The sequence below is a fragment of the Camelus bactrianus genome, chromosome 6 (assembly GCF_048773025.1).
Source record: "Camelus bactrianus isolate YW-2024 breed Bactrian camel chromosome 6, ASM4877302v1, whole genome shotgun sequence".
NCBI classification, from domain to species: Eukaryota; Metazoa; Chordata; class Mammalia; order Artiodactyla; family Camelidae; genus Camelus; species Camelus bactrianus.
Genome location: NC_133544.1, coordinates 96019086 through 96090997, shown reverse-complemented (window position 1 = coordinate 96090997; position 71912 = coordinate 96019086).

The following is a 71912-nucleotide window of genomic DNA, read 5'->3' as shown; positions in this document are numbered from 1 at the left end:
AGCTAGTACCTCCCCATATATATGTATGGATTGGAGTTTGCAAGTGAAAAGAAACTTTGTGTTCCCAACAAGCTAGGTGAAGGACGGCTTTCACACACACTTACCTCTCAGAACTGAGCATGTGGAGAGACGTTCGTTCATCTAGCACAAAGGGAACGGTTTGCAGGAGAAAATTTTTTTCTGTTTTCTCAGTCTGTTTCCTGTTTCCGGTTCAATGTTCCTGCAGTTTTCACTGTAAATCCGAATTGGAGCTTGTACCTCCCCATATATATGTATGGAGTGGGGTTTGCAACTGAAAGGAACTATGTGTTCCCAGGATGATAGGTGAAGGACGGCTTTCAAACACACTTATCTCTCAGAACTGAGCATGTGGAGAGACGTTCGTTCATCTAGCACAAGGGGAACGGGTTGCAGGAGAAAATTTTTTTCTGTTTTCTCAGTCTGTTTCCTGTTTCCGGTTCAATGTTCCTGCAGTTTTCACTGTAAATCCGAATTGGAGCTTGTACCTCCCCATATATATGTATGGAGTGGGGTTTGCAACTGAAAGGAACTATGTGTTCCCAGGATGATAGGTGAAGGACGGCTTTCAAACACACTTATCTCTCAGAACTGAGCATGTGGAGAGACGTTCGTTCATCTAGCACAAAGGGAACGGTTTGCAGGAGAAACTTTTACTCTGGTTTCTCAGTCTGTTTCCTGTTGCCGGTTTAAAGTTCCTGCAGTTTTCACTGTAAAACAGAGTTGGAGCTAGTACCTCCCCATATATATGTATGGAGTGGAGTTTGCAACTGAAAAGAAACTTTGTGTTCCCAACAAGGTATTTGAAGGACTGCTTTCACACACACTTTTATCTCAGAATTGAGCATGTGGAGAGACGTTCGTTCATGTAGCACAAAGGGAACGGGTTGCAGGAGAAACTTTTACTCTGGTTTCTCAGTCTGTTTCTTAGTGCCGGTTTGAAGTTCCTGCAGTTTTCACTGTTAAAGCGATTTGGAGCTAGTACCTCCCCATATATATGTATGGATTGGCGTTTTCATATGAAAAGAATCTTTGTGTTCCCAACAAGCTAGGTGAAGGACGGCTTTCACACACACTTACATCTCAGAACTGAGCATGTGGATAGACGTTCGTTCATCTAGCACAAAGGGAACGGGTTGCAGGGGAAACTATTTTTCTGGTTTCTCAGTCTGTTTCCTGTTGCCGGTTTAAAGTTCCTGCAGTTTTCACTGTAAAACCGAGTTGGAGCTAGTACCTCCCCATATATATGCATGGAGTGGAGTTTGCAAGGGAAAAAAACTTTGTGTTCCCAACAAACTAGGTGAAGGACGGCTTTCACACACACTTATCTCTCAGAACTGAGCATGTGGAGGGACTTTCGTTCATCTAGCACAAAGGGAACTGGTTGCAGGAGAAAATTTTACTCGGGTTTCTCAGTCTGTTTCCTACTGCCGGTTTGAAGTTCAAGCAGTTTTCACTGTAAAATGGGGTTGGAGCTAATACCTCCCCATATATATGTATGGATTGGAGTTTGCAAGTGAAAAGAAACTTTGTGTTCCCAAAAAGCTAGGTGAAGGACGGCTTTCACACACACTTATCTCTCAGAACTGAGCATGTGGAGAGACTTTCGTTCATCTAGCACAAAGGGAACGGGTTGCAGGAGAATCTATTACTCTGGTTTCTCAGTCTGTTTCCTAGTGCCGGTTTGAAGTTCCTGCATTTTTCACTCTAAAAACGAGTTGGGCCTAGTACCTCCCCATATATATGTATGGAGTGGAGTTTGCAAGGGAAAAGGAACTTTGTGTTCCCAACAAGCTAGTAGAAGGACGGCTTTCACACACACTTATCTCTCAGAACTGAGCATGTGGAGAGACTTTCGTTCATCTAGCACAAAGGGAACGGGTTGCAGGAGAAACTATTTTTCTGGTTTCTCAGTCTGTTTCCTGTTTTCGGTTTAAAGTTCCTGCAGTTTTCACTGTAAAACAGAGTTGGAGCTAGTAACTCCCCATATATTTGCATGGAGTGGAGTTTGCAAGGGAAAAAAAACTTTGTGTTCCCAACAAGCTAGGTGAAGGACGGCTTTCACACACACTTATCTCTCTGAACTGAGCATGTGGAGAGACGTTCGTTCATCTAGCAGAAAGTGAACGGGTTGCAGGAGAAACTTTTACTCTGGTTTCTCAGTCTGTTTCTTAGTGCCAGTTAGAAGTTCCTGCAGTTTTCACTGTAAATCCGAGTTGCAGCTTGTACCTCCCCATATATATGTATGGATTGGGGTTTGCAACCGAAAGGAACTATGTGTTCCCAAGAAGCTAGGTGAAGGACGGCTTTCACACACACTTATATCTCAGAACTGAGGATTTGGAGGGACTTTCGTTCATGTAGCACAAAGGGAACTGGTAGCAGGAGAAAATTTTACTCCGGTTTCTCAGTCTGTTTCCTACTGCCGGTTTGAAGTTCCTGCAGTTTTCACTGAAAAACCGAGTTGGAGCTAGTACCTCCCCATATATATGTATGGAGTGGATTTTGCAACTGAAAAGAAACTTTGTGTTTCCAACAAGCTAGGTGAAGGACGGCTTTCACACACACATATCTCTCAGAACTGAGCATGTGGAGAGACTTTCGTTCATCTAGCACAAATGGAACGGTTTGCAGGAGAAACTTTACTCTGGTTTCTCAGTATGTTTCTTAGTGCCGGTTTGAAGTTCCTGCAGTTTTCACTGTAAAACAGAGTTGGAGCTATTACCTCCCCATATATATGTATGGATTGGAGTTTGCAAGTGAAAAGAAACTTTGTATTCCCAACAAGCTAGGTGAAGGATGGCTTTCACCCACACTTATCTCTCAGAACTGAGCATGTGGAGAGACGTTCGTTTATCTAGTACAAAGGGAACGGGTTGCAGGAGAAACTTTTTTTCTGGTTTCTCAGTCTGTTTCCTGTTGCCGGTTTAAAGTTCCTGCAGTTTTCACTGTAAATCCGAGTTGGAGCATGTACTTCCCCATATATATGTATGGAGTGGGGTTTGCAACTGAAAGGAACTATGTGTTCCCAAGAAGCTAGGTGAAGGACGGCTTTCACACACACTTATATCTCAGAACTGAGCATGTGGAGAGACGTTCGTTCATCTAGCACAAAGGGAATGGTTTGCAGGTGAAATTTTACTCTGGATTCTCAGTCTGTTTCTTAGTGCCGGTTTGAAGTTCCTGCATTTTTCACTGTAAAACAGAGTTTGAGCTAGTACCTCCCCATATATATGTATGGATTGGCGTTTGCATGTGAAAAAAATCTTTGTGTTCCCAACAAGCTAAGTGAAGGACGGCTTTCACACTCACTTATCTCTCAGAACTGAGCATGTGGAGAGACGTTCGTTCATCTAGCACAAAGAGAACGGGTTGCAGGGGAAATTATTTTTCTGGTTTCTCAGTCTGTTTCCTGTTCTCGGTTTAAATTTCCTGCAGTTTTCACAGTAAAACAGAGTTGAAGCTAGTACCTCCCCATATATAAGCATGGAGTGGAGCTTGCAAGGGAAAAAAACTTTGTGTTCCCAACAAGCAAGGTGAAGGACGGCTTTCACACACACTTATCTCTCAGAACTGAGCATGTGGAAAGACGTTCGTTCATCTAGCACAAAGGGAACGGGTTGCAGGATAAACTTTTACTCTGGTGTCTCAGTCTGTTCCTTAGTGCCGGTTTAAAGTTCCTGCAGGTTTCACCGTAAAATCGTGTTGGAGCTAGTACCTCCCCATATATATGTATGGATTGGAGTTTGCAAGTGAAAAGAATCTTTGTGATCCCAACAAGCTAGGTGAAGGGCGGCTTTCACACACACTTATCTCTCAGAACTGAGCATGTGGAGAGACGTTCGTTCATCTAGGACAAAGGGAACGGGGTGCAGGAGAAACTTTTTTTCTGGTTTCTCAGTCTGTTTCCTGTTGCCGGTTTAAAGTTCCTGCAGTTTTCACTGTAAATCCGAGTTGGTGCTTGTACTTCCCCAAATATATTTATGGATTGGGGTTTGCAACTGAAAGGAACTATGTGTTCCCAAGAAGCTAGGTGAAGGACGGCTTTCACACACACTTACCTCTCAGAACTGAGCATGTGGAGAGACGTTCGTTCATCTAGCACAAAGGGAACGGTTTGCAGGTAAATTTTACTCTGGTTTTCTGTTTGTTTCTTAGTGCCGGTTTGAAGATCCTGCAGTTTTCACTGTAAAATCGTGTTGGAGCTAGTACCACCCCATATATATGTAGGGAGTGGGGTTTGCAACTGAAAGGAACTATGTGTTCCCAAGAAGCTAGGTGAAGGACGGCTTTCACACACACTTATCTCTCAGAACTGAGCATGTGGAGTGACGTTCGTTCATCTAGCACAAAGGGAACGTGTTGCAAGGAAACTTTTACTTGTTTTCTCAGTCTGTTTCATAGTGCCGGTTTGAAGTTCCTGCAGTTTTCACTGTAAAACCGAGTTGGAGCTAGTACTTCCCCATATATATGTATGGATTGGCGTTTGCTTGTGAAAAAAATCTTTGTGTCCCCAACAAGCTAGGTGAAGGACGTCTTTCACACACACTTATCTCTCAGAACTAAGCATGTGGAGAGACGTTCGTTCATCTAGCACAAAGGGAACGGTTTGCAGCAGAAACTATTTTTCTGGTTTCTCAGTCTGTTTCCTGTTGTCTGTTTAAAGTTCCTGCAGTTTTCACTGTAAAACAGATTTGGAGCTAGTACCTCCCCATATATATGCATGGAGTGGAATTTGCAAGGGAAAAAAACTTTGTGTTCCCAACAAGCTAGGTGAAGGACGGCTTACACACACACTTATCTCTCAGAACTGAGCATGTGGAGAGACGTTCGTTCATCTAGCACAAAGGGAACGGTTTGCAGGAGAAACTTTTTTTCTGGTTTCTCAGTCTGTTTCCTGTTGCCGGTTCAATGTTCCTGCAGTTTTCACTGTAAACCCGAATTGGAGCTTGTACCTCCCCATATATATTTATGGTGTGGGGTTTGCAACTGGAAGGAACTATGTGTTCCAAGGATGCTAGGTGAAGGACGGCTTTCACACACACTTATCTCTCAGAACTGAGCATGTGGAGAGACGTTCGTTCATCTAGCACAAATGGAACGGGTTGCAAGGAAACATTTACTCTGGTTTCTCAGTCTGTTTCTTAATGCCGGTTTGAAGTTCCTGCAGTTTTCACTGTAAAACCGAGTTGGAGCATGTACCTCCCCATATATATGTATGGATTGGCGTTTGCAAGTGAAAAGAAACTTTGTGTTCCCAACAAGCTATGTGAAGGACGGCTTTCACACACACTTATCTCTCAGAACTGAGCATGTGGAGAGACGTTCGTTCATCTAGCACAAAGGGAACGGGTTGCAGGAGAAACTCTTACTCTGGTTTCTCAGACTGTTTCCTGTTTCCGGTTTAAAGTTCCTGCAGTTTTCACTGTAAAACCGAGTTGGAGCTTGTACCTCCCCATATATATGTATGGAGTGGAGTTTGCAACTGATAGGAACTATGTGTTCCCAAGAAGCTAGGTGAAGGACGGCTTTCACACACACTTATCTCTCAGAACTGAGCATGTGGAGAGACTTTCGTTCATCTAGCACAAGGGGAACGGGTTGCAGGAGAAACTTTTACTCTGGTTTCTCAGTCTGTATCCTAGTGCCGGTTTGAAGTTCCTGCAGTTTTCACTGTAAAACCGAGTTAGAGCTAGTACCTCCTCATATATATGTATGGATTGGAGTTTGCAAGTGAAAAGAAACTTTGGGTTCCCAACAAGCTAAGTGAAGGACGGCTTTCACACACACTTAACTCTCAGAACTGAGCATGTGGAGAGACGTTCGTTCATCTAACACAAAGGGAACGGGTTGCAGTAGAATCTTTTACTCTGGTTTCTCATTCAGTTTCCTAGTGCTGGTTTGACGTTCCTGCAGTTTTCACTGTAAAACCGAGTTGGAGCTAGTACCTCCCCATATATATGTATGGATTGGCGTTTCCAAGTGAAAGGATTATTTGTGTTCCCAATAAGCTAGGTGAAGGACGGCTTTCACACACACTTATCTCTCAGAACTGAGCATGTGGAGAGACGTTCGTTCATCTAGCAAAAATGGAACAAGTTGCAGGAGTAACTATTACTCTGGATTCTCAGTCTGTTTCCTAGTGCCGGTATGAAGTTCCTGCAGTTTTCACTGTAAAACCGAGTTGGAGCTACTACCTCCCCGTATATATGTATGGAGTGGAGTTTGTAACTGAAAAGAAACTTTGTGTTCCAAACAAGCTAGTTGAAGGTCGGCTTTCACACACACTTATCTCTCAGAACTGAGCATGTGGAGAGACTTTCGTTCATCTAGCACAAAGGGAACGGGTTGCAGGAGAATCCTTTACTCTGGTTTCTCAGTCTGTTTCCTGTTGCCGATTTAAAGTTCCTACAGTTTTCACTGTAAATCCGAGTTGGAGCTTGTACTTCCCCATATATATGTATGGAGTGGGGTTTGCAACTGAAAGGAACTATGTGTTCCCAAGAAGCTAGGTGAAGGATGGCTTTCACACACACTTATATCTCAGAACTGAGCCTGTGGAGAGACGTTCGTTCATCTAGCACAAAGGGAACGCATTGCAAGGAAACATTTACTCTGGTTTCTCAGTCTATTTCCTAGTGCCGGTTTGAAGTTCCTGCAGTTTTCACTATAAGACCGGGTTGATTCTAGTACCTCCCCATATATATGTATGGATTAACGTTTGCTTGTGAAAAGTATCTTTGTGTTCCCAACAAGCTAGGTGAAGGACGGCTTTCACACACACATATCTCTCAGAACTGAGCATGTGGAGAGACTTTCGTTCATCTAGCACAAAGGGAACGGGTTGCAGGGAAAACTATTTTTCTGGTTTCTCAGTCTGTTTCCTGTTGTCGGTTTAAAGTTCCTGCAGTTTTCACTGTAAAACAGAGTTGGAGCTAGTACCTCCCCATATATTTGCATGGAGTGGAGATTGCAAGGGAAAAAAAACTTTGTGTTCCCAACAAGCTAGGTGAAGGACGGCTTTCACACACACTTATCTCTCAGAACTGAGCATGTGGAGAGACGTTCTTTCATCTAGCACAATGTGAAGGGGTTGCAGGAGAATCTTTTACTCTGGTTTGTCAGTCTGTTTCTTAGTGCCTGTTTGAAGTTCCTGCAGTTTTCACTGTAAAACCGAGTTGGAGCTAGGAGCTCCACATATATAAGTATGAGTGGTGTTTGCAAGTGAAAAGGAACTTTGTGTTCCCAACAAGCTAGTTGAAGGACGGCTTTCACACACAATTATCTCTCAGAAGTGAGCATGGGGAGAGGCTTTCGTTCATCTAGCACAAATGGAACGGGTTGCAGGAGAAACTTTTACTCTGGTTTGTCAGTCTGTTTCTTAGTGCCCGTTTGAAGTTCCTGCAGTTTTCGCTGTAAAACCGAGTTGGAGCTAGTACCTCCCCATATATATGTATGGAGTGGGGTTTGCAAGTGAAAAGAAAGTTTGTGTTCCCAAGAAGCTATCTGAAGTACGGCTTTCACACACACTTATCTCTCAGAACTGAGCATGTGGAGAGAGTTTCGTTCATCTAGCACAAAGGGAACGGGTTGCAGGAGAAAATTTTACTCTTGTTTCTCAGTCTGTTTCATAGTGCCGGTTTGAAGTTCCTGCAGATTTCACTGTTAAACCGAGTTGGAGCTAGTACCTCCCCATATATATGTATGGAGTGGAGTTTGCAACTGAAAAGAAACTTTGTGTTCCCAACAAGCTAGGTGAAGGACGGCTTTCACACACACTTATCTCTCACAACTGAGCATGTGATGAGACGTTCGTTCATCTAGCACAAAGGGAACGGGTTGCAGGAGAAACATTTACACTGGTTTCTCAGTCTGTTTCCTAGTGCCGGTTTGAAGTTCCTGCAGTTTTCACTGTAAAACCGAGTTGGAGATTGTACCTCCCCATATGTATGTATGGAATGGAGTTTGCAACTGAAAAGAAACTTTGTGTTCCCAACAAGCTAGGTGAAGGACGGCTTTCAAACACACTAATCTCTCAGAACTGAGCATGTGGAGAGACGTTCGTTCATCTAGCACACAGGGAACGGGTGGCAGGAGAAACTTTTACTCTGGTTTCTCAGTCTATTTCCTAGTGCCGGTTTGAAGTTCCTGCAGTATTCACTGTAAAACCGAGTTGGAGAAAGTACCTCCCCATATATATGTATGGAGTGGAGTTTGCAACTGAAAAGAAACTATGTTTTCCCAAGAAGCTAGGTGAAGTACGGCTTTCACACACACTTATTTCTCAGAACTTAGCATGTGGAGAGACGTTCGTTCATCTAGCACAAAGGGAACGGGTTGCAGGAGAAACTTTTTCTCTGGTTTGTCAGTCTGTTTCTTAGTGCAGGTTTGAAGTTCCTGCAGTTTTCACTGTAAAACCGAGGTGGAGCTAGGAGCTCCCCATATATATGTATGAGTGGAGTTTGCAAGTGAAAAGAAACTTTGTGTTCCCAAGAAGCTATGTGAAGGACGACTTTCACACACACTTATCTCTCAGAACTGAGCATGTGGAGAGACGTTCGTTCATCTAGCACAAAGGGAACGGGTTGCAGGAGAAACTTTTACTCTGGTTTTTCAGTATGTTTCCTAGTGCCGGTTTGAAGTTCCTGCAGATTTCACTGTAAAACCTAGTTGGAGCTAGTACCTCCCCATATATATGTATGGATTGGAGTTTGCAAATGAAAAGAAACTTTGTGTTCCCAAGAAGCTAGGTGAAGGAATGTTTTCACACACACTTATCTCTCAGAACTGAGCATGTGGAGAGACCTTCGTTCATCTAGCACAAATGAAACGGGTGGTAGGGGAAACTTTTACTCTGCTTTCTCAGTCTGTTTCCTAGTACCGGTTTGAAGTTCCTGCAGTTTTTACTGTAAAAATTAGTTCGAGCTAGTACCTCCCCATATATATGTATGGAGTGTATTTTGCAACTGGAAAGAAAATTTTGTTCCCAACAAGCTAGGTGAAGGACGGCTTTCACACACACTTATCTCTCAGAACTAAGCATGTGGAGAGACTTTCGTTCATCTAGCACAAAGGGAACGGGTTGCAGGAGAAAATTTACTCTCGTTTGTCAGTCTGTTTTCTTAGTGCCGGTTTGAAGTTCCTGCAGTTTTCACTGTAAAACCGAGTTGGAGCTAGGAGCTCCCCATTTATATGTATGAGTGGTGTTTGCAAGTGAAAAGAATCTTTGTGTTCCCAAAAAGCTAGGTGAAGGACGGCTTTCACACACACTTATCTCTCAGAACTGAGCATGTGGAGAGACGTTCGTTCATCTAGCACAAAGGGAACTGTTTGCAGGAGAAACTTTTACTCTGGTTTCTCAGTCTGTTTCCTAGTGCCGGTTTGAAGTTCTTGCAGTTTTCACTGTAAAACCGAGTTGGAGCTATTACCTTCCCATATATATGTATGGAGTGGAGTTTGCAACTGAAAAGAAACTTTGTGTTCCCAACAAGCTAGTTGAAGGACGGCTTTCACACACAATTATCTCTCAGAACTGAGCATGTGGAGAGACTTTCGTTCATGTAGCACAAATGGAACGGGTTGCAGGGGAAACTTTTACTCTGGTTTGTCAGTCTGTTTCTTAGTGCCTGTTTGAAGTTCCTGCAGTTTTCACTGTAAAACCGAGTTGGAGCTAGGAGCTCCCCATATATATGTATGAGTGGTGTTTGCAAGTGAAAAGGAACTTTGTGTTCCCAACAAGCTAGGTGAAGGACGGCTTTCACACACACTTATCTCTCAGAAGTGAGCATGTGGAGAGGCTTTCATTCATCTAGCACAAAGGGAACGGGTTGCAGGAGAAACTATTACTCTGGTTTCTCAGTCTGTTTCCTAGTGCCCGGTTGAAGTTCCTGCAGTTTTCGCTGTAAAACCGAGTTGGAGCTAGTACCTCCCCATATATATGTATGGAGTGGGGTTTGCAACTGAAAAGAAAGTTTGTGTTCCCAAGAAGCTATCTGAAGTACGGCTTTCACACACACTTATCTCTCAGAACTGAGCATGTGGAGACTTTCGTTCATCTAGCACAAAGGGAACGGTTTGCAGGAGAAAATTTTACTCTTGTTTCTCAGTCTGTTTCATAGTGTCGGTTTGAAGTTCCTGCAGTTTTCACTGTAAAACCGAGTTGGAGCTAGTACCTCCCCATATATATGTATGGAGTGGAGTTTGCAACTGAAAAGAAACTTTGTGTCCCAACAAGCTTGGTGAAGGACGGCTTTCACACACACTTATCTCTCACAACTGAGCATGTTAAGAGACGTTCGTTCATCTAGCACAAAGGGAACCAGTTGCAGGAGAACCTTTTTCTCTGGTTTCTCAGTCTGTTTCCTACTGCCGGTTTGAAGTTCCTGCAGTTTTCAGTGTAAAACCGAGTTGGAGCTAGTACCTCCCCATATATATGTATGGAGTGGAGTTTGCAAATGAAAAGAAAATTTGTGTTCCTGAGAAGCTAGGTGAAGGACGACTTACACACACTTATATCTCAGAACTTAGCGTGTGGAGAGGCGTTCGTTCATCTAGCTAAAAGGGAAAGGGTTGCAGGAGAAACTTTTACTCTGGTTTCTCAGTCTGTTTCCTAGTGCCGGTTTGAAGATCCTGCAGTTTTCACTGTAAAACCGAGTTGGAGCTAGTACCTCCCCATATGTATGTACGGAATGGAGTTTGCAACTGAAAAGAAACTTTGTGTTCCCAACAAGCTAGGTGAAGGACGGGATTCAAACACACTAATCTCTCAGAACTGAGCATGTGGAGAGACGTTCGTTCATCTAGCACAAAGGGAACGGGTTGCAGGATAAACTTTTACTCTGGTTTCTCAGTCTGTTTCCTAGTGCCGGTGTGAAGTTCCTGCAGTTTTCACTGTAAAAGCGAGTTGGAGCTACTACCTCCCCATATATATGTTTGGAGTGGAATTTGCAACTGAAAAGAAACTTTTTGTTCCCAACAGTCTAGGTGAAATACGGCTTTCACATACACTTTTCTCTCAGAACGGAGCATGTGGAGAGACGTTCGTTCATCCAGGACAAAGAGAACGGGGTGCAGGTGAAACTTTTACTCTGGTTTCTCAGTCTGTTTCCTAGTGCCTGTTTGAAGTTCCTGCAGTTTTCACTGTAAAACCGAGTTGGAGCTAGGAGCTCCCCATATATATGTATGAGTGGGGATTGCAAGTGAAAAGAAACTTTGTGTTCCCAACAAGCTAGGTGAAGGACGGCTTTCACACACACATATCTCTCAGAACTGAGCATGTGGAGAGATGTTCGTTCATCTAGCACAAATGGAATGGTTTGCAGGAGAAACTTTTACACTGGTTTCTCAGTCTGTTTCCTAGTGCCGGTTTGAAGTTCCTGCAGTTTTCACTGTAAAACCTAGTTCGACCTAGTACCTCCCCATATATATGTATGGAGTGGAGTTTGCAACTGAAAAGAAACTTTGTGTTCCCAAGAAGCTAGGTGAAAGACGGCATTCACACACACTTATCTCTCCGAACTGAGCATGTGGAGAGCGTTCGTTCATGTAGCACAAAGGAACGGGTTACAGGAGAAAGTTTTACTCTGGTTTCTAAGTCTGTTTCCAAGTGCCGGTTTGAAGTTCCTGCAGATTTCACTGTAAAACCGAGTTGGAGCTAGTACCTCCCCATATATATGTATGAGTGGAGTTTGAAAGTGAAAAGAAACTTTGTGTTCCCAACAAGCTAGGTGAAGGACGGCTTTCACACACAATTATCTCTCAGAACTGAGCATGTGGAGAGATGTTCGTTCATTTAGCACAAATGGAACGGATTGCAGGAGAAACTTTTAGTCTGGTTTCTCAGTCTGTTTCCTAGTGCCGGTTTGAAGTTCCTGCAGTTTTCACTGTAAAACTTAGTTCGTCCTTGTAACTCCCCATATATATGTATGGAGTGGAGTTTGCAACTGAAAAGAAACTTTGTGTTCCCAAGAAACTAGGTGAAGGACGGCATTCACACACACTTATCTCTCAGAACTGAGCATGTGGAGAGACGTTCGTTCATGTAGCACAAAGGAACGGGTTGCAGGAGAAAGTTTTACTCTGGTTTCTCAGTCTGTTTCCTAGTGCCGGTTTGAAGTTCCTGCAGATTTCACTGTAAAACCGAGTTGGAGCTAGAACCTCCCCAAATATATATATGGAGTGGAGTTTGCAAGTGAAAAGAAACTTTGTGTTCCCAACAAGCTACGTGAAGTACGGATTTCACACACACTTATTTCTCAGAACTGAGCATGTTGAGAGACGTTCGTTCATCTAGCACAAATGGAATGGTTTGCAGGAGAAAATTTTTCTCTGGTTTCTCAGTCTGTTTCCTAGTGCCGGTTTGAAGTTCCTGCAGATTTCACTGTAAACCGAGTTGGAGCTAGTACATCCCCATATATATGTATGGAGTGGAGTTTGCAAGTAAAAAGAAACTTTGTGTTCCCAACAAGCTACGTGAAGGACGGCTTTCACACACACTTACCTCTCAGAACTGAGCATGTGGAGAGACGTTCGTTCATCTAGCACAAAGGGAACGGGTTGCAGGAGAAAGTTTTACTCTGGTTTCTCAGTATGTTTCCTAGTGCCGGTTTGAAGTTCCTGCAGTTTTCACTGTAAAACCGAGTTGGAACTATTACCTTGCCCTATATATGTATGGAGTGGAGTTTTCAAGTGAAAAGAAACTTTGTGTTCCCTACAAGCTATGTGAAAACGGATTACACACACACTTATCTCTCAGAACTGAGCATGTGGAGAGACTTTCGTTCATCTAGCACAAAGGGAACGGGTTGCAGGAGAAACATTTACTCTGGTTTCTCAGTCTGTTTCCTAGTGCCGGTTTGAAGTTCCTGCAGTTTTCACTGTAAAACGGAGTTGGAGCTAGTACTTCCCCATATATTTGTATGGATTGGAGTTTGCAAGTGAAAAGAAACTTTGTGTTCCCAACAAGCTAGGTGAAGGAAGACTTTCACACACACTTATCTCTCAGAACTAAGCATGTGGAGAGACTTTCGTTCATCTAGCACAAAGGGAACGGTTTGCAGGAGAAACTTTTACTCTGGTTTTTCAGTCTGTTTCCTAGTGCCGGTTTGAAGTTCCTGCAGTTTTCACTATAAAACCGAGTTGGAGCTTGTACCTCCCCATATACATATATGGATTGGAGATTGCAACTGAAAAGAAACTTTGTGTTCCCAAAAAACTAGGTGAAGGACGTCTTTCACACACACTTATCTCTCAGAACTGAGCATGTGGAGATACGTTCGTTAATCTAGCACAAATGGAACGGGATGCAGGAGAAACTTTTACTCTGGTTTCTCAGTCTGTTTTCTAGTGCCGGTTTGAAGTTCCTGCAGTTTTCACTGTAAAACCTAGTTCGAGCTAGTACCTCCCCATATGTATGTATGGAGTGGAGTTTGCAACTGAAAAGAAACTTTGTGTTCCCATGAAGCTTGGTGAAGGACGGCTTTCACACACACTTATCTCTCAGAACTGAGCATGTGGAGAGACGTTCGTTCATCTAGCACAAATGGAACGGGTGGCAGGGGAAACTTTTACTCTGGTTTCTCAGTCTGTTTCCTAGTGCCGGTTTGAAGTTCCTGCAGTTTTCACTGTAAAACCTAGTTCGAGCTATTACCTGCCCATATATATGTATGGAGTGGAGTTTGCAACTGAAAAGAAACTTTGTGTTCCCAACAAGCTAGGTGAAGGACGGCTTTCACACACACTTATCTCTCAAAACTGAGCATGTGGAGAGACGTTCGTTCATCTAGCACAAAGGGAACGGGTTGCAGGATAAACTTTTTCTCTGCTTTCTCAGTCTGTTTTCCAGTGCCGGTTTGAAGTTCCTGCAGTTTTCACTGTAAATCCGAGTTGGAGCTATTACCTCCCCATATATATATTTGGAGTGGAATTTGCAACTGAAATGAAAATTTGTGTTCCCAACAAGCTAGGTGAAGTACGACTTTCACATACACTTATTTCTCAGACCTGAGAATGTGGAGAGACGTTCGTTCATCCAGCACGAACGGAACGGGTTGCAGGAGAAACTTTTACTCTCATTTCTTAGTCTGTTTCCTAGTGCCGGTTTGAAGTTCCTGCAGTTTTCACTGTAAAACGGAGTTGGAGCTAGTATCTCCCCATATATATGTATGGAGTGGAGTTAGCACCGGAAAAGAAACTTTGTGTTCCCAACAAGCTAGGTGAAGGAAGGCTTTCACACACACTAATCTCTCAGAACTGACTATGTGGAGAGAGGTTCGTTCATCTAGCACAAAGGGAAAGGGTTGCAGTAGAAACTTTTACTCTGGTTTGGGAGTCTGTTTCCTTAGTGCAGTTGGAAGTTCCTGCAGTTTTCACCGTAAAACCAAGTTGGAGCTAAAAGCACCCCATATATATGTATGAGTGGAGTTTGCAAGTGAAAAGAAACTTTGTGTTCCCAACAAGCTAGGTGAAGGACGGCTTTTACACACACTTATCTCTCAGAACTGAGCATGTGGAGAGACGATCGTTCATGTAGCCCAAAGGAACGGGTTGCAGGAGAAATGTTTTACTCTGGTTTCTCAGTTTGTTTCCTAGTGCCGGTTTGAAGTTACTGCAGATTTCACTGTAAAACAGAGTTGGAGCTAGAACCTCCCCATATATATGTATGGAGTGGAGTTTGCAAGTGAAAAAAAACTTTGTGTTCCCAAGAAGCTAGGTGAAAGACGGCTTTCATACAAACTTATCTCTCTAAACTGAGCATGTGGAGGGTCTTTTGTTCATCTAGCACAAAGGGAACGGTTTGCAGGAGAAACATTTACTCTGGTTTCTCAGTCTGTTTCCTAGTGCCGGTTTGAAGTTCCTGTAGTTTTCACTGTAAAACGGAGTTGGAGCTAGTACCTCCCCATATATTTGTATGGATTGGAGTTTGCAAGTGAAAAGAAACTTTGTGTTCCCAAAAAACTAGTTGAAGGACGGCTTTCACACACACTTATCTCTCAGAACTAAGCATGTGGAGAGACGTTCGTTTATCTAGCACAAAGGGAACTGGTTGCAGGAGAAAATTTTACTCTGGTTTGTCAGTCTGTTTCTTAGTGCCGTTTTGAAGTTCCTGCAGTTTTCACTGTAAAACCGAGTTGGAGCTAGGAGCTTCCTATATATATGTATGAGTGGAGTTTGCAAGTGAAAAGAAACTTTGTGTTCCCAAAAAACTAGGTGAAGGACGGCTTTCACACACACTTATCTCTCAGAACTGAGCATGTGGAGAGACGTTCGTTCATCTAGCACAAAGGGAACGGGTTGCAGGAGAAACTTTTACTCTGGTTTATCTGTCTGTTTCATAGTGCCCGTTTGAAATTCCTGCAGTTTTCACTGTTAAACGGAGTTGGAGCTAGTACCTCCCCGTATATATGTATGGAGTGGAGTTTGAAACTGAAAAGAAACTTTGTGTTACCAACAAGCTAGGTGAAAGACGGCTTTCACACAAACCTATCTCTCACAACTGAGCATGTGAAGAGACGTTCGTTCATCTAGCACAAATGGAACGGGTTGCAGGAGAAACTTTTACTCTGGTTTCTCAGTCTGTTTCCTAGTGCCGGTTTGAATTTCCTGCAGTTTTCACTGTAAAACCGAGTTGGAGCTTGTACCTCCCCGTATATATATATGGAGTGGAGTTTGCAAATGAAAAGAAACTTTGTGTTCCCAAGGAGCTAGGTGAAGGACGGCTTTCACACACACTTTTATCTCAGAACTGAGCATGTGGAGAGGCGATCGTTCATCTAGCAAAATGGGAAAGTGTTGCAGGAGATATTTTTACTCTTGTATCTCAGTCTGTTTCCTAGTTCCGGTCTGAAATTCTTGCAGTTTTCACTGTAAAACCTAGTTCGAGCTAGTACCTCCCCATATGTATGTATGGAGTGGAGTTTACAACTGAAAAGAAACTTTGTGTTCCCAAGAAGCTAGTTGAAGGACGGCTTTCACACACACTTATCTCTCAGAACTGAGCATGAGGAGAGACGTTCGTTCATCTAGCACAAATGGAACGGGTGGCAGGGGAAACTTTTACTCTGGTTTCTCAGTATGTTTCCTAGTGCCGGTTTGAAGTTCCTGCAGTTTTCACTGTAAAACCTTGTTCGAGCTATTACCTGCCCATATATATGTATGGAGTGGAGTTTGCAACTGAAAAGAGACTTTGTGTTCCCAACAAGCTAGGTGAAGGACGGCTTTCACACACACTTATCTCTCAGAACTGAGCATGTGGAGAGACGTTCGTTCATCTAGCACAAAGGGAACGGTTTGCAGGATAAAATTTTCTCTGGTTTCTCAGTCTGTTTCCTAGTGCCGGTTTGAAGTTCCTGCAGTTTTCACTGTAAAACCGAGTTGGAGCTATTACCTCCCCATATATATATTTGGAGTGGAATTTGCAACTGAAATGAAAATTTGTGTTCCCAACAAGCTAGGTGAAGTACGACTTTCACATACACTTATCTCTCAGACCTGAGCATGTGGAGAGATGTTAGTTCATCCAGCACGAACGGAACTGGTTGCAGGAGAAACTTTTACTCTGGTTTCTCAGTCTGTTTCCTAGTGCCGGTTTGAAGTTCCTGCAGTTTTCACTGTAAAACGGAGTTGGAGCTAGTATCACCCCATATATATGTATGGAGTGGAGTTTGCACCGGAAAAGAAACTTTGTGTTCCGAACAAGCTAGGTGAAGGACGGCTTTCACACACACTTATCTCTCAGAACTGAGCATGTGGAGAGACGTTTGTTCATCTAGCACAAAGGGAAGGGGTTGCAGTAGAAACTTTTACTCTGGTTTGGGGGTCTGTTCCCTTATTGCAGTTTGAAGTTCCTGCAGTTTTCAAAGTAAAACCGAGTTGGAGCCAGAAGCACCCCATATATATGTATGAGTGGAGTTTGCAAGTGAAAAGAAACTTTGTGTTCCAAACAAGCTAGGTGAAGGACGGCTTTTACACACACTTATCTCTCAGAACTGAGCATGTGGAGAGACGTTCGTTCATCTAGCACAAAGGGAACGGGTTGCAGATAAACTTTTACTCTGGTTTCTCAGTCTGTTTCCTAGTGCCGGTTTGAAGTTCCTGCAGTTTTCACTGTAAAACCGAGTTGGAGCTATTACCACCCCATATATATATATGGAGTGGAGTTTGCAACTGGAAAGAAAATTTGTGTTCCCAACAAGCTAGGTGAAGGACGGCTTTCACACACACTTATCTCTCAGAACAGAGCATGTGGAGAGGCGTTCGTTCATCTAGCACAAAGTTAACGGGATGCAGGAGAAACTTTTACTCTGGTTTGTCAGTCTGTTTCCTTAGTGCCGGTTTGAAGTTCCTGCAGTTTTCAGTGTAAAACCGAGTTGGAGCTAGGGGCTCCCCATATATCTGTATGAGTGGAGTTTGCAAGTGAAAAGAAACTTTGTGTTCACAACAAGCTAGGTGAAGGACGGCTTTCACACACACTTATCTCTCAGAACTGAGCATGTGGAGAGACGTTCGTTCATCTAGCACAAAGGGAACTTGTTGCAGGCGAAACTTTTACTCTGGTTTCTCAGTCTGTTTCCTAATGCCGGTTTGAAGTTCCTGCATTTTTCACTGTAATACCGAGTTGGAACTAGTACCTCCCCATATATATGTATGGAGTGGAGTTTGCAACTTAAAAGAAACTTTGTGTTCCCAAGAAGCTAGTTGAAGGACGTCTTTCACACAAACTTATATCTCAGAACTGAGCATGTGGAGATATTTTCGTTCATCTAGCACAAAAGGATCGGTATGCAGGAGAAACCTTTACTCTTGTTTCTCAGTCTGTTTCCTAGTGCCGGTTTGAAGTTCCTGCAGTTTTCACTGTAAAACGGAGTTGGAGCTAGTATCTCCCCATATATATGTATGAAGTGGAGTTTGCACCGGAAAAGAAACTTTGTGTTCCCAACAAGCTAGGTGAAGGACGGCTTTCACACACACTTATCTCTCAGAAATGAGCATGTGGAGAGAGGTTCGTTCATCTAGCACAAAGGGAACGGGATGCAGGAGAAACTTTTACTCTGGTTTGTCAGTCTGTTTCCTTAGTGCCGGTTTGAAGTTCCTGCAGTTTTCATTGTAAAACCGAGTTGGAGCTAGGGGCTCCCCATATATATGTATGAGTGGAGTTTGCTAGTGAAAAGAAACTTTATGTTCCCAACAAGCTAGGTGAAGGACGGCTTTCACACACACTTATCTCTCAGAACTGAGCACCTGGAGAGACGATCGTTCATCTAGCACAAAGGGAACGGGTTGCAGTAGGAACTTTTACTCTGGTTTCTCAGTCTGTTTCCTAGTGCCGGATTGAAGTTCCTGCACTTTTCACTGTAAAACCGAGTTAGAGCTAGTACCTCCCCTTATATATGTATGGAGTGGAGTTTGCAACTGAAAAGAAACTTTGTGTTCCCAACAAGCAAGTTGAAGGACGGCTTTCACACACACTTATCTCTTAGAACTGAGCATTTGGAAAGACGTTCGTTCATCTAGCACAAAGGGAACGGGTTGCAGGCGAAACTTTTACTCTGGTATCTCAGTCTGTTTCCTAGTGCCTGTTTGAAGTTCCTGCAGTTTTCACTGTAAAACCGAGTTGGAGCTAGTACCTACCCTTATATATATATAGTGGAGTTTGCAACTGAAAAGAAACTTTGTGGTCCCAACAAGCTAGGTGAAGGACGTCTTTCACACACACTTATCTCTCAGAATTGAGCATGTGGAGAGACGTTCATTCATCTAGCACAAATGGAACGGGTTGCAGGAGAAGCTTTTACTCTGCTTTCTCAGTCTGTCTCCTAGTGCCGGTTTGAAGTTCCTGCAGTTTTCACTGTAAAACCGAGATGGAGCTGGGAGCTCCCCATAAATATGTCTGAGTGGAGTTTGCAAGTGAAAAGAAACTTTGTGTTCCCAAAAAGCTAGGTGAATTACGGCTTTCACACTCACTTATCTCTCAGAACTGAGCATGTGGAGAGAAGTTCGTTCATCTAGCACAAAGGGAACTGGTTGCAGGAGAAACTATTACTCTGGTTTCTCAGTCGGTTTCCTAGTGCCGGTTTGAAGTTCCTGCAGTTTTCGCTGTAAAACCGAGTTGGAGCTTGTACCTCCCCATATATATGTATTAATTGGAGTTTGCAACTGAAAAGAAACTTTGTGTTCCCAACAAGCTAGGTGAAGGACAGTTTTCACACACACTTATCTCTCAGAACTGAGCATGTGGGGAGACGTTCGTTCATCTAGCACAAAGGGAACGGGTTGCAGGAGAAAGTTTTACTCTGGTTTCTCAGTCTGTTTCCTAGTGCCGGATTGAAGTTCCTGCAGTTTTCACTGTAAAACCGAGTTGGAGCTAGTACATCCCCTTCTATAGTATGGAGTGGAGTTTGCAACTGAAAAGAAACTTTGTGTTCCCAACAAGCTAGGTGAAGGACGGCTTTCACACACACTTATCTCTCAGAACTGAGCATGTGGAGAAAAGGTCGTTCATCTAGCACAAAGGGAACGGGTTGCAGGAGAAACTTTTACTCTGGTTTGTCAGTCTGTTTCCTTAGTGCCGGTTTGAAGTTCCTGCAGTTTTCATTGTAAAACCGAGTTGGAGCTAGGTGCTCCCCATATATATGTATGAGTGGAGTTTGCTAGTGAAAAGAAACTTTATGTTCCCAACAAGCTAGGTGAAGGACGGCTTTCACACACACATATCTCTCAGAACTGAGCACCTGGAGAGACGATCGTTCATCTAGCACAAAGGGAACGGGTTGCAGTAGAAACTTTTACTCTGGTTTCTCAGTCTGTTTCCTAGGGCCGGATTGATGTTCCTGCATTTTTCACTGTAAAACCGAGTTAGAGCTAGTACCTCCCCTTATATATGTATGGAGTGGAGCTTGCAACTGAAAAGAAACTTTGTGTTCCCAACAAGCAAGTTGAAGGACGGCTTTCACACACACTTTTCTCTTAGAACTGAGCATTTGGAAAGACGTTCGTTCATCTAGCACAAAGGGAACGGGTTGCAGGCGAAACTTTTACTCTGGTATCTCAGTCTGTTTCCTAGTGCCTGTTTGAAGTTCCTGCAGTTTTCACTGTAAAACCGAGTTGGAGCTAGTACCTACCCTTATATATGTATGCAGTGGAGTTTGCAACTGAAAAGAAACTTTGTGTTCCCAACAAGCTAGGTGAAGGACGTCTTTCACACACACTTATCTCTCAGAATTGAGCATGTGGAGAGACGTTCGTTCATCTAGCACAAATGGAACGGGTTGCAGGAGAATCTTTTACTCTGGTTTCTCAGTCTGTTTCCTAGTGCCGGTTTGAAGTTCCTGCAGTTTTCACTGTAAAACCGAGTTGGAGCTGGGAGCTCCCCATAAATATGTCTGAGTGGAGTTTGCAAGTGAAAAGAAACTTTGTGTTCCCATAAAGCTAGGTGAAGGACGGCTTTCACACACACTTATCTCTCAGAACTGAGCATGTGGAGAGAAGTTCGTTCATCTAGCACAAAGGGAACTGGTTGCAGGAGAATCTTTTACTCTGGTTTCTCAGTCTGTTTCCTAGTGCCGGTTTGAAGTTCCTGCAGTTTTCACTGTAAAACTGAGTTGGAGCAATTATATCCCCATATATATGTATGGAGTGGAGTTTGCTACTGAAAAGAATCTTTGTGTTCCTAAGAAGCTAGGTGAAGTTCGGCTTTAACACACACTTATCTCTCAGAACTGAGCATGTGGAGAGACGTTCGTTCATCTAGCAAAAAGGGAACGTGTTGCAGGAGAAACTTTTACTCTGGTTTGTCAGTCTGTTTCTTAGTGCCTGTTTGAAGTTCCTGCAGTTTTCACTGTAAAACCGAGTTGGGGCTAGGTGCTCCCCATATATATGTATGAGTGGAGTTTGCTAGTGAAAAGAAACTTTATGTTCCCAACAAGCTAGGTGAAGGACGGCTTTCACACACACATATCTCTCAGAACTGAGCACCTGGAGAGACGATCGTTCATCTAGCACAAAGGGAACGGGTTGCAGTAGAAACTTTTACTCTGGTTTCTCAGTCTGTTTCCTAGGGCCGGATTGATGTTCCTGCATTTTTCACTGTAAAACCGAGTTAGAGCTAGTACCTCCCCTTATATATGTATGGAGTGGAGCTTGCAACTGAAAAGAAACTTTGTGTTCCCAACAAGCAAGTTGAAGGACGGCTTTCACACACACTTTTCTCTTAGAACTGAGCATTTGGAAAGACGTTCGTTCATCTAGCACAAAGGGAACGGGTTGCAGGCGAAACTTTTACTCTGGTATCTCAGTCTGTTTCCTAGTGCCTGTTTGAAGTTCCTGCAGTTTTCACTGTAAAACCGAGTTGGAGCTAGTACCTACCCTTATATATGTATGCAGTGGAGTTTGCAACTGAAAAGAAACTTTGTGTTCCCAACAAGCTAGGTGAAGGACGTCTTTCACACACACTTATCTCTCAGAATTGAGCATGTGGAGAGACGTTCGTTCATCTAGCACAAATGGAACGGGTTGCAGGAGAATCTTTTACTCTGGTTTCTCAGTCTGTTTCCTAGTGCCGGTTTGAAGTTCCTGCAGTTTTCACTGTAAAACCGAGTTGGAGCTGGGAGCTCCCCATAAATATGTCTGAGTGGAGTTTGCAAGTGAAAAGAAACTTTGTGTTCCCATAAAGCTAGGTGAAGGACGGCTTTCACACACACTTATCTCTCAGAACTGAGCATGTGGAGAGAAGTTCGTTCATCTAGCACAAAGGGAACTGGTTGCAGGAGAAACTTTTACTCTGGTTTCTCAGTCTGTTTCCTAGTGCCGGTTTGAAGTTCCTGCAGTTTTCACTGTAAAACTGAGTTGGAGCAATTATATCCCCATATATATGTATGGAGTGGAGTTTGCTACTGAAAAGAATCTTTGTGTTCCTAAGAAGCTAGGTGAAGTTCGGCTTTAACACACACTTATCTCTCAGAACTGAGCATGTGGAGAGACGTTCGTTCATCTAGCAAAAAGGGAACGTGTTGCAGGAGAAACTTTTACTCTGGTTTGTCAGTCTGTTTCTTAGTGCCTGTTTGAAGTTCCTGCAGTTTTCACTGTAAAACCGAGTTGGGGCTAGGTGCTCCCCATATATATGTATGAGTGGTGTTTGCAAGTGAAAAGAAACTTTGTGTTCTCAACAAGCTAGGTGAAGGACGGCTTTCACACACACTTATCTCTCAGAACTGAGCATGTGGAGAGGCGTTCGTTCATCTAGCACAAAGGGAACGGGTTGCAGGAGAAACTTTTACTCTGGTTTCTCAGTCGGTTTCCTAGTGCCGGTTTGAAGTTCCTGCAATTTTCGCTGTAAAACCGAGTTGGAGCTAGTACCTCCCCATATATATGTATTAATTGGAGTTTGCAACTGAAAAGAAACTTTGTGTCCCCAAGAAGCTATCTGAAGGACGGCTTTCACACACACTTATCTCTCAGAAATGAGCATGTGGAGAGACGTTCGTTCATCTAGCACAAAGGGAACGGGTTGCAGGAGAAACTATTACTCTGGTTTCTCAGTCTGTTTCCTAGTGCCGGTTTGAAGTTCCTGCAGTTTTCTCTGTAAAACCGAGTTGGAGCTTGTAACTCCCCTTATATATGTATGGAGTGGAGTTTGCAACTGAAAAGAAACTTTGTGTTACCAACAAGCTATGTGAAGGACGGTTTTCACACACACTTATCTCTCAGAACTGAGCATGTGGAGAGAAGGTCGTTCATCTAGCACAAAGGGAACGGGTTGCAGGAGAAACTTTTACTCTGGTTTGTCAGTCTGTTTCCTTAGTGCCGGTTTGAAGTTCCTGCAGTTTTCATTGTAAAACCGAGTTGGAGCTAGGGGCTCCCCATATATATGTATGAGTGGAGTTTGCTAGTGAAAAGAAACTTTATGTTCCCAACAAGCTAGGTGAAGGACGGCTTTCTCACACACTTATCTCTCAGAACTGAGCACCTGGAGATACGATCATTCATCTAGCGCAAAGGGAACGGGTTGCAGTAGAAACTTTTACTCTAGTTTCTCAGTCTGTTTCCTAATGCCGGATTGAAGTTCCTGCAGTTTTCACTGTAAAACCGAGTTAGAGCTAGTACCTCCCCTTATATATGTATGGAGTGGGGTTTGCAACTGAAAAGAAACTTTGTGTTCCCAACAAGCAAGTTGAAGGACGGCTTTCACACACACTTATCTCTTAGAACTGAGCATTTGGAAAGACGTTCGTTCATCTAGCACAAAGGGAACGGGTTGCAGGCGAAACTTTTACTCTGGTATCTCAGTCTGTTTCCTAGTGCCTGTTTGAAGTTCCTGCAGTTTTCACTGTAAAACCGAGTTGGAGCTGGGAGCTCCCCATAAATATGTCTGAGTGGAGTTTGCAAGTGAAAAGAAACTTTGTGTTCCCAAAAAGCTAGGTGAAGGACGGCTTTCACACACACTTATCTCTCAGAACTGAGCATGTGGAGAGAAGTTCGTTCATCTAGCACAAAGGGAACTGGTTGCAGGAGAAACTTTAACTCTGGTTTCTCAGTCTGTTTCCTAGTGCCGGTTTGAAGTTCCTGCAGTTTTCACTGTAAAACTGAGTTGGAGCAATTATATCCCCATATATATGTATGGAGTGGAGTTTGCAACTGAAAAGAATCTTTGTGTTCCTAAGAAGCTAGGTGAAGTTCGGCTTTAACACACACTTATCTCTCAGAACTGAGCATGTGGAGAGACGTTCGTTCATCTAGCAAAAAGGGAACTTGTTGCATGAGAAACTTTTACTCTGGTTTGTCAGTCTGTTTCTTAGTGCCTGTTTGAAGTTCCTGCAGTTTTCACTGTAAAACCGAGTTGGGGCTAGGTGCTCCCCATATATATGTATGATTGGTGTTTGCAAGTGAAAAGAAACTTTGTGTTCTCAACAAGCTAGGTGAAGGACGGATTTCACACACACTTATCTCTCAGAACTGAGCATGTGGAGAGGCGTTCGTTCATCTAGCACAAAGGGAACGGGTTGCAGGAGAAACTTTTACTCTGGTTTCTCAGTCGGTTTCCTAGTGCCGGTTTGAAGTTCCTGCAGTTTTCGCTGTAAAACCGAGTTGGAGCTAGTACCTCCCCATATATATGTATTAATTGGAGTTTGCAACTGAAAAGAAACTTTGTGTTCCCAACAAGCTAGGTGAAGGACGGTTTTCACACACACTTATCTCTCACAACTGAGCATGTGGGGAGACGTTCGTTCATCTAGCACAAAGGGAACGGGTTGCAGGAGAAAGTTTTACTCTGGTTTCTCAGTCTGTTTCCTAGTGCCGGATTGAAGTTCCTGCAGTTTTCACTGTAAAACCGAGTTGGAGCTAGTACCTCCCCTTCTATAGTATGGAGTGGAGTTTGCAACTGAAAAGAAACTTTGTGTTCCCAACAAGCTAGGTGAAGGACGGCTTTCACACACACTTATCTCTCAGAACTGAGCACCTGGAGAGACGATCGTTCATCTAGCACAAAGGGAACGGGTTGCAGTAGAAACTTTTACTCTGGTTTCTCAGTTGTTTCCTAGTGCCGGATTGAAGTTCCTGCAGTTTTCACTGTAAAACCGAGTTGGAGCTAGTACTTCCCCTTATATATGTATGGAGTGGAGTTTGCAACTGAAAAGAAACTTTGTGTTCCCAACAAGCTAGGTGAAGGACGGCTTTCACACACACTTATCTCTCAGAAATGAGCATGTGGAGAGAAGTTCGTTCATCTAGCACAAAGGGAACGGGATGCAGGGGAAACTTTTACTCTGGTTTGTCAGTCTGTTTCCTTAGTGCCGGTTTGAATTTCCTGCAGTTTTCATTGTAAAACCGAGTTGGAGCTAGGGGCTCCCCATATATATGTATGAGTGGAGTTTGCTAGTGAAAAGAAACTTTATGTTCCCAACAAGCTAGGTGAAGGACGGCTTTCACACACACTTATCTCTCAGAACTGAGCACCTGGAGAGACGATCGTTCATCTAGCACAAAGGGAACGGGTTGCAGTAGAAACTTTTACTCTGGTTTCTCAGTCTGTTTCCTAGTGCCGGAATGAAGTTCCTGCAGTTTTCACTGTAAAACCGAGTTAGAGCTAGTACCTCCCCTTATATATGTATGGAGTGGAGTTTGCAACTGAAAAGAAACTTTGTGTTCCCAACAAGCAAGTTGAAGGACGGCTTTCACACACACTTATCTCTTAGAACTGAGCATTTGGAAAGACGTTCGTTCATATAGCACAAAGGGAACGGGTTGCAGGCGAAACTTTTACTCTGGTATCTCAGTCTGTTTCCTAGTGCCTGTTTGAAGTTCCTGCAGTTTTCACTGTAAAACCGAGTTGCAGCTAGTACCTACCCTTATATATGTATGAAGTGGAGTTTGCAACTGAAAAGAAACTTTGTGTTCCCAACAAGCTAGGTGAAGGACGTCTTTCACACACACTTATCTCTCAGAATTGAACATGTGGAGAGACGTTCGTTCATCTAGCACAAATGGAACGGGTTGCAGGAGAATCTTTTACTCTGGTTTCTCAGTCTGTTTCCTAGTGCCGGTTTGAAGTTCCTGCAGTTTTCACTGTAAAACCGAGTTGGAGCTGGGAGCTCCCCATAAATATGTCTGAGTGGAGTTTGCAAGTGAAAAGAAACTTTGTGTTCCCATAAAGCTAGGTGAAGGACGGCTTTCACACACACTTATCTCTCAGAACTGAGCATGTGGAGAGAAGTTCGTTCATCTAACACAAAGGGAACTGGTTGCAGGAGAAACTTTTACTCTGGTTTCTCAGTCTGTTTCCTAGTGCCGGTTTGAAGTTCCTGCAGTTTTCACTGTAAAACTGAGTTGGAGCAATTATATCCCCATATATATGTATGGAGTGGAGTTTGCAACTGAAAAGAATCTTTGTGTTCCTAAGAAGCTAGGTGAAGTTCGGCTTTAACACACACTTATCTCTCAGAACTGAGCATGTGGAGAGACGTTCGTTCATCTAGCAAAAAGGGAACGTGTTGCAGGAGAAACTTTTACTCTGGTTTGTCAGTCTGTTTCTTAGTGCCTGTTTGAAGTTCCTGCAGTTTTCACTGTAAAACCGAGTTGGGGCTAGGTGCTCCCCATATATATGTATGAGTGGTGTTTGCAAGTGAAAAGAAACTTTGTGTTCTCAACAAGCTAGGTGAAGGACGGCTTTCACACACACTTATCTCTCAGAACTGAGCATGTGGAGAGGCGTTCGTTCATCTAGCACAAAGGGAACGGGTTGCAGGAGAAACTTTTACTCTGGTTTCTCAATCGGTTTCCTAGTGCCGGTTTGAAGTTCCTGCAGTTTTCGCTGTAAAACCGAGTTGGAGCTAGTACATCCCCATATATTTGTATTAATTAGAGTTTGCAACTGAAAAGAAACTTTGTGTCCCCAAGAAGCTATCTGAAGGACGGCTTTCACACACACTTATCTCTCAGAAATGAGCATGTGGAGAGACGTTCGTTCATCTAGCACAAAGGGAACGGGTTGCAGGAGAAACTATTACTCTGGTTTCTCAGTCTGTTTCCTAGTGCCGGTTTGAAGTTCCTGCAGTTTTCTCTGTAAAACCGAGTTGGAGCTTGTAACTCCCCTTATATATGTATGGAGTGGAGTTTGCAACTGAAAAGAAACTTTGTGTTACCAACAAGCTATGTGAAGGGCGGTTTTCACACACACTTATCTCTCAGAACTGAGCATGTGGAGAGACGTTCATTCATCTAGCACAAATGGAACGGGTTGCAGGAGAAGCTTTTACTATGGTTTCTCAGTCTGTTTCCTAGTGCCGGTTTGAAGTTCCTGCAGTTTTCACTGTAAAACCGAGTTGGAGCTGGGAGCTCCCCATAAATATGTCTGAGTGGAGTTTGCAAGTGAAAAGAAACTTTGTGTTCCCAAAAAGCTAGGTGAAGGACGGCTTTCACACACACTTATCTCTCAGAACTGAGCATGTGGAGAGAAGTTCGTTCATCTAGCACAAAGGGAACTGGTTGCAGGAGAAACTTTTACTCTGGTTTCTCAGTCTGTTTCCTAGTGCCGGTTTGAAGTTCCTGCAGTTTTCACTGTAAAACTGAGTTGGAGCAATTATATCCCCATATATATGTATGGAGTGGAGTTTGCTACTGAAAAGAATCTTTGTGTTCCTAAGAAGCTAGGTGAAGTTCGGCTTTAACACACACTTATCTCTCAGAACTGAGCATGTGGAGAGACGTTCGTTCATCTAGCAAAAAGGGAACGTGTTGCAGGAGAAATTTTACTCTGGTTTGTCAGTCTGTTTCTTAGTGCCTGTTTGAAGTTCCTGCAGTTTTCACTGTAAAACCGAGTTGGGGCTAGGTGCTCCCCATATATATGTATGAGTGGTGTTTGCAAGTGAAAAGAAACTTTGTGTTCTCAACAAGCTAGGTGAAGGACGGCTTTCACACACACACATCTCTCAGAACTGAGCATGTGGAGAGGCGTTCGTTCATCTAGCACAAAGGGAACGGGTTGCAGGAGAATCTTTTACTCTGGTTTCTCAGTCGGTTTCCTAGTGCCGGTTTGAAGTTCCTGCAGTTTTCGCTGTAAAACCGAGTTGGAGCTAGTACCTCCCCATATATATGTATTAATTGGAGTTTGCAACTGAAAAGAATCTTTGTGTCCCCAAGAAGCTATCTGAAGGACGGCTTTCACACACACTTATCTCTCAGAAATGAGCATGTGGAGAGACGTTCGTTCATCTAGCACAAAGGGAACGGGTTGCAGGAGAAACTATTACTCTGGTTTCTCAGTCTGTTTCCTAGTGCCGGTTTGAAGTTCCTGCAGTTTTCTCTGTAAAACCGAGTTGGAACTTGTACCTCCCCTTCTATAGTATGGAGTGGAGTTTGCAACTGAAAAGAAACTTTGTGTTCCCAACAAGCAAGTTGAAGGACGGCTTTCACACACACTTATCTCTTAGAACTGAGCATTTGGAAAGACGTTCGTTCATCTAGCACAAAGGGAACGGGTTGCAGGCGAAACTTTTACTCTGGTATCTCAGTCTGTTTCCTAGTGCCGGTTTGAAGTTCCTGCAGTTTTCACTGTAAAACCGAGTTGGAGCTGGGAGCTCCCCATAAATATGTCTGAGTGGAGTTTGCAAGTGAAAAGAAACTTTGTGTTCCCAAAAAGCTAGGTGAAGGACGGCTTTCACACACACTTATCTCTCACAACTGAGCATGTGGAGAGAAGTTCGTTCATCTAGCACAAAGGGAACTGGTTGCAGGAGAAACTTTTACTCTGGTTTCTCAGTCTGTTTCCTAGTGCCGGTTTGAAGTTCCTGCAGTTTTCACTGTAAAACTGAGTTGGAGCAATTATATCCCCATATATATGTATGGAGTGGAGTTTGCAACTGAAAAGAATCTTTGTGTTCCTAAGAAGCTAGGTGAAGTTCGGCTTTAACACACACTTATCTCTCAGAACTGAGCATGTGGAGAGACGTTCGTTCATCTAGCAAAAAGGGAACGTGTTGCATGAGAAACTTTTACTCTGGTTTGTCAGTCTGTTTCTTAGTGCCTGTTTGAAGTTCCTGCAGTTTTCACTGTAAAACCGAGTTGGGGCTAGGTGCTCCCCATATATATGTATGATTGGTGTTTGCAAGTGAAAAGAAACTTTGTGTTCTCAACAAGCTAGGTGAAGGACGGCTTTCACACACACTTATCTCTAAGAACTGAGCATGTGGAGAGGCGTTCGTTCATCTAGCACAAAGGGAACGGGTTGCAGGAGAAACTTTTACTCTGGTTTCTCAGTCGGTTTCCTAGTGCCGGTTTGAAGTTCCTGCAGTTTTCGCTGTAAAACCGAGTTGGAGCTAGTACCTCCCCATATATATGTATTAATTGGAGTTTGCGACTGAAAAGAAACTTTGTGTTACCAACAAGCTATGTGAAGGACGGTTTTCACACACACTTATCTCTCAGAACTGAGCATGTGGAGAGAAGTTCGTTCATCTAGCACAAAGGGAACGGGATGCAGGAGAAACTTTTACTCTGGTTTGTCAGTCTGTTTCCTTAGTGCCGGTTTGAAGTTCCTGCAGTTTTCATTGTAAAACCGAGTTGGAGCTAGGGGCTCCCCATATATATGTATGAGTGGACTTTGCTAGTGAAAAGAAACTTTATGTTCCCAACAAGCTAGGTGAAGGACGGCTTTCACACACACTTATCTCTCAGAACTGAGCACCTGGAGAGACGATCGTTCATCTAGCACAAAGGGAACGGGTTGCAGGAGAAACTTTTACTCTAGTTTCTCAGTCTGTTTCCTAGTGCCGGATTGAAGTTCCTGCAGTTTTCACTGTAAAACCGAGTTAGAGCTAGTACCTCCCCTTATATATGTATGGAGTGGAGTTTGCAACTGAAAAGAAACTTTGTGTTCCCAACAAGCAAGTTGAAGGACAGCTTTCACACACACTTATCTCTTAGAACTGAGCATTTGGAAAGACGTTCGTTCATATAGCACAAAGGGAACGGGTTGCAGGCGAAACTTTTACTCTGGTATCTCAGTCTGTTTCCTAGTGCCTGTTTGAAGTTCCTGCAGTTTTCAATGTAAAACCGAGTTGGAGCTAGTACCTACCCTTATATATGTATGCAGTGGAGTTTGCAACTGAAAAGAAACTTTGTGTTCCCAACAAGCTAGGTGAAGGACGTCTTTCACACACACTTATCTCTCAGAATTGAGCATGTGGAGAGACGTTCATTCATCTAGCAAAAATGGAACGGGTTGCAGGAGAAGCTTTTACTCTGGTTTCTGAGTCTGTTTCCTAGTGCCGGTTTGAAGTTCCTGCAGTTTTCACTGTAAAACTGAGTTGGAGCAATTATATCCCCATATATATGTATGGAGTGGAGTTTGCAACTGAAAAGAATTTTTGTGTTCCTAAGAAGCTACGTGAAGTTCGGCTTTAACACACACTTATCTCTCAGAACTGAGCATGTGGAGAGACGTTCGTTCATCTAGCAAAAAGGGAACGTGTTGCAGGAGAAAATTTTACTCTGGTTTGTCAGTCTGTTTCTTAGTCCCTGTTTGAAGTTCCTGCAGATTTCACTGTAAAACCGAGTTGGGGCTAGGTGCTCCCCATATATATGTATGAGTGGTGTTTGCAAGTGAAAAGAAACTTTGTGTTCTCAACAAGCTAGGTGAAGGACGGCTTTCACACACACTTATCTCTCAGAACTGAACATGTGGAGAGGCGTTCGTTCATCTAGCACAAAGGGAACGGGTTGCAGGAGAAACTTTTACTCTGGTTTCTCAGTCGGTTTCCTAGTGCCGGTTTGAAGTTCCTGCAGTTTTCGCTGTAAAACCGATTTGGAGCTAGTACCTCCCCATATATATGTATTAATTGGAGTTTGCAACTGAAAAGAAACTTTGTGTTCCCAACAAGCTAGGTGAAGGACGGTTTTCACACACACTTATCTCTCAGAACTGAGCATGTGGGGAGACGTTCGTTCATCTAGCACAAAGTGAACGGGTTGCAGGAGAAAGTTTTACTCTGGTTTCTCAGTCTGTTTCCTAGTGCCGGATTGAAGTTCCTGCAGTTTTCACTGTAAAACCGAGTTGGAGCTAGTACCTCCCCTTCTATAGTATGGAGTGGAGTTTGCAACTGAAAAGAAACTTTGTGTTCCCAACAAGCTAGGTGAAGGACGGCTTTCACACACACTTATCTCTCAGAACTGAGCACCTGGAGAGACGATCGTTCATCTAGCACAAAGGGAACGGGTTGCAGTAGAAACTTTTACTCTGGTTTCTCAGTCTGTTTCCTAGTGCCGGATTGAAGTTCCTGCAGTTTTCACTGTAAAACCGAGTTGGAGCTAGTACCTCCCTTTATATATGTATGGAGTGGAGTTTGCAACTTAAAAGAAACTTTGTGTTCCCAACAAGCTAGGTGAAGGACGGTTTTCACACACAATTATCTCTCAGAACTGAGCATGTGGAGAGACATTCGTTCATCTAGCACAAAGGGAACGGGTTGCAGGAGAAAGTTTTACTCTGGTTTCTCAGTCTGTTTCCTTGTGCCGGATTGAAGTTCCTGCAGTTTTCACTGTAAAACCGAGTTGGAGCTAGTACCTACCCTTATATATGTATGGAGTGGAGTTTGCAACTGAAAAGAAACTTTGTGTTCCCAACAAGCTAGGTGAAGGACGGCTTTCACACACACTTATCTCTCAGAACTGAGCATGTGGAGAGAAGTTCGTTCATCTAGCATAAAGGGAACGGGATGAAGGAGAAACTTTTACTCTGGTTTGTCAGTCTGTTTCCTTAGTGCCGGTTTGAAGTTCCTGCAGTTTTCATTGTAAAACCGAGTTGGAGCTATGGGCTCCCCATATATATGTATGAGTGGAGTTTGCTAGTGAAAAGAAACTTTATGTTCCCAACAAGCTAGGTGAAGGACGGCTTTCACACACACTTATCTCTCAGAACTGAGCACCTGGAGAGACGATCGTTCATCTAGCACAAAGGGAACGGGTTGCAGTAGAAACTTTTTCTCTGGTTTCTCAGTCTGTTTCCTAGGGCCGGATTGAAGTTCCTGCAGTTTTCACTGTAAAACCGAGTTAGAGCTAGTACCTCCCCTTATATATGTATGGAGTGGAGTTTGCAACTGAAAAGAAACTTTGTGTTCCCAACAAGCAAGTTGAAGGACGGCTTTCACACACACTTATCTCTTAGAACTGAGCATTTGGAAAGACGTTCGTTCATCTAGCACAAAGGGAACGGGTTGCAGGCGAAACTTTTACTCTGGTATCTCAGTCTGTTTCCTAGTGCCTGTTTGAAGTTCCTGCAGTTTTCATTGTAAAACCGAGTTGGAGCTAGTACCTACCCTTATATATGTATGCAGTGGAGTTTGCAACTGAAAAGAAACTTTGTGTTCCCAACAAGCTAGGTTAAGGACGTCTTTCACACACACTTATCTCTCAGAATTGAGCATGTGGAGAGACGTTCGTTCATCTAGCACAAATGGAACGGGTTGCAGGAGAATTTTTTACTCTGGTTTCTCAGTCTGTTTCCTAGCGCCGGTTTGAAGTTACTGCAGTTTTCACTGTAAAACCGAGTTGGAGCTGGGAGCTCCCCATAAATATGTCTGAGTGGAGTTTGCAAGTGAAAAGAAACTTTGTGTTCCCATAAAGCTAGGTGAAGGACGGCTTTCACACACACTTATCTCTCAGAACTGAGCATGTGGAGAGAAGTTCGTTCAACTAGCACAAATGGAACTATTTGCAGGAGAAACTTTTACTCTGGTTTCTCAGTCTGTTTCCTAGTGCCGGTTTGAAGTTCCTGCAGTTTTCACTGTAAAACTGAGTTGGAGCAATTATATCCCCATATATATGTATGGAGTGGAGTTTGCAACTGAAAAGAATCTTTGTGTTCCTAAGAAGCTAGGTGAAGTTCGGCTTTAACACACACTTATCTCTCAGAACTGAGCATGTGGAGAGACGTTCGTTCATCTAGCAAAAAGGGAACGGGTTGCAGGAGAAACTTGTACTCTGGTTTGTCAGTCTGTTTCTTAGTGCCTGTTTGAAGTTCCTGCAGTTTTCACTGTAAAACCGAGTTGGGGCTAGGTGCTCCCCATATATATGTATGAGTGGTGTTTGCAAGTGAAAAGAAACTTTGTGTTCTCAACAACCTAGGTGAAGGACGGCTTTCACACACACTTATCTCTCAGAACTGAGCATGTGGAGAGGCGTTCGTTCATCTAGCACAAAGGGAACGGGTTGCAGGAGAAACTTTTACTCTGGTTTCTCAGTCGGTTTCCTAGTGCCGGTTTGAAGTTCCTGCAGTTTTCGCTGTAAAACCGAGTTGGAGCTTGTAACTCCCCTTATATATGTATGGAGTGGAGTTTGCAACTGAAAAGAAACTTTGTGTTACCAACAAGCTAGGTGAAGGACGGCTTTCACCCACACTTATTTCTCAGAACTGAGCATGTGGAGACACGTTCGTTCATCTAGCACAAAGGGAACGGGTTGCAGGAGAAAGTTTTACTCTGGTTTCTCATTCTGTTTCCTTGTGCTGATTTGAAGTTCCTGCAGTTTTCACTGTAAAACCGAGTTGGAGCTAGTACCTCCCCATATATACGTATGGAGTGGAATTTGCAAGTGAAAAGAAACTTTGTTTTCCCAACAAACTAGGTGAAGGACGGCTTTCACACACACTTATCTCTTATCACTGAGCATGTGGAGAGACTTTCGTTCTTCTAGCACAAATGGAACGGGTTGCAGGAGAAACTTTTACTCTGGTTTGTCAGTCTGTTTCCTTAGTGCCGGTTTGAAGTTCCTGCAGTTTTCACTGTAAAACCGAGTTGGAGCTGGGAGCTCCCAAATATATGTCTGAGTGGAGTTTGCAAGTGAAAAGAAACTTTGTGTTCCCAAAAAGCTAGGTGAAGGACGGCTTTCACACACAATTATCTCTCAGAACTGAGCATGTGGAGAGACGTTCGTTCATCTAGCACAAAGGGAACTGGTTGCAGGTAAACTTTTACTCTGGTTTCTCAGTCTGTTTCCCAGTGCTGGTTTGAATTTCCTGCAGTTTTCACTGTAAAACCGAGTTGGAGCTATTACATCCCCATATATATGTATGGAGTGGAGTTTGCAACTGAAAAGAATCTTTGTGTTCCCAAGAAGCTAGGTGAAGTTCGGCTTTAACACACACTTATCTCTCAGAACTGAGCATGTGGAGAGACGTTCGTTCATCTAGCAAAAAGGAACGGGTTGCAGGAGAAAATTTTACTCTGGTTTGTCAGTCTGTTTCTTAGTGCCTGTTTGAAGTTCCTGCAGTTTTCACTGTAAAACCGAGTTGGGGCTAGGTGCTCCCCATATATATGTATGAGTGGTGTTTGCAAGTGAAAAGAAACTATTTGTTCCCAACAAGCTAGGTGAAGGACAGCTTTCACACACACTTATCTCTCAGAACTGAGCATGAGGAGAGGCGTTCGTTCATCTAGCACAAAGGGAACGGGTTGCAGGAGAAACTTTTACTCTGGTTTCTCAGTCTGTTTCCTAGTGCCGGTTTGAAGTTCCTGCAGTTTTCGCTGTAAAACCGAGTTTGAGCTTGTACCTCCCCATATATATGTATTAAGTGGAGTTTGCAACTGAAAAGAAACTTTGGGTTCCCAAGAAGCTATCTGAAGGACGGCTTTCACACACAATTATCTCTCAGAACTGAGCATGTGGAGAAACGTTCGTTCATCTAGCACAAAGGGAACGGATTGCAGGAGAAACTTTTACTCTGGATTCTCAGTCTGTTTCCTAGTGCCGGTTTGAAGTTCCTGCAGTTTTCTCTGTAAAACCGAGTTGGTGCTAGTACCTCCTCATATATATGTATGGAGTGGTGTTTGCAACTGAAAAGAAACTTTGTGTTCCCAACAAGCTAGGTGAAGGACGGCTTTCACACACACTTATCTCTCAGAACTGAGCATGTGGAGAGACATTCGTTCATCTAGCACAAATGGAACGGGTTGCAGGGGAAACTTTTACTCTGGTTTGTCAGTCTGTTTCTTAGTGCCTGTTTGAAGTTCCTGCAGTTTTCACTGTAAAACCGAGTTGGAGCTAGGATCTCCCCATATATATGTATGAGTGGTGTTTGCAAGTGAAAAGAAACTTTGTGTTCCCAACAAGTTAGGTGAAGTACGGCTTTCACACACACTTATCTCTCAGAACTTAGCATGTGGACAGGCGTTCGTTCATCTAGCACAAAGGGAACGAGTTGAAGGATAAACTTTTACTTTGTTTTCTTAGTATTTTTCCTAGTGCCGGTTTGATGTTCCTGCAGTTTTCTCTGTAAAACCGAGTTGGAACTAGTACCTCCCCATATATATGTATGGAGTGGAGTTTGCAAGTGAAAGAAACTTTGTTTTCATAACAAGCTAGGTTAAGGACGGCCTTCACACACACTTATCTCTCAGAACTGAGCATCTGGAGAGACGTTCGTTCATTCAGCACAAAGTAAAAGTGTTGCAGGAGAACCTTTTACTCTGATTTCTCAGTCTGTTTCCAAGTGCCGGTTTGAAGTTCCTGCAGTTTTCACTGTTAAACCTAGTTGGAGATAGTACCTCCCCATATATATGTATGGAGTGGAGTTTTCAACGGAAAAGAAACTTTGTGTTCCCAAAAGCTAGGTGAAGGACAGCTTTCAAACACACTATTCTCTCAGAACTGAGCATGTGGAGAGTCGTTCGTTCATCTATCACAAAGGGAACCGGTGGCAGGAGAAAATTTTACTCTGGTTTCTCAGTCTGTTTCCTAGTGCCGCTTTGAAGTTCCTGCAGTTTTCACTGTAAAACCGAGTTGGAGCAAGTACCTACCCTTATATATGTATGGAATGAAGTTTGCAAATGAAAAGAAACTTTGTTTTCCCAACAAGCTAGGTGAAGGACGGGGTTCACACACACTTATCTCTCAGAACTGAGCATGTGTAGAGACGTTCGTTCATCTAGCACAAAGGGAACGGGTTGCAAGGGAAAATTTTACTCTGGATTGTCAGTCTGTTTCCTTAGTGCCGGTTTGAAGTTCCTGCAGTTTTCAGTGTAAAACCGATTTGGAGCTAGGAGCTCCCCATATATATGTCTGAGTGGAGTTTGCTAGTGAAAAGAAACTTTGTGTTCCCAAAAAGCTAGGTGAAGGACGGCTTTCACACACACTTATCTCTCAGAACTGAGCATGTGGAGAGATGTTCGTTCATCTAGCACAAAGGGAACGGGTTGCAGGAGAAAATTTTACTCTGGTTTCCCCTAGTGCCTGTTTGATGTTCCTGCAGTTTTCACTGTAAAACCTAGTTCGAGCTAGTACCTCCCCATATATATGTATGGAGTGGAGTTTGCACCTGAATATAAACTTTGTGTTCCCAACAAGCTAGGTGAAGGACGGCTTTCACACACACTTATATCTCTGAACTGAGCATGTGGAGAGACGTTCGTTCATCTACCAAAAAGGGAACGGGTTGCAGGAGAAAATTTTACTCTGGTTTCTCAGTCTTTTTCATAGTGCCGGTTTGAAGTTCCTGCAGTTTTCACTGTTAAAATGAGTTGGAGCTTGTACCTCCCCGTATAGATGTATGGAGTGGAGTTTGCAACTGAAAAGAAACTTTGTGTTCCCAACAAGCTAGGTGAAGGACGGCTTTCAAACACAATTATCTCTCAGAACTGAGCACGTGAAGAGACGTTCGTTCATCTAGCACAAAGGGAACGGGTTGCAGGAGAACCTTTTACTCTGGTTTCTCAGTCTGTTTCCTAGTGCCGGTTTGAAGTTCCTGCAGTTTCCACTGTAAAACCGAGTTGGAGCTAGTACATCCCCATATATATGTATGGAGTGGAGTGTGCAATTGAAAAGAAACTTTGTGTTCCCAAGAAGCTAGGTTAAGGACGGGTTTCACACACACTTATCTCTCAGAACTGAGCATGTGTAGAGACATTCGTTCAACTAGCACAAAGGGAACGGGTTGCAAGTGAAAATTTTACTCTGGATTGTCAGTCTGTTACCTTACTGCCGGTTTGAAGTTCCTGCACTTTTCACTGTACAACCGATTTGGAGCTAGGAACTCCCCATATATATGTCTGAGTGGAGTTTGCATGTGAAAAGAAACTTTGTGTTCCCAAAAAGCTGGGTGAAGGACGGCTTTCACACACATTTATCTCTCAGAACTGAGCATGTGGAGAGACGTTCGTTCATCTAGCACAAAGGGAACGGGTTGCAAGGGAAAATTTTACTCTGGATTGTCAGTCTGTTTCCTTACTGCCGGTTTGAAGTTCCTGCACTTTTCACTGTAAAACCGATTTGGAGCTAGGAGCTCCCCATATATATGTCTCAGTGGAGTTTGCAAGTGAAAAGGAACTTTGTGTTCCCGAAAAGTTAGGTGAAGGTCGGCTTTCACACACACATATCTCTCAGAAATGAGCATGTGGAGAGACGTTCGTTCATCTAGCACAAAGGGAACTGGTTGCAGGAAAAATTTTACTCTGGTTTCTCAGTCTGTTTCCTAGTGCTGGTTTAAAGTTCATGCAGTTTTCACTGTAAAACCGAGTTGGAACTAGTACCTCCCCATATATATGTATGGAGTGGAGTTTGCAACTGAAATGAAACTTTGTGTTCCCAAGAAGCTAGGTGAAGTACGGCTTTCACACACACTTATCCTCAGAACTGAGCATGTGGAGAGACGTTCGTTCATCTAGCACAAATGGAACGGGTTGCAGGAGAAACTTTTACTCTGGTTTGTCAGTCTGTTTCTTAGTGCCTGTTTGAAGTTCCTGCAGTTTTCAATTTAAAACCGAGTTGGAGCTAGGAAATCCTCATATATATGTATGAGTGGTGTTTGCAAGTGAAAAGAAACTTTGTGTTCCCAAGAAGATAAGTGAAGGATGGCTTTCACACACACTTATCTCTCAGAACTGAGCATGTGGAGAGACGATCGTTCATCTAGCACAAAGGGAACGGATTGCAGGAGAAACTTTTTCTCTGCTTTCTCAGTCTTTTTCCTAGTGCCGGTTTGAAGATCCTGCAGTTTTCACTGTAAAACCGAGTTGGAGCTAGAACCTCCCCATAAATATGCATGGAGTGGAGTTTGCAACTGAAAAGAAACTTTGTGTTCCAATCAAGCTAGGTGACGGACGGCTTTCACACTCACATATCTCTCAGAACTGAGCATGTGGAGAGACGATCGTTCATCTAGCACAAAGGGAACGGGTTGCAGGAGAAACTTTTACTCTGGATTCTCAGTCTGTTTCCTAGTGACGGTTGATGTTCCTGCAGTTTTCACTGTAAAACCGAGTTGGAGCTAGTACCTCCAGATATATATGTATGGAGTGGAGTTTGCAACTGAAGAGAAACTTTGTGTTCCCAACAAGCAAGGTGAAGGACGGCTTTCACACACACTTAATTCTCAGAAATGAGCATGTGAATAGACGTTCGTTCATGTAGCACAAAGGGAACGGGTTGCAGGAGAAACTTTTACTCTGGTTTCTCAGTCTGTTTCCTATTGCCGGTTTGAAGTTCCTGCAGTTTTCACTGTAAAACAGAGTTGGAGCTTGTACCTCCCCATATATATATATGGAGTGGAGTTTGCAACTGAAAAGAAACTTTGTTTTCATAACAAGCTAGGTGAAGTGCGGCTTTCACACACACTTATCTCTCCGAAATGAGCATGTGGAGAGACGTTCGTTCATTCAGCACAATGGGAACGGGATGCAGGAGAAACTTTTACTCTGGTTTCTCAGTCTGTTTCCTAGTGCCGGTTTGAAGTTCCTGCAGTTTTCACTGTAAAACCGAGTTGGAGCTAGTACATCCCCATATATATGTACGATTGGATTTTGCAACTGAAAAGATTCTTTGTGTTCCCAATAAGCTAGGTGAAGGACGGCTTTCACACACACTTATCTCTCAGAACTGAGCATGTGGAGAGACTTTCGTTCATTTAGCACAAAAGGAACGTTTTCTGGAGAAACTTTAACTCTGGTTTCTCAGCCTGTTTCCTAGTGCCGGTTTGAAGTTCCTGTAGTTTTCACTGTAAAACCGAGTTGGAGCTAGTACCTTCCCATATATATGTATGGAGTGGAGTTTGCAACTGAAAAGAAACTTTTTGTTCCCAACAAGCTAGGTGAAGTACGGCTTTCACACACACTTCTCTCTCAGAACTGAGCTTGTGGAGAGACTTTTGTTCATCTAGCGCAAATTGAACTTGTTGCAGGAGAAACTTTTACTCTGGTTTCTCAGTCTGTTTCCTAGTGCCGGTTTGAAGTTCCTACAGTTTTCTCTGTAAAACCGAGTTGGTGCTAGTACATCCCCATATATATGTATGGAGTGGTGTTTGCAACTAAAAAGAAACTTTGTGTTCACAAGAAGCTAGGTGAAGGACGGGTTTCACACACACTTATCTCTCAGAACTGAGCATGTGTAGAGACGTTCGTTCATCTAGCACAAAGGGAACGGGTTGCAAGGGAAACTTTTACTCTGGATTGCCAGTCTGTTTCCTTACGGCCGGTTTGAAGTTCCTGCACTTTTCACTGTAAAACCGATTTGGAGCTAGGAGCTCCCCATATATGTGTCTCAGTGGAGTTTGCAAGTGAAAAGGAACTTTGTGTTCCCGAAAATTTAGGTGAAGGACGGCTTTCACACACACTTATCTCTCAGAACTGAGCATGTGGAGAGACGTTCGTTCATCTAGTACAAAGGGAACGGGTTGCAGGAGAAACATTTACTCTGGTTTCTCAGTCTGTTTCCTAGTGCCGGTTTAAAGTTCGTGCAGTTTTCACTGTAAAACCGAGTTGGAGCTAGTACCTCCCCATATATATGTATGGAGTGGAGTTTGCAACTGAAATGAAACTTTGTGTTCCCAAGAAGCTAGGTGAAGTACGGCTTTCACACACACTTATCTCTCAGAACTGAGCATGTGGAGAGACGTTCGTTCATCTAGCACAAATGGAACGGGTTGCAGGAGAAATTTTACTCTGGTTTCTCAGTCTGTTTCTTAGTGCCTGTTTGAAGTTCCTGCAATTTTCACTTTAAAACCGAGTTGGAGCTAGGAGCTCCTCATATATATGTATGAGTGGTGTTTGCAAGTGAAAAGAAACTTTGTGTTCCAATCAAGCTAGGTGAAGGACGGCTTTCACACACACATATCTCTCAGAACTGAGCATGTGGAGAGACGTTCGTTCATCTAGCACAAAGGGAACGGGTTGCAGGAGAAACTTTTACTCTGGATTCTCAGTCTGTTTCCTAGTGACGGTTGATGTTCCTGCAGTTTTCACTGTAAAACCGAGTTGGAGCTAGTACCTCCAGATATATATGTATGGAGTGGAGTTTGCAACTGAAGAGAAACTTTTTGTTCCCAACATGCAAGGAGAAGGACGGCTTTCACACACATTTATCTCTTAGAACTGAGGATGTGGAGAGACGATCGTTCATCTAGCACAAATGAAACGGGTTGCAGGAGAAAATTTTACTCTGGTTTCTCAGTCTGTTTCCTAGTGCCGGTTTGAAGTTCCTGCAGTTTTCACTGTAAAACCGAGTTGGAGCTAGTACCCCCACATATATATGTATGGAGTGGAGTTTGCAACTGAAAAGAAACTTTGTGTTCCCAACAAGCAAGGTGAAGGACGGCTTTCACACACACTTAATTCTCAGAAATGAGCATGTGAATAGACGTTCGTTCATGTAGCACAAAGGGAACGGGTTGCAGGAGAAACTTTTACTCTGGTTTCTCAGTCTGTTTCCTAGTGCCGGTTTGAAGTTCCTGCAGTTTTCACTGTAAAACAGAGTTGGAGCTTGTACCTCCCCATATATATATATGGAGTGGAGTTTGCAACTGAAAAGAAACTTTGTTTTCATAACAAGCTAGGTGAAGTGCGGGTTTCACACACACTTATCTCTCCGAAATGAGCATGTGGAGAGACGTTCGTTCATTCAGCACAATGGGAACGGGATGCAGGAGAAACTTTTACTCTGGTTTCTCAGTCTGTTTCCTAGTGCCGGTTTGAAGTTCCTGCAGTTTTCACTGTAAAACCGAGTTGGAGCTAGTACATCCCCATATATATGTACGGATTGGATTTTGCAACTGAAAAGAATCTTTGTGTTCCCAAGAAGCTAGGTGAAGGACGGCTTTCACACACACTTATCTCTCAGAACTGAGCATGTGGAGAGACTTTCGTTCATTTAGCACAAAAGGAACGTTTTCAGGAGAAGCTTTAACTCTGGTTTCTCAGCCTGTTTCCTAGTGCCGGTTTGAAGTTCCTGTAGTTTTCACTGTAAAACCGAGTTGGAGCTAGTACCTTCCCATATATATGTATGGAGTGGAGTTTGCAACTGAAAAGAAACTTTGTGTTCCAATCAAGCTAGGTGAAGTACGGCTTTCACACACATCTCTCTCAGAACTGAGCTTGTGGAGAGACGTTCGTTCATCTAGCGCAAATTGAACTTGTTGCAGGAGAAACTTTTACTCTGGTTTCTCAGTCTGTTTCCTAGTGCCGGTTTGAAGTTCCTGCAGTTTTCTCTGTAAAACCGAGTTGGTGCTAGTACATCCCCATATATATGTATGGAGTGGTGTTTGCAACTAAAAAGAAACTTTGTGTTCACAAGAAGCTAGGTGAAGGACGGGTTTCACACACACTTATCTCTCAGAACTGAGCATGTGTAGAGACGTTCGTTCATCTAGCACAAAGGGAACGGGTTGCAAGGGAAACTTTTACTCTGGATTGCCAGTCTGTTTCCTTACGGCCGGTTTGAAGTTCCTGCACTTTTCACTGTAAAACCGATTTGGAGCTAGGAGCTCCCCATATATATGTCTCAGTGGAGTTTGCAAGTGAAAAGGAACTTTGTGTTCCCGAAAATTTAGGTGAAGGACGGCTTTCACACACACTTATCGCTCAGAACTGAGCATGTGGAGAGACGTTCGTTCATCTAGCACAAAGGGAACAGGTTGCAGGAAAAATTTTACTCTGGTTTCTCAGTCTGTTTCCTAGTGCCGGTTTAAAGTTCCTGCAGTTTTCACTGTAAAACCGAGTTGGAGCTAGTACCTCCCCATATATATGTATGGAGTGGAGTTTGCAACTGAAATGAAACTTTGTGTTCCCAAGAATCTAGGTGAAGTACGGCTTTCACACACACTTATCTCTCAGAACTGAGCATGTGGAGAGACGTTCGTTCATCTAGCACAAATGGAACGGGTTGCAGGAGAAATTTTACTCTGGTTTCTCAGTCTGTTTCTTAGTGCCTGTTTGAAGTTCCTGCAATTTTCACTTTAAAACCGAGTTGGAGCTAGGAGCTCCTCATATATATGTATGAGTGGTGTTTGCAAGTGAAAAGAAACTTTGTGTTCCAATCAAGCTAGGTGAAGGACGGCTTTCACACACACATATCTCTCAGAAATGAGCATGTGGAGAGACGTTCGTTCATCTAGCACAAAGGGAACGGGTTGCAGGAGAAACTTTTACTCTGGATTCTCAGTCTGTTTCCTAGTGACGGTTGATGTTCCTGCAGTTTTCACTGTAAAACCGAGTTGGAGCTAGTACATCCCCATATATATGTATGGAGTGGAGTTTGCAACTGAAAAGAAACTTTGTGTTCCCAAGAAGCTAAGTGAAGGATGGCTTTCACACACACTTATCTCTCAGAACTGAGCATGTGGAGAGACGTTTGTTCATCTAGCACAATGGGAACGGATTGCAGGAGAAACTTTTACTCTGGTTTCTCAGTCTGTTTCCTAGTGCCGGTTTGAAGTTCCTGCAGTTTTCACTGTAAAACCGAGTTGGAGCTAGAAACTTCCCATAAATATGCATGGAGTGGAGTTTGCAACTGAAAAGAAACTTTGTGTTCCCTACAAGCTAGGAGAAGAACGTCTTTCACACACACATATCTCTCAGAATTGAGCATGTGTAGAGACGTTCGTTCATCTAGCACAAAGGGAACGGGTTGCAGGAGAAAGTTTTACTCTGGTTTCTCAGTCTGTTTCCTAGTGCCGGTTTGAAGTTCCTGCAATTTTCACTGTAAAACCTTGTTCGAGCTAGTACCTCCAGAAATATATGTATGGAGTGGAGTTTGCAACTGAAGAGAAACTTTTTGTTCCCAACATGCAAGGAAAAGGACGGCTTTCACACACATTTATCTCTTAGAACTGAGGATGTGGAGAGACGATCGTTCATCTAGCACAAATGAAACGGGTTGCAGGAGAAAATTTTACTCTGGTTTCTCAGTCTGTTTCCTAGTGCCGGTTTGAAGTTCCTGCAGTTTTCACTGTAAAACCGAGTTGGAGCTAGTACCTCCACATATATATGTATGGAGTGGAGTTTGCAACTGAAAAGAAACTTTGTGTTCCCAACAAGCAAGGTGAAGGACGGCTTTCACACACACTTAATTCTCAGAAATGAGCATGTGAATAGACATTCGTTCATCTAGCACAAAGGGAACGGGTTGCAGGAGAAACTTTTACTCTGGTTTCTCAGTCTGTTTCCTAGTGCCGGTTTGAAGTTCCTGCAGTTTTCACTGTAAAACCGAGTTGGAGCTAGTACCTCTCCATATATATGTATAGAGTGGAGTTTGCAACTGAAAAGAAACTTTGTTTTCATAACAAGCTAGGTGAAGTGCGGCTTTCACACACACTTATCTCTCCGAAATGAGCATGTGGAGAGACGTTCGTTCATTCAGCACAATGGGAACGGGATGCAGGAGAAACTTTTACTCTGGTTTCTCAGTCTGTTTCCTAGTGCCGGTTTGAAGTTCCTGCAGTTTTCACTGTAAAACCGAGTTGGAGCTAGTACATCCCCATATATATGTACGGATTGGATTTTGCAACTGAAAAGAATCTTTGTGTTCCCAAGAAGCTAGGTGAAGGACGGCTTTCACACACAGTTATCTCTCAGAACTGAGCATGTGCAGAGACGTTCGTTCATCTAGCACAAAAGGAACGGGTTGCCAGAGAAACTTTTACTCTGGTTAGTCAGTCTGTTTCTTAGTGCCTGTTTGAAGTTCCTGCAGTTTTCACTGTAAAAAAGAGTTGGAGCTAGGAGCTCCCCATATATATGTATGAGTTGTGTTTTCAAGTGAAAAGAAACTTTGTGTTCCCAACAAGCTTTTTGAAGGACGGCTTTCACACACACTTATCTCTCAGAACTGAGCATGTGGAGAGACGTTCGTTCATCTAGCACAAAGGGAATGGGTTTCAGGTGAAAATTTTACTCTGTTTTCTCAGTCTGTTTCCTAGTGCCGGTTTGAAGTTCCTGCAGTTTTCACTGTAAAACCGATTTGGAGCTATTACCTTCCCATATATATGTATGGAGTGGAGTTTGCAACTGAAAAGAAACTTTGTGTTCCCAACAAGCTAGGTGAAGGACGGCTTTCACTCACACTTATCTCTCAGAACTGAGCATGCGGAGAGACGTTCGTTCATCTAGCACAAAATGGAACGGGTTGCAGGTGAAATTTTTACTCTGGTTTCTCAGTCTTTTTCCTGTTGCCGGTTTGAAGTTCCTGCAGTTTTCACTGTAAAACCGAGTTGGAGCTAGTACCTCCCCATATATATGTATGGAGTGGAGTTTGCAACTGAAAAGAAACTTTGTGTTCCCAACAAGCTAGGTGAAAGCGGCTTTCACACACACTTATCTCTCAGAACTGAGCATGTGGAGAGACATTCGTTCATCTAGCACAAAGGGTACGGGTTGCAGGAGAAATTTTACTCTGGATTGTCAGACTGTTTCCTTAGTGCCGGTTTGAAGTTCCTGCAGTTTTCACTGTAAAACCGAGTTGGAGCTAGTACCTCCCCATATATATGTATGGATTGGAGTTTGCAAGTGAAAAGAAACTTTGTGTTCCCAACAAGCTAAATGAAGGACGGCTTTCACACACACTTATCTCTCAGACCTGTGCATGTGGAGAGACATTCGTTCATCTAGCGTAAAGGGAACTATTTGCACGAAAAATTTTACTCTGGTTTCTCAGTCTGTTTCCTAGTGCCTGTTTGAATTTCCTGCAGTTTTCACATTAAAACCGAGTTGGAACTATTAGCTCCTCATATATTTGTATGAGTGGTGTTAGCAAGTGAAAAGAAACTTTGTGTTCCCAACAAGCTAGGTGAAGGACGGCTTTCACACACACATATCTCTCAGAACTGTGCATGTGGAGAGACTTTCGTTCATCTAGCACAAAGGGAACAGGTTGCAGGAGGAACTTTTACTCTGGTTTCTCAGTCTGTTTCCTAGTGCCGGTTTGAAGTTCCTGCAGTTTTCGCTGTAAAACCGAGTTGGAGCTAGTACCTTCCCATATATAAGTATGGAGTGGAGTTGGCAACTGAAAAGAAACTTTGTGTTCGAAAGAAGCTATCTGAAGGACGGCTTTCACACACACTTATCTCTCAGAACTGAGCATGTCTAGAGACGTTCGTTCATCTAGCACAAAGGGAAAGGTTTGAAGGAGAAACTTTTACTCTGATTTCTCAGTTTGTTTCCTAGTGCCGGTTTGAAGTTCCTGCAGTTTTCACTGTAAAACCGAGTTGGGGCTAGTACCTCCCCTTATATAGGTATGGAGTGGAGTTTGCAAGTGAAAAGAAACTTTATGTTCCCAACAAGCTAGGTGAAGAACGGCTTTCACACACACTTATCTCTCAGAACTGAGCATGTGGATAGACCTTCGTTCATCTAGCACAAATGGAACGGTTTGTAGGAGAAACTTTTACACTGGTTTCTCAGTCTGTTTCCTAGTGCCGGTTTGAAGTTCCTGCACTTTTCACTGTAAAACAGAGTTGGAGCAAGTACCTCCCCATATATATGTATGGAGTGGAGTTTGCAAGTGAAAAGAAACTTTGTGTTCCCAACAAGCTAGTTGAAGTTCGGCTTTCACACACACTTATCTCTGAGAGCTGAGCATGTGGAGAGACGTTCGTTCATCTAGCACAAATGGAACGGGTTGCAGGAGAAACTTTTACTATGGTTTCTCAGTCTGTTACCTAGTGCCGGTTTGAAGTTCCTGCAGTTTTCACTGTAAAACCGAGTTGGAGCTAGTACCTCCCCATATATATGTATGGAGTGGAATTTGTAACTGAAAAGATCCTTTGTGTTCCCAACAAGCTAGGTGAAGGACGGCTTTCACACACACTTATCGCTCAGAACTGAGCATGTGGAGAGACGTTCATTCATTTAGCACAATGGGAACGGGTTGCTGGAGAAACTTTTACTCTGGTTTCCCAGTCTGTTTCCTAGTGCCGGTTTGAAGTTCCTGCAGTTTTCACTGTAAAACCGAGTTGGAGCTAGTACCTCCCCATATATATGTATGGAGTGGAGTTTGCACCTGAAAAGAATCTTTGTGTTCCCAAGAAGCTAGGTGAAGTATGGCTTTCACACACACTTATCTCTCAGAACTGAGCATGTGGAGAGACTTTCGTTCATCTAGCACAAAAGGAACGAGGTGCAGGAGAAACTTTTACTCTGGTTTCTCAGTCTGTTTCCTGTTGCCTTTTTGAAGTTCCTGCAGTTTTCACTGTAAAACCGAGTTGGAGCTAGTTCCTCCCCATATAAATGTATGAAGTGGAGTTGGCAACTGAAAAGAAACTTTGTGTTCCCAACAAGCTAGGTGAAGGACGGCTTTCACACACATTTATCTCTCAGAACTGAGCATGTGGAGAGACGTTCGTTCATCTAGCACAAAGGGAAAGGTTTGCAGGAGAAACTTTTACTCATGTTTCTCAGTCTCTTTCCTACTGCCGGTTTGAAGTTCCTGCAGTTTTCACTGTAAAACCGAGTTGGAGCTAGAACCTCCCCATATATATGTATGGAGTGGAGTTTGCAACTGAAAAGAAACTTTGTGTTCCCAAGAAGCTAGGTGAAGGACGGCTTTCACACACACTTAACTCTCAGAACTTAGCATGTGGAGAGACGTTCGTTCATCTAGCCCAAAGGGAACGGGTTGCAGGAGAAATTTTTACTGTGGTTTCTCAGTCTGTTTCCTAGTGCCGGTTTGAAGTTCCTGCAGTTTTCACTGTAAAACCGAGTTGGAGCTAGAACCTCCCCATAAATATGCATGGAGTGGAGTTTGCAACTGAAAAGAAACTTTGTGTTCCCTACAAGCTAGGAGAAGAACGTCTTTCACACACACATATCTCTCAGAATTGAGCATGTGTAGAGACGTTCGTTCATCTAGCACAAAGGGAACGGGTTGCAGGAGAAAGTTTTACTCTGGTTTCTCAGTCTGTTTCCTAGTGCCGGTTTGAAGTTCCTGCAATTTTCACTGTAAAACCTTGTTCGAGCTAGTACCTCCACATATATATGTATGGAGTGGAGTTTGCAACTGAAGAGAAACTTTTTGTTCCCAACATGCAAGGAAAAGGACGGCTTTCACACACATTTATCTCTTAGAACTGAGGATGTGGAGAGACGATCGTTCATCTAGCACAAATGAAACGGGTTGCAGGAGAAAATTTTACTCTGGTTTCTCAGTCTGTTTCCTAGTGCCGGTTTGAAGTTCCTGCAGTTTTCACTGTAAAACCGAGTTGGAGCTAGTACCTCCACATATATATGTATGGAGTGGAGTTTGCAACTGAAAAGAAACTTTGTGTTCCCAACAAGCAAGGTGAAGGACGGCTTTCACACACACTTAATTCTCAGAAATGAGCATGTGAATAGACATTCGTTCATCTAGCACAAAGGGAACGGGTTGCAGGAGAAACTTTTACTCTGGTTTCTCAGTCTGTTTCCTAGTGCCGGTTTGAAGTTCCTGCAGTTTTCACTGTAAAACCGAGTTGGAGCTAGTACCTCTCCATATATATGTATAGAGTGGAGTTTGCAACTGAAAAGAAACTTTGTTTTCATAACAAGCTAGGTGAAGTGCGGCTTTCACACACACTTATCTCTCCGAAATGAGCATGTGGAGAGACGTTCGTTCATTCAGCACAATGGGAACGGGATGCAGGAGAAACTTTTACTCTGGTTTCTCAGTCTGTTTCCTAGTGCCGGTTTGAAGTTCCTGCAGTTTTCACTGTAAAACCGAGTTGGAGCTAGTACATCCCCATATATATGTACGGATTGGATTTTGCAACTGAAAAGAATCTTTGTGTTCCCAAGAAGCTAGGTGAAGGACGGCTTTCACACACACTTATCTCTCAGAACTGAGCATGTGCAGAGACGTTCGTTCATCTAGCACAAAAGGAACGGGTTGCCAGAGAAACTTTTACTCTGGTTAGTCAGTCTGTTTCTTAGTGCCTGTTTGAAGTTCCTGCAGTTTTCACTGTAAAAAAGAGTTGGAGCTAGGAGCTCCCCATATATATGTATGAGTTGTGTTTTCAAGTGAAAAGAAACTTTGTGTTCCCAACAAGCTTTTTGAAGGACGGCTTTCACACACACTTATCTCTCAGAACTGAGCATGTGGAGAGACGTTCGTTCATCTAGCACAAAGGGAATGGGTTTCAGGTGAAAATTTTACTCTGTTTTCTCAGTCTGTTTCCTAGTGCCGGTTTGAAGTTCCTGCAGTTTTCACTGTAAAACCGATTTGGAGCTATTACCTTCCCATATATATGTATGGAGTGGAGTTTGCAACTGAAAAGAAACTTTGTGTTCCCAACAAGCTAGGTGAAGGACGGCTTTCACTCACACTTATCTCTCAGAACTGAGCATGCGGAGAGACGTTCGTTCATCTAGCACAAAATGGAACGGGTTGCAGGTGAAATTTTTACTCTGGTTTCTCAGTCTTTTTCCTGTTGCCGGTTTGAAGTTCCTGCAGTTTTCACTGTAAAACCGAGTTGGAGCTAGTACCTCCCCATATATATGTATGGAGTGGAGTTTGCAACTGAAAAGAAACTTTGTGTTCCCAACAAGCTAGGTGAAAGCGGCTTTCACACACACTTATCTCTCAGAACTGAGCATGTGGAGAGACATTCGTTCATCTAGCACAAAGGGAACGGGTTGCAGGAGAAATTTTACTCTGGATTGTCAGACTGTTTCCTTAGTGCCGGTTTGAAGTTCCTGCAGTTTTCACTGTAAAACCGAGTTGGAGCTAGTACCTCCCCATATATATGTATGGATTGGAGTTTGCAAGTGAAAAGAAACTTTGTGTTCCCAACAAGCTAAATGAAGGACGGCTTTCACACACACTTATCTCTCAGAACTGAGCATGTGCAGAGACGTTCGTTCATCTAGCACAAAAGGAACGGGTTGCCAGAGAAACTTTTACTCTGGTTAGTCAGTCTGTTTCTTAGTGCCTGTTTGAAGTTCCTGCAGTTTTCACTGTAAAAAAGAGTTGGAGCTAGGAGCTCCCCATATATATGTATGAGTTGTGTTTTCAAGTGAAAAGAAACTTTGTGTTCCCAACAAGCTTTTTGAAGGACGGCTTTCACACACACTTATCTCTCAGAACTGAGCATGTGGAGAGACGTTCGTTCATATAGCACAAAGGGAATGGGTTTCAGGTGAAAATTTTACTCTGTTTTCTCAGTCTGTTTCCTAGTGCCGGTTTGAAGTTCCTGCAGTTTTCACTGTAAAACCGAGTTGGAGCTATTACCTTCCCATATATATGTATGGAGTGGAGTTTGCAACTGAAAAGAAACTTTGTGTTCCCAACAAGCTAGGTGAAGGACGGCTTTCACTCACACTTATCTCTCAGAACTGAGCATGCGGAGAGACGTTCGTTCATCTAGCACAAAATGGAACGGGTTGCAGGTGAAATTTTTACTCTGGTTTCTCAGTCTTTTTCCTGTTGCCGGTTTGAAGTTCCTGCAGTTTTCACTGTAAAACCGAGTTGGAGCTAGTACCTCCCCATATATATGTATGGAGTGGAGTTTGCAACTGAAAAGAAACTTTGTGTTCCCAACAAGCTAGGTGAAAGCGGCTTTCACACACACTTATCTCTCAGAACTGAGCATGTGGAGAGACATTCGTTCATCTAGCACAAAGGGAACGGGTTGCAGGAGAAATTTTACTCTGGATTGTCAGACTGTTTCCTTAGTGCCGGTTTGAAGTTCCTGCAGTTTTCACTGTAAAACCGAGTTGGAGCTAGTACCTCCCCATATATATGTATGGATTGGAGTTTGCAAGTGAAAAGAAACTTTGTGTTCCCAACAAGCTAAATGAAGGACGGCTTTCACACACACTTATCTCTCAGACCTGTGCATGTGAAGAGACATTCGTTCATCTAGCGTAAAGGGAACTATTTGCACGAAAAATTTTACTCTGTTTTCTCAGTCTGTTTCCTAGTGCCTGTTTGAATTTCCTGCAGTTTTCACAGTAAAACCGAGTTGGAACTATTAGCTCCTCATATATTTGTATGAGTGGTGTTAGCAAGTGAAAAGAAACTTTGTGTTCCCAACAAGCTAGGTGAAGGACGGCTTTCACACACACATATCTCTCAGAACTGAGCATGTCTAGAGACTTTCGTTCATCTAGCACAAAGGGAAAGGTTTGAAGGAGAAACTTTTACTCTGGTTTCTCAGTTTGTTTCCTAGTGCCGGTTTGAAGTTCCTGCAGTTTTCTCTGTAAAACCGAGTTGGAGCTAGTACCTCCCCATATATATGTATGGAGTGGAGTTTGCACCTGAAAAGAATCTTTGTGTTCCCAAGAAGCTAGTTGAAGTACGGCTTTCACACACACTTATCTCTCAGAACTGAGCATGTGGAGAGACTTTCGTTCATCTAGCACAAAAGGAACGAGTTGCAGGAGAAACTTATACTCTGGTTTCTCAGTCTGTTTCCTGTTGCCTTTTTGAAGTTCCTGCAGTTTTCACTGTAAAACCGAGTTGGAGCTAGTTCCTCCCCATATAAATGTATGAAGTGGAGTTGGCAACTGAAAAGAAACTTTGTGTTCCCAACAAGCTAGGTGAAGGACGGCTTTCACACACATTTATCTCTCAGAACTGAGCATGTGGAGAGACGTTCGTTCATCTAGCACAAAGGGAAAGGTTTGCAGGAGAAACTTTTACTCATGTTTCTCAGTCTCTTTCCTACTGCCGGTTTGAAGTTCCTGCAGTTTTCACTGTAAAACCGAGTTGGAACTAGAACCTGCCCATATATATGTATGGAGTGGAGTTTGCAACTGAAAAGAAACTTTGTGTTCCCAAGAAGCTAGGTGAAGGACGGCTTTCACACACACTTAACTCTCAGAACTGAGCATGTGGAGAGACGTTCGTTCATCTAGCCCAAAGGGAACGGGTTGCAGGAGAAATTTTTACTCTGGTTTCTCAGTCTGTTTCCTAGTGCCGGTTTGATGTTCCTGCAGTTTTCTCTATAAAACCGAGTTGGAACTAGTACCTCCCCATATATATGTATGGAGTGGATTTTGCAACTGAAAAGAAACTTTGTGTTCCTTATAAGCTAGGTGAAGGACGGCTTTCACACACACTTATCTCTCAGAACTGAGCATGTGGAGAGATATTTGTTCATCTAGCACAAAGGGAACGGGTTGCAGGGGAAACTTTTACTCTGGTTTCTCAGTCTGTTTCCTACTGCCGGTTTGAAGTTCCTGCAGTTTTCACTGTAAAACCGGGTTGGAGCTAGAACCTATCCATATATATGTATGGAGTGTAGTTTGCAACTGAAAAGAAACTTTGGTTTCCCAAGAAGCTAGGTGAAGGACGGCTTTAACACACACATATCTCTCAGAACTGAGCATTTGGAGAGACATTCGTTCATCTAGCACAAAGGGAACGGGTTGCAGGAGAAACTTTTACTCATGTTTCTCAGTCTGTTTCCTACTGCCAGTTTGATGTTCCTGCAGTTTTCACTGTAAATCTGGGTTGGAGCTAGAACCTCCCCATATATATGTATGGAGTGGAGTTTGCAAGTGAAAAGATACTTTGTGTTCCCAACAAGCTAGGTTAAGGACGGCTTCCACACACACTTATCTCTCAGAACAGAGCATGTGGAGAGACGTTCGTTCATCTAGCACAAAGGGAACGAGTTGCAGGATAAACTGTTACACTGGTTTCTCAGTCTGTTTCCTAGTGCCGGTTAGAATTTCCTGCAGTTTTCAGTGTAAAACCGAGTTGGAGCTAGTACCTTCCCATATATATTTATGGAATGTAGTTTGCATCTGAAAAGAAACTTTGTGTTCCCAAGAATCTATGTGAAGGTCGCCTTTCACACACACTTATCTCTCAGAACTGAGTATGTGGAGAGACGTTCGTTCATCTAGAACACATGGAACTGTTTGCAGGAGAAACTTGTACTCTGGTTTCTCCGTCTGTTTCCTAGTGCCTGTTTGAAGTTCCTGCAGTTTTCACTGTAAAACCGAGTTGGATCTAGTACCTCCCCATCTATATGTATGGAGTGGAGTTTGCAACTGAAAAGAAACTTTGTGTTCCCAACAAGCTAGGTGAAGGACGGCTTTCACACACACTTTTCTCTCAGAACTGAGCATGTGGAGAGACGTTCGTTCATCTAGCATAATGGGAACGGGTTTCAGGAGAAACTTTTACTTTGGTTTCTCAGTATGTTTCCTAGTGCCGTTTTGAAGTTCCTGCAGTTTCCACTGTAAAACTGAGTTGGAGCTAGTACCTCCCCATATATATTTAGGGAGTGGCGTTCCAACTGAAAAGACACTTTGTGTTCCCAAGAACCTAGGTGAAGGACGGCTTTCACACACTGTTATCTCTCAGAACTGAGCATGTGGAGAGACGTTCGTTCATCTAGCACAAAGGGAACTGATTGCAGGAGAAACATTTACTTTAGTTTCTTAGTATGTTTACTAGTGATGGTTTGATGTTCCTGCAGTTTTCTCTGTAAAACCGAGTTGGAGCTAGTACCTCCCCATATATATGTATGGAGTGGAGTTTGCAAGTGAAAGAAACTTTGTTTTCATAACAAGCTATGTTAAGGACGGCCTTCACACACACTTATCTCTCAGAACTGAGCATCTGGAGAGACGTTCGTTCATTCAGCACAAAGTAAACGTGTTGCAGGAGAAACTTTTACTCTGATTTCTCAGTCTGTTTCCAAGTGCCGGTTTGAAGTTCCTGCAGTTTTCACTGTTAAACCTAGTTGGAGATAGTACCTCCCCATATATATGTATGGAGTGGAGTTTTCAACTGAAAAGAAATTTTGTGTTCCCAAAAGCTAGGTGAAGGACGGCTTTCAAACACACTAATCTCTCAGAACTGAGCATGTGGAGAGTCGTTCGTTCATCTAGCACAAAGGGAACCGGTGGCAGGAGAAACTTTTACTCTGGTTTCTCAGTCTGTTTCCTAGTGCCGGTTTGAAGTTCCTGCAGTTTTCACTGTAAAACCGAGTTGGAGCAAGTACCTCCCCATATATATGTATGGAGTGGAGTTTGCAACTAAAAAGAAACTTTGTGTTCCCAAGAAGCTAGGTGAAGTACGGCTTTCACACACACTTATCTCTCAGACCTTAGCATGTGGAGAGACGTTCGTTCATCTAGCACAAAAGGAACGTGTTGCAGGAGAAACTTTTACTCTGGTTTGTCAGTCAGTTTCTTAGTGCCGGTTTGAAGTTCCTGCAGTTTTCACTGTAAAACCGAGTTGGAGCTAGGAGCTCCCCATATATATTAATGAGTGGAGTTTGCAAGTGAAAAGAAACTTTGTGTTCCCAACAAGCTAGGTGAAGGACGGCTTTCACACACACTTATCTCTCAGAACTGAGCATGTGGAGAGACTTTCGTTCATCTAGCACAAAGGGAACGGGTTGCAGGAGAAACTTTTACTCTGGTTTCTCAGTTTGTTTCCTAGTGCCGGTTTGAAGTTCCTGCAGTTTTCACTGTAAAACCGAGTTGGAGCTAGTAACTACCCTTATATATGTATGGAATGAAGTTTGCAACTGAAAAGAAACTTTGTTTTCCCAACAAGCTAGGTGAAGGACGGGTTTCACACACACTTATCTCTCAGAACTGAGCATGTGTAGAGACGTTCGTTCATCTAGCACAAAGGGAACGGGTTGCAAGGGAAAATTTTTCTCTGGATTGTCAGTCTGTTTCCTTAGTGCCGGTTTGAAGTTCCTGCAGTTTTCACTGTAAAACCGATTTGGAGCTAGGTGCTCCCCATATATATGTCTGAGTGGAGTTTGCTAGTGAAAAGAAACTTTGTGTTCCCAAAAAGCTAGGTGAAGGACGGCTTTCACACACACTTATCTCTCAGAACTGAGCATGTGGAGAGATGTTCGTTCATCTAGCACAAAGGGAACGGGTTGCAGGAGAAAATTTTACTCTGGTTTCCCCTAGTGCCGGTTCGATGTTCCTGCAGTTTTCACTGTAAAACCTAGTTCGAGCTAGTACCTCCCCATATATATGTATGGAGTGGAGTTTGCACCTGAATAGAAACTTTGTGTTGCCAACAAGCTAGGTGAAGGACGGCTTTCACACACACTTATATCTCAGAACTGAGCACATGAAGAGACGTTGGTTCATCTAGCACATAGGGAACGGGTTGCTGGAGAACCTTTTACTCTGGTTTCTCAGTCTGTTTCCTAGTGCCGGTTTGAAGTTCCTGCAGTTTCCACTGTAAAACCGAGTTGGAGCTAGTACCTCCCCATATATATGTATGGAGTGGAGTTTGCAACTGAAAAGAAACTTTGTGTTCCTTATAAGCTAGGTGAAGGACGGCTTTCACACACACTTATCTCTCAGAACTGAGCATGTGGAGAGATGTTCGTTCATCTAGCACAAAGGGAACGGGTTGCAGGGGAAACTTTTTCTCTGGTTTCTCAGTCTGTTTCCTAGTGCCGGTTTGAAGTTCCTGCAGTTTTCACTGTAAAACCGAGTTGGAGCTAGTACCTCCCCATATATATGTATGGAGTGGAGTTTGCAACTGAAAAGAAACTTTGTGTTCCCAAGAAGCTTGGTGAAGTACGGCTTTCACACACACTTATCTCTCAGAATTGAGCATGTGGAGAGACTTTCGTTCATCTAGCACAAAGTGAACGGGTTGCCGGAGAAAATTTTACTCTGGTTTCCCCTAGTGCCGGTTTGATGTTCCTGCAGTTTTCACTGTAAAACCTAGTTCGAGCTAGTACCTACCCATATATATGTATGGAGTGGAGTTTGCAACTGAAAAGAAACTTTGTGTTCCTTATAAGCTAGGTGAAGGACGGCTTTCACACACACTTATATCTCAGAACTGAGCATGTGGAGATACGTTCGTTCATCTAGCAAACAGGGAACGGGTTGCAGGAGAAAATTTTACTCTGGTTTCTCTGTCTTTTTCATAGTGCCGGTTTGAAGTTCCTGCAGTTTTCACTGTAAAACCGAGTTGGATCTAGTACCTCCCCGTATATATGTATGGAGTGGAGTTTGCAACTGTAAAGAAACTTTGTGTTCCCAACAAGCTAGGTGAAGGACGGCTTTCACACACAATTATCTCTCAGAACTGAGCACGTGAAGAGACGTTCGTTCATCTAGCACAAATGGAAAGGGTTGCAGGAGAAACTTTTAGTCTGGTTTCTCAGTCTGTTTCCTAGTGCCGGTTTGAAGTTCCAGCAGTTTTCACTGTAAAACCGAGTTGGAGCTAGTACATCCCCATATATATGTATGGAGTGGAGTTTGCAACTAAAAAGAAACTTTGTGTTCACAAGAAGCTAGGTGAAGGACGGGTTTCAAACACACTTATCTCTCAGAACTGAGCATGTGTAGAGACGTTCGTTCATCTAGCACAAAGGGAACGGGTTGCAAGGGAAAATTTTACTCTGGATTGTCAGTCTGTTTCCTTACTTCCGGTTTGAAGTTCCTGCACTTTTCACTGTAAAACCGATTTGGAGCTAGGAGCTCCCCATATATATGTCTGAGTGGAGTTTGCAAGTGAAAAGGAACTTTGTGTTCCCAAAAAGCTAGGTGAAGGACGGCTTTCACACACACTTATCACTCAGAACTGAGCATGTGGAGAGACGTTCGTTCATCTAGCACAAAGGGAACTGGTTGCAGGAAAAATTTTACTCTGGTTTCTCAGTCTGTTTCCTAGTGCCGGTTTAAAGTTCCTGCAGTTTTCACTGTAAAACCGAGTTGGAGCTAGTACCTCCCCATATATATGTATGGAGTGGAGTTTGCAACTGAAATGAAACTTTGTGTTCCCAAGAAGCTAGGTGAAGTACGGCTTTCACACACACTTATCTCTCAGAACTGAGCATGTGGAGAGACGTTCGTTCATCTAGCACAAATGGGACGGGTTGCAGGAGAAACTTTTACTCTGGTTTGTCAGTCTGTTTCTTAGTGCCTGTATGAAGTTCCTGCAGTTTTCACTTTAAAACCGAGTTGGAGCTAGGAGCTCCTCATATATATGTATGAGTGGTGTTTGCAAGTGAAAAGAAACTTTGTGTTCCAATCAAGCTAGGTGAAGGACGGCTTTCACACACACATATCTCTCAGAACTGAGCATGTGGAGAGACGTTCGTTCATCTAGCACAAAGGGAACGGGTTGCAGGAAAAACTTTTACTCTGGATTCTCAGTCTGTTTCCTAGTTTCGGTTGAAGTTCCTGCAGTTTTCACTGTAAAACCGAGTTGGAGCTAGTACCTCCCCATATATATGTATGGAGTGGAGTTTGCAACTGAAAAGAAACTTTGTGTTCCCAAGAAGCTAGGTGAAGGATGGCTTTCACACACACTTATCTCTCAGAAATGAGCATGTGGAGAGACGTTCGTTCATCTACCACAAAGGGAACGGGTTGCAGGAGAAACTTTTACTCTGCTTTCTCAGTCTGTTTCCTAGTGCCGGTTTGAAGTTCCTGCAGTTTTCACTGTAAAACAGAGTTGAAGCTAGAACCTCCCCATAAATATGCATGGAGTGGAGTTTGCAACTGAAAAGAAACTTTGTGTTCCCTACAAGCTAGGAGAAGGACGTCTTTCACACACACTTATCTCTCAGAATTGAGCATGTGTAGAGACGTTCGTTCATCTAGCACAAAGGGAACGGATTGCAGGAGAAAGTTTTACTCTGGTTTCTCAGTCTGTTTCCTAGTGCCGGTTTGAAGTTCCTGCAGTTTTCACTGTAAAACCTTGTTCGAGCTAGTACCTCCAGATATATATGTATGGAGTGGAGTTTGCAACTGAAGTGAAACTTTTTGTTCCCAACATGCAAGGAGAAGGACGGCTTTCACACACATTTATCTCTTAGAACTGAGCATGTGGAGAGACGATCGTTCATCTAGCACAAATGGAACGGGTTGCAGGAGAAAATTTTACTCTGGTTTCTCAGTCTGTTTCCTAGTGCCGCTTTGAAGTTCCTGCAGTTTTCACTGTAAAACCGAGTTGGAGCTAGTACCTCCTCATATATATGCATGGAGTGGAGTTTGCAACTGAAAAGAATCTTTGTGTTCCCAACAAGCTAGGTGAAGGACGGCTTTCACACACACTTGATTCTCAGAAATGAGCATGTGAATAGACGTTCGTTCATCTAGCACAAAGGGAACGGGTTGCAGGAGAAACTTTTACTCTGGTTTCTCAGTCTGTTTCCTAGTGCCGGTTTGAAGTTCCTGCAGTTTTCACTGTAAAACCGAGTTGGAGCTTGTACCTCCCCATATATATGTATGGAGTGGAGTTTGCAACTTAAAAGAAACTTTGTTTTCATAACAAGCTAGGTGAAGGGCGGCTTTCACACACACTTATCTCTCCGAAATGAGCATGTGGAGAGACGTTCGTTCATTCAGCACAATGGGAACGGGATGCAGGAGAAACTTTTACTCTGGTTTCTCAGTCTGTTTCCTAGTGCCGGTTTAAAGTTCCTGCAGTTTTCACTGTAAAACCGAGTTGGAGCTAGTACCTCCCCATATATATGTATGGAGTGGAGTTTGCAACTGAAATGAAACTTTGTGTTCCCAAGAAGCTAGGTGAAGTACGGCTTTCACACACACTTATCTCTCAGAACTGAGCATGTGGATAGACGTTCGTTCATCTAGCACAAATGGGACGGGTTGCAGGAGAAACTTTTACTCTGGTTTGTCAGTCTGTTTCTTAGTGCCTGTATGAAGTTCCTGCAGTTTTCACTTTAAAACCGAGTTGGAGCTAGGAGCTCCTCATATATATGTATGAGTGGTGTTTGCAAGTGAAAAGAAACTTTGTGTTCCAATCAAGCTAGGTGAAGGACGGCTTTCACACACACATATCTCTCAGAACTGAGCATGTGGAGAGACGTTCGTTCATCTAGCACAAAGGGAACGGGTTGCAGGAGAAACTTTTACTCTGGATTCTCAGACTGTTTCCTAGTGCCGGTTGAAGTTCCTGCAGTTTTCACTGTAAAACCGAGTTGGAGCTAGTACCTCCCCATATATATGTATGGAGTGGAGTTTGCAACTGAAAAGAAACTTTGTATTCCCAAGAAGCTAGGTGAAGGATGGCTTTCACACACACATATCTCTCAGAAATGAGCATGTGGAGAGACGTTCGTTCATCTAGCACAAAGGGAACGGGTTGCAGGAGAAACTTTTACTCTGGTTTCTCAGTCTGTTTCCTAGTGCCGGTTTGAAGTTCCTGCAGTTTTCACTGTAAAACAGAGTTGGAGCTAGAACCTCCCCATAAATATGCATGGAGTGGAGTTTGCAACTGAAAAGAAACTTTGTGTTCCCTACAAGCTAGGAGAAGGACGTCTTTCACACACACATATCTCTCAGAATTGAGCATGTGTAGAGACGTTCGTTCATCTAGCACAAAGGGAACGGGTTGCAGGAGAAAGTTTTACTCTGTTTTCTCAGTCTGTTTCCTAGTGCCGGTTTGAAGTTCCTGCAGTTTTCACTGTAAAACTTGTTCGAGCTAGTACCTCCAGATATATATGTATGGAGTGGAGTTTGCAACTGAAGTGAAACTTTTTGTTCCCAACATGCAAGGAGAAGGACGGCTTTCACACACATTTATCTCTTAGAACTGAGCATGTGGAGAGACGATCGTTCATCTAGCACAAATGGAACGGGTTGCAGGAGAAACTTTTACTCTGGTTTCTCAGTCTGTTTCCTAGTGCCGGTTTGAAGTTCCTGCAGTTTTCACTGTAAAACCGAGTTGGAGCTAGTACCTCCTCATATATATGTATGGAGTGGAGTTTGCAACTGAAAAGAATCTTTGTGTTCCCAACAAGCTAGGTGAAGGACGGCTTTCACACACACTTAATTCTCAGAAATGAGCATGTGAATAGACGTTCGTTCATCTAGCACAAAGGGAACGGGTTGCAGGAGAAACTTTTACTCTGGTTTCTCAGTCTGTTTCCTAGTGCCGGTTTGAAGTTCCTGCAGTTTTCACTGTAAAACCGAGTTGGAGCTTGTACCTCCCCATATATATGTATGGAGTGGAGTTTGCAACTGAAAAGAAACTTTGTTTTTAAAACAAGCTAGGTGAAGGGCGGCTTTCACACACACTTATCTCTCAGAACTGAGCATGTGGAGAGACGTTCGTTCATTCAGCACAATGGGAACGGGATGCAGGAGAAACTTTTACTCTGGTTTCTCAGTATGTTTCCTAGTGCCGGTTTGAAGTTCCTGCAGTTTTCACTGTAAAACCGAGTTGGAGCTAGTACCTAACCATATATATGTACGGATTGGATTTTGCAACTGAAAAGAATCTTTGTGTTCCCAAGAAGCTAGGTGAAGGACGGCTTTCACACACACTTATCTCTCCGAAATGAGCATGTGGAGAGACTTTCGTTCATTTAGCACAAAAGGAACGTTTTCAGGAGAAACTTTAACTCTGGTTTCTCAGCCTGTTTCCTAGTGCCAGTTTGAAGTTCCTGTATTTTTCACTGTAAAACCGAGTTGGAGCTAGTACCTTCCCATATATATGTATGGAGTGGAGTTTGCAACTGAAAAGAAACTTTTTGTTCCCAACAAGCTAGGTGAAGTACGGCTTTCACACACACATATCTCTCAGAACTGAGCTTGTGGAGAGACGTTCGTTCATCTAGCACAAATTGAACTGGTTGCAGGAGAAACTTTTACTCTGGTTTCTCAGTCTGTTTCCTAGTGCCGGTTTGAAGTTCCTGCAGTTTTCTCTGTAAAACCGAGGTGGAGCTATTACCTCCCCATATATATGTTTGGAGTGGAGTTTGCAACTGAAAGGTAACTTTGTGTTCCCAAGAAGCTAGGTGAAGTACGGCTTTCACACACACTTATCTCTCAGAACTGATCATGTGCAGAGACGTTCGTTCATCTAGCACAAAAGGAACGGGTTGCCAGAGAAACTTTTACTCTGGTTAGTCAGTCTGTTCCTTAGTGCCTGTTTGAAGTTCCTGCAGTTTTCACTGTAAAAAAGAGTTGTAGCTAGGAGCTCCCCATATATATGTATGAGTTGTGTTTTCAAGTGAAAAGAAACTTTGTGTTCCCAACAAGCTTTTTGAAGGACGGCTTTCACACACACTTATCTCTCAGAACTGAGCATGTGGAGAGACGTTCGTTCATTTAGCACAAAGGGAACGGGTTGCAGGAGAAACATTTACTCTGGTTTCTCAGTCTGTTTCCTAGTGCCGGTTTGAAGTTCCTGCAGTTTTCACTGTAAAACCGAGTTGGAGCTAGTACCTAACCATATATATGTACGGATTGGATTTTGCAACTGAAAAGAATCTTTGTGTTCCCAAGAAGCTAGGTGAAGTACGGCTTTCACACACACTTATCTCTCAGAACTGAGCATGTGGAGAGACTTTCGTTCATTTAGCACAAAAGGAACGTTTTCAGGAGAAACTTTAACTCTGGTTTCTCAGCCTGTTTCCTAGTGCCAGTTTGATGTTCCTGTATTTTTCACTGTAAAACCGAGTTGGAGCTAGTACCTTCCCATATATATGTATGGAGTGGAGTTTGCAACTGAAAAGAAACTTTTTGTTCCCAACAAGCTAGGTGAAGTACGGCTTTCACACACACATATCTCTCAGAACTGAGCTTGTGGAGAGACGTTCGTTCATCTAGCACAAATTGAACTGGTTGCAGGAGAAACTTTTACTCTGGTTTCTCAGTCTGTTTCCTAGTGCCGGTTTGAAGTTCCTGCAGTTTTCTCTGTAAAACCGAGGTGGAGCTATTACCTCCCCATATATATGTTTGGAGTGGAGTTTGCAACTGAAAGGTAACTTTGTGTTCCCAAGAAGCTAGGTGAAGTACGGCTTTCACACACACTTATCTCTCAGAACTGATCATGTGCAGAGACGTTCGTTCATCTAGCACAAAAGGAACGGGTTGCCAGAGAAACTTTTACTCTGGTTAGTCAGTCTGTTCCTTAGTGCCTGTTTGAAGTTCCTGCAGTTTTCACTGTAAAAAAGAGTTGTAGCTAGGAGCTCCCCATATATATGTATGAGTTGTGTTTTCAAGTGAAAAGAAACTTTGTGTTCCCAACAAGCTTTTTGAAGGACGGCTTTCACACACACTTATCTCTCAGAACTGAGCATGTGGAGAGACGTTCGTTCATCTAGCACAAATGGAACGGGTTGCAGGAGAAACTTTTACTCTGGATTCTCAGTCTGTTTCCTAGTGACGGTTGATGTTCCTGCAGTTTTCACTGTAAAACCGAGTTGGAGCTAGTACATCCCCATATATATGTATGGAGTGGAGTTTGCAACTGAAAAGAAACTTTGTGTTCTCAAGAAGCTAAGTGAAGGATGGCTTTCACACACACTTATCTCTCAGAACTGAGCATGTGGAGAGACGTTTGTTCATCTAGCACAATGGGAACGGATTGCAGGAGAAACTTTTACTCTGGTTTCTCAGTCTGTTTCCTAGTGCCATTTTGAAGTTCCTGCAGTTTTCAATGTAAAACCGAGTTGGAGCTAGAACCTCCCCATAAATATGCATGGAGTGGAGTTTGCAACTGAAAAGAAACTTTGTGTTCCCTACAAGCTAGGAGAAGAACGTCTTTCACACACACATATCTCTCAGAATTGAGCATGTGTAGAGACGTTCGTTCATCTAGCACAAAGGGAACGGGTTGCAGGAGAAAGTTTTACTCTGGTTTCTCAGTCTGTTTCCTAGTGCCGGTTTGAAGTTCCTGCAATTTTCACTGTAAAACCTTGTTCGAGCTAGTACCTCCAGATATATATGTATGGAGTGGAGTTTGCAACTGAAGAGAAATTTTTGTTCCCAACATGCAAGGAAAAGGACGGCTTTCACACACATTTATCTCTTAGAACTGAGGATGTGGAGAGACGATCGTTCATCTAGCACAAATGAAACGGGTTGCAGGAGAAAATTTTACTCTGGTTTCTCCGTCTGTTTCCTAGTGCCGGTTTGAAGTTCCTGCAGTTTTCACTGTAAAACCGAGTTGGAGCTAGTACCTCCACATATATATGTATGGAGTGGAGTTTGCAACTGAAAAGAAACTTTGTGTTCCCAACAAGCAAGGTGAAGGACGGCTTTCACACACACTTAATTCTCAGAAATGAGCATGTGAATAGACATTCGTTCATCTAGCACAAAAGGAACGGGTTGCAGGAGAAACTTTTACTCTGCTTTCTCAGTCTGTTTCCTAGTGCCGGTTTGAAGTTCCTGCAGTTTTCACTGTAAAACCGAGTTGGAGCTAGTACCTCTCCATATATATGTATAGAGTGGAGTTTGCAACTGAAGAGAAACTTTGTTTTCATAACAAGCTAGGTGAAGTGCGGCTTTCACACACACTTATCTCTCCGAAATGAGCATGTGGAGAGACGTTCGTTCATTCAGCACAATGGGAACGGGATGCAGGAGAAACTTTTACTCTGGTTTCTCAGTCTGTTTCCTAGTGCCGGTTTGAAGTTCCTGCAGTTTTCACTGTAAAACCGAGTTGGAGCTAGTACATCCCCATATATATGTACGGATTGGATTTTGCAACTGAAAAGAATCTTTGTGTTCCCAAGAAGCTAGGTGAAGGACGGCTTTCACACACACTTATCTCTCAGAACTGAGCATGTGCAGAGACGTTCGTTCATCTAGCACAAAAGAACGGTTTGCCAGAGAAACTTTTACTCTGGTTAGTCAGTCTGTTTCTTAGTGCCTGTTTGAAGTTCCTGCAGTTTTCACTGTAAAAAAGAGTTGGAGGTAGGAGCTCCCCATATATATGTATGAGTTGTGTTTTCAAGTGAAAAGAAACTTTGTGTTCCCAACAAGCTTTTTGAAGGACGGCTTTCACACACACTTATCTCTCAGAACTGAGCATGTGGAGAGACGTTCGTTCATCTAGCACAAAGGGAATGGGTTTCAGGTGAAAATTTTACTCTGTTTTCTCAGTCTGTTTCCTAGTGCCGGTTTGAAGTTCCTGCAGTTTTCACTGTAAAACCGAGTTGGAGCTATTACCTTCCCATATATATGTATGGAGTGGAGTTTGCAACTGAAAAGAAACTTTGTGTTCCCAACAAGCTAGGTGAAGGACGGCTTTCACTCACACTTATCTCTCAGAACTGAGCATGCGGAGAGACGTTCGTTCATCTAGCACAAAATGGAACGGGTTGCAGGTGAAATTTTTACTCTGGTTTCTCAGTCTTTTTCCTGTTGCCGGTTTGAAGTTCCTGCAGTTTTCACTGTAAAACCGAGTTGGAGCTAGTACCTCCCCATATATATGTATGGAGTGGAGTATGCAACTGAAAAGAAACTTTGTGTTCCCAACAAGCTAGGTGAAAGCGGCTTTCACACACACTTATCTCTCAGAACTGAGCATGTGGAGAGACATTCGTTCATCTAGCACAAAGGAAACGGGTTGCAGGAGAAATTTTACTCTGGATTGTCAGACTGTTTCCTTAGTGCCGGTTTGAAGTTCCTGCAGTTTTCACTGTAAAACCGAGTTGGAGCTAGTACCTCCCCATATATATGTATGGATTGGAGTTTGCAAGTGAAAAGAAACTTTGTGTTCCCAACAAGCTAAATGAAGGACGGCTTTCACACACACTTATCTCTCAGACCTGTGCATGTGGAGAGACATTCGTTCATCTAGCGTAAAGGGAACTATTTGCACGAAAAATTTTACTCTGGTTTCTCAGTCTGTTTCCTAGTGCCTGTTTCAATTTCCTGCAGTTTTCACAGTAAAACCGAGTTGGAACTATTAGCTCCTCATATATTTGTATGAGTGGTGTTAGCAAGTGAAAAGAAACTTTGTGTTCCCAACAAGCTAGTTGAAGGACGGCTTTCACTCACACTTATCTCTCAGAACTGAGCATGCGGAGAGACGTTCGTTCATCTAGCACAAAATGGAACGGGTTGCAGGTGAAATTTTTACTCTGGTTTCTCAGTCTTTTTCCTGTTGCCGGTTTGAAGTTCCTGCAGTTTTCACTGTAAAACCGAGTTGGAGCTAGTACCTCCCCATATATATGTATGGAGTGGAGTTTCAACTGAAAAGAAACTTTGTGTTCCCAACAAGCTAGGTGAAAGCGGCTTTCACACACACTTATCTCTCAGAACTGAGCATGTGGAGAGACATTCGTTCATCTAGCACAAAGGGAACGGGTTGCAGGAGAAATTTTACTCTGGATTGTCAGACTGTTTCCTTAGTGCCGGTTTGAAGTTCCTGCAGTTTTCACTGTAAAACCGAGTTGGAGCTAGTACCTCCCCATATATATGTATGGATTGGAGTTTGCAAGTGAAAAGAAACTTTGTGTTCCCAACAAGCTAAATGAAGGACGGCTTTCACACACACTTATCTCTCAGACCTGTGCATGTGGAGAGACATTCGTTCATCTAGCACAAAGGGAACGGGTTGCAGGAGAAATTTTACTCTGGATTGTCAGTCTGTTTCCTAGTGCCTGTTTGAATTTCCTGCAGTTTTCACAGTAAAACCGAGTTGGAACTATTAGCTCCTCATATATTTGTATGAGTGGTGTTAGCAAGTGAAAAGAAACTTTGTGTTCCCAACAAGCTAGGTGAAGGACGGCTTTCACACACACATATCTCTCAGAACTGAGCATGTGGAGAGACTTTCGTTCATCTAGCACAAATGGAACGGGTTGCAGGAGTAACTTTTACTCTGGTTTCTCAGTCTGTTTCCTAGTGCCGGTTTGAAGTTCCTGCAGTTTTCGCTGTAAAACCGAGTTGGAGCTAGTACTTTCCCATATATAAGTATGGAGTGGAGTTGGCAACTGAAAAGAAACTTTGTGTTCGAAAGAAGCTATCTGAAGGACGGCTTTCACACACACTTATCTCTCAGAACTGAGCATGTCTAGAGACGTTCGTTCATCTAGCACAAAGGGAAAGGTTGGAAGGAGAAACTTTTACTCTGGTTTCTCAGTTTGTTTCCTAGTGCCGCTTTGAAGTTCCTGCAGTTTTCACTGTAAAACCGAGTTGGGGCTAGTACCTCCCCTTATATAGCTATGGAGTGGAGTTTGCAATTGAAAAGAAACTTTATGTTCCCAACAAGCTAGGTGAAGAACGGCTTTCACACACACTTATCTCTCAGAACTGAGCATGTGGATAGACCTTCGTTCATCTAGCACAAATGGAACGGTTTGTAGGAGAAACTTTTACACTGGTTTCTCAGTCTGTTTCCTAGTGCCGGTTTGAAGTTCCTGCACTTTTCACTGTAAAACAGAGTTGGAGCAAGTACCTCCCCATATATATGTATGGAGTGGAGTTTGCAAGTGAAAAGAAACTTTGTGTTCCCAACAAGCTAGTTGAAGTTCGGCTTTCACACACACTTATCTCTGAGAGCTGAGCATGTGGAGAGACGTTCGTTCATCTAGCACAAATGGAACGGGTTGCAGGAGAAACTTTTACTATGGTTTCTCAGTCTGTTACCTAGTGCCGGTTTGAAGTTCCTGCAGTTTTCACTGTAAAACCGTGTTGGAGCTAGTACCTCCCCATATATATGTATGGAGTGGAATTTGCAACTGAAAAGATCCTTTGTGTTCCCAACAAGCTAGGTGAAGGACGGCTTTCACACACAGTTATCGCTCAGAACTGAGCATGTGGAGAGACGTTCATTCATTTAGCACAATGGGAACGGGTTGCTGGAGAAACTTTTACTCTGGTTTCCCAGTCTGTTTCCTAGTGCCGGTTTGAAGTTCCTGCAGTTTTCACTGTAAAACCGAGTTGGAGCTAGTACCTCCCCATATATATGTATGGAGTGGAGTTTGCACCTGAAAAGAATCTTTGTGTTCCCAAGAAGCTAGGTGAAGTACGGCTTTCACACACACTTATCTCTCAGAACTGAGCATGTGGAGAGACTTTCGTTCATCTAGCACAAAAGGAACGAGTTGCAGGAGAAACTTTTACTCTGGTTTTACAGTCTGTTTCCTGTTGCCTTTTTGAAGTTCCTGCAGTTTTCACTGTAAAACCGAGTTGGAGCTAGTTCCTCCCCATATAAATGTATGAAGTGGAGTTGTCAACTGAAAAGAAACTTTGTGTTCCCAACAAGCTAGGTGAAGGACGGCTTTCACACACATTTATCTCTCAGAACTGAGCATGTGGAGAGACGTTCGTTCATCTAGCACAAAGGGAAAGGTTTGCAGGAGAAACTTTTACTCATGTTTCTCAGTCTCTTTCCTACTGCCGGTTTGAAGTTCCTGCAGTTTTCACTGTAAAACCGAGTTGGAGCTAGAACCTCCCCATATATATGTATGGAGTGGAGTTTACAACTGAAAAGAAACTTTGTGTTCCCAAGAAGCTAGGTGAAGGACGGCTTTCACACACACTTAACTCTCAGAACTGAGCATGTGGAGAGACGTTCGTTCATCTAGCCCAAAGGGAACGGGTTGCAGGAGAAATTTTTACTCTGGTTTCTCAGTCTGTTTCCTAGTGCCGGTTTGAAGTTCCTGCAGTTTTCACTGTAAAACCTTGTTCGAGCTAGTACCTCCAGATATGTATGTATGGAGTGGAGTTTGCAACTGAAGAGAAACTTTTTGTTCCCAACATGCAAGGAAAAGGACGGCTTTCACACACATTTATCTCTTAGAACTGAGGATGTGGAGAGACGATCGTTCATCTAGCACAAATGAAACGGGTTGCAGGAGAAAATTTTACTCTGGTTTCTCAGTCTGTTTCCTAGTGCCGGTTTGAAGTTCCTGCAGTTTTCACTGTAAAACCGAGTTGGAGCTAGTACCTCCACATATATATGTATGGAGTGGAGTTTGCAACTGAAAAGAAACTTTGTGTTCCCAACAAGCAAGGTGAAGGACGGCTTTCACACACACTTAATTCTCAGAAATGAGCATGTGAATAGACATTCGTTCATCTAGCACAAAGGGAACGGGTTGCAGGAGAAACCTTTACTCTGGTTTCTCAGTCTGTTTCCTAGTGCCGGTTTCAAGTTCCTGCAGTTTTCACTGTAAAACCGAGTTGGAGCTAGTATCTCTCCATATATATGTATAGAGTGGAGTTTGCAACTGAAAAGAAACTTTGTTTTCATAACAAGCTAGGTGAAGTGCGGCTTTCACACACACTTATCTCTCCGAAATGAGCATGTGGAGAGACGTTCGTTCATTCAGCACAATGGGAACGGGATGCAGGAGAAACTTTTACTCTGGTTTCTCAGTCTGTTTCCTAGTGCCGGTTTGAAGTTCCTGCAGTTTTCACTGTAAAACCGAGTTGGAGCTAGTACATCCCCATATATATGTACGGATTGGATTTTGCAACTGAAAAGAATCTTTGTGTTCCCAAGAAGCTAGGTGAAGGACGGCTTTCACACACACTTATCTCTCAGAACTGAGCATGTGCAGAGACGTTCGTTCATCTAGCACAAAAGGAACGGGTTGCCAGAGAAACTTTTACTCTGGTTAGTCAGTCTGTTTCTTAGTGCCTGTTTGAAGTTCCTGCAGTTTTCACTGTAAAAAAGAGTTGGAGCTAGGAGCTCCCCATATATATGTATGAGTTGTGTTTTCAAGTGAAAAGAAACTTTGTGTTCCCAACAAGCTTTTTGAAGGACGGCTTTCACACACACTTATCTCTCAGAACTGAGCATGTGGAGAGACGTTCGTTCATCTAGCACAAAGGGAATGGGTTTCAGGTGAAAATTTTACTCTGTTTTCTCAGTCTGTTTCCTAGTGCCGGTTTGAAGTTCCTGCAGTTTTCACTGTAAAACCGAGTTGGAGCTATTACCTTCCCATATATATGTATGGAGTGGAGTTTGCAACTGAAAAGAAACTTTGTGTTCCCAACAAGCTAGGTGAAGGACGGCTTTCACTCACACTTATCTCTCAGAACTGAGCATGCGGAGAGACGTTCGTTCATCTAGCACAAAATGGAACGGGTTGCAGGTGAAATTTTTACTCTGGTTTCTCAGTCTTTTTCCTGTTGCCGGTTTGAAGTTCCTGCAGTTTTCACTGTAAAACCGAGTTGGAGCTAGTACCTCCCCATATATATGTATGGAGTGGAGTTTGCAACTGAAAAGAAACTTTGTGTTCCCAACAAGCTAGGTGAAAGCGGCTTTCACACACAGTTATCTCTCAGAACTGAGCATGTGGAGAGACATTCGTTCATCTAGCACAAAGGGAACGGGTTGCAGGAGAAATTTTTCTCTGGTTTCCCCTAGTGCCGGTTCGATGTTCCTGCAGTTTTCACTGTAAAACCTAGTTCGAGCTACTACCTCCCCATATATAGGTATGGAGTGGAGTTTGCACCTGAATAGAAACTTTGTGTTGCCAACAAGCTAGGTGAAGGACGACTTTCACACACACTTATATCTCAGAACTGAGCACATGAAGAGACGTTCGTTCATCTAGCACATAGGGAACGGGTTGCAGGAGAACCTTTTACTCTGGTTTCTCAGTCTGTTTCCTAGTGCCGGTTTGAAGTTCCTGCAGTTTCCACTGTAAAACCGAGTTGGAGCTAGTACCTCCCCATATATATGTATGGAGTGGAGTTTGCAACTGAAAAGAAACTTTGTGTTCCTTATAAGCTAGGTGAAGGACGGCTTTCACACACACTTATCTCTCAGAACTGAGCATGTGGAGAGATGTTCGTTTTTCTAGCAAAAAGGGAACGGGTTGCAGGGGAAACTTTTTCTTTGGTTTCTCAGTCTGTTTCCTAGTGCCGGTTTGAAGTTCCTGCAGTTTTCACTGTAAAAACGAGTTGGAGCTAGTACCTCCCCATATATATGTATGGAGTGGAGTTTGCAACTGAAATGAAACTTTGTGTTCCCAAGAAACTAGGTGAAGTACGGCTTTCACACACACTTATCTCTCAGAACTGAGCATGTGGAGAGACGTTCGTTCATCTAGCACAAATGGGACGGGTTGCAGGAGAAACTTTTACTCTGGTTTGTCAGTCTGTTTCTTAGTGCCTGTATGAAGTTCCTGCAGTTTTCACTTTAAAACCGAGTTGGAGCTAGGAGCTCCTCATATATATGTATGAGTGGTGTTTGCAAGTGAAAAGAAACTTTGTGTTCCAATCAAGCTAGGTGAAGGACGGCTTTCACACACACATATCTCTCAGAACTGAGCATGTGGAGAGACGTTCGTTCATCTAGCACAAAGGGAACGGGTTGCAGGAGAAACTTTTACTCTGGATTCTCAGTCTGTTTCCTTGTGCCGGTTGAAGTTCCTGCAGTTTTCACTGTAAAACCGAGTTGGAGCTAGTACCTCCCCATATATATGTATGGAGTGGAGTTTGCAACTGAAAAGAAACTTTGTGTTCCCAAGAAGCTAGGTGAAGAATGGCTTTCACACACACTTATCTCTCAGAAATGAGCATGTGGAGAGACGTTCGTTCATCTAGCACAAAGGGAACGGGTTGCAGGAGAAACTTTTACTCTGGTTTCTCAGTCTGTTTCCTAGTGTCGGTTTGAAGTTCCTGCAGTTTTCACTGTAAAACAGAGTTGAAGCTAGAACCTCCCCATAAATATGCATGGAGTGGAGTTTGCAACTGAAAAGAAACTTTGTGTTCCCTACAAGCTAGGAGAAGGACGTCTTTCACACACACATATCTCTCAGAATTGAGCATGTGTAGAGACGTTCGTTCATCTAGCACAAAGGGAACGGGTTGCAGGAGAAACTTTTTCTATGGTTTCTCAGTCTGTTTCCTAGTGCCGGTTTGAAGTTCCTGCCGTTTTCACTGTAAAACCTTGTTCGAGCTAGTACCTCCAGATATATATGTATGGAGTGGAGTTTGCAACTGAAGTGAAACTTTTTGTTCCCAACATGCAAGGAGAAGGACGTCTTTCACACACATTTATCTCTTAGAACTGAGCATGTGGAGAGACGATCTTTCATCTAGCACAAATGGAACGGGTTGCAGGAGAAAATTTTACTCTGGTTTCTCAGTCTGTTTCCTAGTGCCGGTTTGAAGTTCCTGCAGTTTTCACTGTAAAACCGAGTTGGAGCTAGTACCTCCTCATATATATGTATGGAGTGGAGTTTGCAACTGAAAAGAATCTTTGTGTTCCCAACAAGCTAGGTGAAGGACGGCTTTCACACACACTTAATTCTCAGAAATGAGCATGTGAATAGACGTTCGTTCATCTAGCACAAAGGGAACGGGTTGCAGGAGAAACTTTTACTCTGGTTTCTCAGTCTGTTTCCTAGTGCCGGTTTGAAGTTCCTGCAGTTTTCACTGTAAAACCGAGTTGGAGCTTGTACCTCCCCATATATATGTATGGAGTGGAGTTTGCAACTGAAAAGAAACTTTGTTTTCATAACAAGCTAGGTGAAGGGCGGCTTTCACACACACTTATCTCTCCGAAATGAGCATGTGGAGAGACGTTCGTTCATTCAGCACAATGGGAACGGGATGCAGGAGAAACTTTTACTCTGGTTTCTCAGTCTGTTTCCTAGTGCCGGTTTAAAGTTCCTGCAGTTTTCACTGTAAAACCGAGTTGGAGCTAGTACCTCCCCATATATATGTATGGAGTGGAGTTTGCAACTGAAATGAAACTTTGTGTTCCCAAGAAGCTAGGTGAAGTACGGCTTTCACACACACTTATCTCTCAGAACTGAGCATGTGGAGAGACGTTCGTTCATCTAGCACAAATGGGACGGGTTGCAGGAGAAACTTTTACTCTGGTTTGTCAGTCTGTTTCTTAGAGCCTGTATGAAGTTCCTGCAGTTTTCACTTTAAAACCGAGTTGGAGCTAGGAGCTCCTCATATATATGTATGAGTGGTGTTTGCAAGTGAAAAGAAACTATGTGTTCCAATCAAGCTAGGTGAAGGACGGCTTTCACACACACATATCTCTCAGAACTGAGCATGTGGAGAGACGTTCGTTCATCTAGCACAAAGGGAACGGGTTGCAGGAGAAACTTTTACTCTAGATTCTCAGTCTGTTTCCTAGTGCCGGTTGAAGTTCCTGCAGTTTTCACTGTAAAACCGAGTTGGAGCTAGTACCTCCCCATATATATGTATGGAGTGGAGTTTGCAACTGAAAAGAAACTTTGTGTTCCCAAGAAGCTAGGTGAAGGATGGCTTTCACACACACATATCTCTCAGAAATGAGCATGTGGAGAGACGTTCGTTCATCTAGCACAAAGGGAACGGGTTGCAGGAGAAACTTTTACTCTGGTTTCTCAGTCTGTTTCCTAGTGCCGGTTTGAAGTTCCTGCAGTTTTCACTGTAAAACAGAGTTGGAGCTAGAACCTCCCCATAAATATGCATGGAGTGGAGTTTGCAACTGAAAAGAAACTTTGTGTTCCCTACAAGCTAGGAGAAGGACGTCTTTCACACACACATATCTCTCAGAATTGAGCATGTGTAGAGACGTTCGTTCATCTAGCACATAGGGAACGGGTTGCAGGAGAAAGTTTTACTCTGGTTTCTCAGTCTGTTTCCTAGTGCCGGTTTGAAGTTCCTGCAGTTTTCACTGTAAAACCTTGTTCGAGCTAGTACCTCCAGATATATATGTATGGAGTGGAGTTTGCAACTGAAGTGAAACTTTTTGTTCCCAACATGCAAGGAGAAGGACGGCTTTCACACACATTTATCTCTTAGAACTGAGCATGTGGAGAGACGATCGTTCATCTAGCACAAATGGAACGGGTTGCAGGAGAAAATTTTACTCTGGTTTCTCAGTCTGTTTCCTAGTGCCGGTTTGAAGTTCCTGCAGTTTTCACTGTAAAACCGAGTTGGAGCTAGTACCTCCTCATATATATGTATGGAGTGGAGTTTGCAACTGAAAAGAATCTTTGTGTTCCCAACAAGCTAGGTGAAGGACGGCTTTCACACACACTTAATTCTCAGAAATGAGCATGTGAATAGACGTTCGTTCATCTAGCACAAAGGGAACGGGTTGCAGGAGAAACTTTTACTCTGGTTTCTCAGTCTGTTTCCTAGTGCCGGTTTGAAGTTCCTGCAGTTTTCACTGTAAAACCGAGTTGGAGCTTGTACCTCCCCATATATATGTATGGAGTGGAGTTTGCAACTGAAAAGAAACTTTGTTTTCATAACAAGCTAGGTGAAGGTCGGCTTTCACACACACTTATCTCTCCGAAATGAGCATGTGGAGAGACGTTCGTTCATTCAGCACAATGGGAACGGGATGCAGGAGAAACTTTTACTCTGGTTTCTCAGTCTGTTTCCTAGTGCCGGTTTGAAGTTCCTGCAGTTTTCACTGTAAAACCGAGTTGGAGCTAGTACCTAACCATATATATGTACGGATTGGATTTTGCAACTGAAAAGAATCTTTGTGTTCCCAAGTAGCTAGGTGAAGGACGGCTTTCACACACACTTATCTCTCAGAACTGA